This window comes from Amblyraja radiata, chromosome 9, assembly GCF_010909765.2.
Source record: "Amblyraja radiata isolate CabotCenter1 chromosome 9, sAmbRad1.1.pri, whole genome shotgun sequence".
NCBI classification, from domain to species: Eukaryota; Metazoa; Chordata; class Chondrichthyes; order Rajiformes; family Rajidae; genus Amblyraja; species Amblyraja radiata.
The window spans coordinates 12429716-12501804 of NC_045964.1; the positions used below are offsets into that span (position 1 = coordinate 12429716).

General features: G+C 41.6%; 1 long non-coding RNA gene across 1 annotated transcript; it reads left to right on the top strand.

The window, feature by feature from the left end:
- Positions 1-780: 780 nt before the first annotated feature.
- Positions 781-31738, top strand: LOC116976785. The gene is made up of 3 exons (XR_004413052.1): positions 781-1073; positions 29919-29984; positions 31216-31738. It is a non-coding gene; the product is annotated as an uncharacterized LOC116976785 (long non-coding RNA).
- Positions 31739-72089: the final 40351 nt, after the last annotated feature.

Genomic DNA, 72089 nt, shown 5'->3' on the forward strand with positions numbered 1-72089 from the left:
GAGGCAGAGGTTCACTTGCACCTCCTCCAACCTCATCTACTGTATCCGCTGTTCCAGGTGTCAACTTCTGTACATCAGTTCTCTGCTCAGTCCGCCTTAACCTACCTGATCCCCCAGTTGCTCAGCACTTTAACTCTCCCTCCCATTCCCAATCTGACCTTTCTGGCCCGGGCCTCTTCCATTGTCAGAGTGAGGCCCAGTGCAAATTAGATGAACAGTAACTCATATTTTGCTTGGGTAGATTACACCCCAGCAGTATGAACATTGACCTCTCTAACTTCAAGTAGCTCTTGCTTTCCTCTCTCTCCATCCCCTCCCCAGTTCTCCCACCAGTCTTACTGCCTCCAACTACATTCTATCTGTCCTGCCCACTCCCCTGACATCAGTCTGAAGAAGGCTCTCGACCCGAAACGTTACCCATTCCTTCTCTCCAGAGATGGAGCCTGTCCCGCTGACTCCAGCATTCTTTGTCTACCCCCAAATCATTCAACCGGTTTGGCTTTATGAAGTTACTTCCCACTTTTTAAAACTGTATTATACGATTGAGTAATTAAAGTACATGGGTTGAAACTTAATGTTTAAGAAGGAACTGCAGATTGCTGGAAAATCGAAGGTAGACAAAAATGCTGGAGAAACTCAGCGGGCGAGGCAGCATCTGTGGAGCGAAGGAAATAGGCAAGTTGTTATGTTTAATGAAGTGTCACCACAGCCATTATGTGTTCAGTCTGGAACTGTATAAAAGATATGGAATGCATTTTGAAATGAACTCTGGCAGTGATAGGCTGATTCTGGCATGTGGATAAATTCTGGCGTGGCTAAAATAACACACCCAATTTAACTTGATTGATCAAGAAAAGAATAAATTTCAACCGAAGGTAAGAGAAACTCAGCAGGTTTGGCAGCATCTATGGAGCGAAGGAAATAGGCAACGTTTCGGGTCGAGATCCTTCTTCAGACGTTCTCATTCTATGACATGTCAAAGTGCGTTAAGAATCATGCCACCTTTATTTCTACAAAAATCAGCTGAGATTAATGAACATGGAGATTTATTGACAAAGCACTGCTTCAAAATTGTAAGTTTTTTAATGACATTGATAATAATGTAAGAATTTTCCTTATGAAAAAGTACTGGATGTACTGTATGTTCAGACACAAGAGATTCAATGTTCTTATTATCTCTATATGCATTAAAGGCTATTATGTAAGAATTTCCTCAACCCATTTTATGTTTGGGCTATCAGGCTTTTCCAAGTGCCCAGCAGATTATGAAAAAGGGTCTCGACCCAAAACGTCACCCATTGCTTCTCTTCAGAGATGCTGCCTGTCCCACTCAGTTACTCCAGCTTTTTGTGCGTATCTGATATTTAAACCAGCATCTGCAGTTCCTTCCTTCCACTGACACTCTTTAAAAAATTCAATTGCTTGATTATTATTAATTTGTCTGATAGTGGCTTTTACTCATTTTTTTTGCATTTGCTAATAAATTTGCTTTCATGGTGACTGGAATTTTCCTGAAGTCCTCTCTCCCAATCCTAATTGACAACTATTTCTGGGATGTTATCTGTGTTCTCTATAGCGAAGACCGATGAAAAATAACCATTTAATACATCTACCAACTCGTCTTCCACTTTTAATTCCCCAAACTCACTTTCTGTGGGACGGGAGCTCAGTTAATTATTTTCCTTATTTAAATACTTATGGAAATTTTACTGTTTTTATCTTTCGGGCTAACTTTCCCTAATGCTCTAATTTTTCCTTTCTTGGTAGTTCTCAGTCATTTGTTGCTGTTTTATTTGCAGTACAGTCTTTTGAACTGTGCAATAATATGCATTTTCTTTAAGTCAGATAGTGTAACATTTTTAATTCACCATGGGTGGTCTGAGCACCACTTGGTGAGCGGGAGAGAGGAGGGGGAGTACAGAATTGTTTCCTTTGACCCTTTCCAACTAACAATGAAGCTTCACTTCCACACTAATATTACTCTAACCAATGTTATTCTCCCCACATTTCCATCAATTATCCCCATGTTCTACCACTCACCTACACATTAGGGGGAATATTTGAAGGCCAATTAACTTATTGACTTGACAAGGAAACCAGGCAACCTGGGCTCACAGCAAAAATGTGCAAATCCCACACAGATAGCAGCTATGACTAGGAATCGCTGGGTCACTGGAGCAATGACGGCTCTACCAGCAGTGTCACTGCGGTGTCCTCTTGAAATTAAAAGCACATCAATTAATTCTAGATCATTGCTCAATTCCAGATTTGTTTTTTAATTTGCCTCAGATTCTTGGATTCTTCAAAAATATTACATGAAATCCACATCCAGGATATCTTTGCTAACCTTATTTTTCTATGTAGATTAAAATGCTTCATGATTCTCACATGATTATTCCACTTAATTTTAATCTGCTGCCCCTGCCTTATTTCTCACTCCCTCCCCTAATCCCCTCCCACTTGCAATCACATTAGCCCCTTTCCACTCTCCCACCTCTCTTTCATAACTCCCTGACTCCATCTACTCACTCACCAGGCAAATTGCTCTTAGTGCAAGGCCTATTCCCAGCCACAGGTTGCCCTCCAAGTGCTGCAGGACAAATCTTTTTTTTAAATACATTTGATTGAGCCATCAAAAAATGAGCACAGATTATGTTGACATATCCAAGCTCATTTTTTTCCAAATGTACATATCAAAACAGAACATTTGAGTATTATACAATCAATATGGACGGGCATATTTATAAAAACAACATTTTAAAAATAAATAAATAAATAGAAATAAATAAATAGAAATAAATAAATAATGATGGGGGGGAGTAAATAATAAAAATAAAAATAAATAAATACATAAGTAAAGTGCAGAAGGTAACTACAGTACATACGGAGCAGTTCAGTGCAATAATTCTTTGTGAAGACTCTTGTTTCTAAAGCTAACTCTCTTGTCTTCTATCCCTTTCATAATTTCATTAAAATGGATGGTTTAGAGTATGGGTAGGTTTGTCTTATGTGTCAATATTCTTCTGTGCAAGAAATAACCTAAATGGTTGCCAGATGTTATTAAATTGGTTGACTCTATCCTAAGAACATATCTTATTATTTCTAAATGTAATGCACTGGTCAAGTCATGAAGCCACATTCTGGAATTGGGAACTGTTGTTTTTTTCCAGTTTCCAGAAAGTAGTAGTTTCTTTCCCGCAATGAGACAATTAGAGTGGAATTGTCGTTGAGCAGTTGTGAATTGTCTTGATGTTTCAGATACCCTAAAGATGATTAATAAGGGCTCTGGGTTTAATGGGATGTTAAGAATGTCTGAGATATTCTTAAATATATCAGACCAGAAAGAGGTGAGTTTAGGGCACAATACAAGTTATGAAAAAGAGTGGCATCTGAGGAGTGACATTTATCATAAGTAGGAGAAACATTTGGATATATACTGTGTATTTTTGCCTTGGAGGAGTGAAGTCTATGTATAATTTTGAACTGGATGAAGCGGTATCTAGCATTGTTTAAGCACCTATGTATAAGGGGAGGCTTTCCCATATTTCATCTGGTATTTGCACATTTATGTCTTTTTCCCAATTGATCTTATACTTATAGAGGATGGCGAGGTTATTAACAGGACATCATACATATAGGATATTAATTTGTCTTTATATGGTGATGTTTTAACGCAGTCATCTATTTGAGACTATTATGTGAGAGTCATTCTTTAGATGTGTTTCTTGCAAAAGCATCATATCTGAATTCAGTGATTTCAAACGAGCCAGTACTTTGCCTCTTTTGACTCGGTTGTTTACTCCTCTAGTATTCCAACTTGCGAAAGTCAAACCTTTTTTCGTGCCAGTCTCATTACTTGCGTTGCTTTGCATCCTAACTGTGTATCATATGAGGTGTCTTTATCTACAAAGTTCGGTCTTCCAGAATAGATCTGTCACTGTCAGATTTTCTCTGTGTTTTCTGCATTAGAACTAGTAACGTACATAACAGCAACAACAAAAATAAAATATCTCTAGCCATTACCAAAATAGTTATGCCGTGAGTTCACTATGGGAAAAAAGAAATAATGATTTAAAAAAAAACTAAATATCAAACTTAAGAAGCTTCTCTACTAAGTAACCTTGTTTACTTCTGTTACTTCTTCCCTTAAAAATAGCTTGACAACTTTCCAAAAATATAAGAAAAAAAAACAACTGGTTTTAACATAGTATCAATGAATTAGTTAACAACAGTTAGAGAACTTGTGAAACACAAACATATATAATAGAGAGAGGCTGGATCATCCAGTGTATTATATGTTTTTTGTTGTGTCTGACCGTGTTCTAAGGAGGTGTTCCACGTAGTCCTGGGCTTTTTGGGGATCGGTGAATGAAGTTTGTTTGCCGTTGTAGGCCACCAGGAGTCTCGCTGGGTAGAGCAGGCTGTATCTGATGCCGGGTTGGTCCCGTAGCATTTCTCTGGTTTAGTGAAGAGTGCTCTCCGTTTCTCGATGGTTGGCAGATAGTCGGGGAAGATCTGGATTGTGGCGGTCCCGGGGGGTTAGGCCACTCCTTGGGACATCCCCCTCGGCTCTAGAGGGACAGGGCCGATTGTCTGGCCACGGGGTTTCCTGAGGGCTGCTCGCGGGCGTTCTGTGTGTCTGCCATGATTGATTAAATGACTTCTGAACCTGCCTGGCATCTGGCATTTTCTTAACCTCATCCAGGCCACTACAGGATCTTTTCACCTTGGTATTGGATGTTTCTTGTCGATGATGCTTTGCGTTGGATATCTTCCAGGGTATGGTAGTAGTGTAGACGTATTACAAAGGGCCGGGGAGGTTCAGAGCGTGCGGGTCACTGCCGGAAGGTCCTGTGCGCTCTGTCGATAAGTGGTTTCTCCTCCAGCGAGAGTGTCTCCTGCAGGAGTTGGACAGTAACATTTCTCAGTTTGGGCCCTTCTTTCCCCTTTCCTGATGATTCTGACATTATATCTTCTCGATCTGCCTTCTAAGTCCTCACATTTTGGAGTAATCTTTTCCAGCTCCGAGTTTAGATGAGTCACTTGTTGTTGTAGCATCCTAACACTATCCGAGTGGAACGAGGCTGACTTTTCCATCTCCTTGGTAGTGTTGTTGTGTGAGGTCGATGTCGTCTCAAGCTTAGAGATGGAAGTTTGAAAATCTCTATTAGCCGTGGTTATTTCCTCTCTTAAGTCCGTGTAAAAATTCTTGATATGGCTATCGATGGTTGTGCATAGGTCGCTCTTAATTTGGGCTATCTCAGTCCCTAGCACAGCGATAACAGCTGGCACAGCCTTGTTGGATGGGTCTACCTCCTCCTCCTTCACCTCATCCGGCATCGGCGTGTCAGGCAAGGGTGGTGCTTGGTCCAGGCCTAGTTTGCTTGAATAGTTTTTCTTGGTTTTGGTCGTCCTCATGTCAACTTTGTCTGTCCTGTTTGTGTAAATTTTGTTCTCTTAATAACAACATTTCAATAAAAGTCTTAATGTGTATTATTGTGTATTTAAAAAGATTAAATTTTCGGAGCTATCAGGAAACGCTGTTACTTTTTCATCGCTCAACAGCGCCCTCCCCTTGCTGTCGGACAAATCTGCCAACAAATTCAAGCCTAATGGTTTAAGAAGCACCATTTTAATGGTCTGTGAAATACATTCAACCATTTTCAGATGGCACAGTGAAGCGACTGATAAAGGTTGTTGCCTAACAGTTCCAGCATCCCAGGTTCATCCTGACCTCTGGTGCTGGATGTTTGCACGTTCACCCTGTGACTGTTTCCTTCGGACGCTCTGGTTTCCTCCCACGAAACAATGACATGCAGAGCTAAATTGGCTGCTGCAAATGGCACTTCGTGTGCAAGTGAAGGATAGAATCTGGCGGGAAGAAAGTGAGAATGTGGGGATAATGAAGTGGGATTAGAGTAAAAGGATGCTTGATTGTCAGAGTGGATTTGGGTGTGAAAATTTTCTTTATTCATACTGTATGAATTTATAATGATGTGATTCAGAAATCAGAGCTGCAAAGGGACTTGGGAGTGCTGGTACAGGATTCCCTAAAAGTTACATTTCGAGTCAAATCAGTAGTAACAAAGGCAAATGCAATCATAAGCATTTATTTTGAGAGGGCTGGAATACAAAAACAGCAATTTAAAGCTGAGACAAAACAATGTAAACCTTTTGTTTGTGATGAACATAAAAAGGTAAAACAGTTCAGCACAAGAACAGACCCTCCAGCCCACAATGTCAATGAAAACATAATAGCAAGTTAAATTAAAGTTAAACTCCTTTGTTCCATGCAATCCGTATCCCTCCATTCCCTGTGAAGTGGCAGATTATTATATCGTTCAAAAGATTGCTCCCTCTAGCCACTTAGGAGGCAACATGGGGTTAGGAGAATGTCATATAACACAGAGCTTCTCGAAAGGTAAATCTTCATAACACAGTCTTTTGATTAATAGTTTCTTTATTGTTTAAGAAAAACAGTTAAATATTCATCCAACCTTCTTTTACTCGTACAATTTAATCCTCGTAAAACTTCAGCATGTCACTTAGAAACGTTAGAAAACTCCTCATGTCTCAGCAAAACTCCACATGGTCGAAGGATATCCCTCCAACCATTTTGAACTCCAAACTAAATCTAACTAGCTAACAGCTGCACAAGAGAACCCAACAGCAAACACGCCTCCGACTACATAATAAATCCCACCCACATTATTATGGGCAGACTAAATTTAAAGGCACATGCTATAATTAATGACACGCAAGATAAAGCCAAATGGCTGCTAATGCTTACAAAAGAACTATTGAAAGTGCAGGTTCAAACTTGCATTGATTTTGTATTCTTGAATCTTCTCCGGTAGTGCTGGTGAATCATTACTCTGTTGGTTGTTCCTCAATCCAATCGGATATATACTGCCAGATAGATTCCAGTATATTTCAACTGGGCAGCTGATGTTACACTTTCAAGTGGATATTCCTTCGCTCCATCATAGTGAACACAATTTGGAGAAAGATTCATTAAACCAGTGATGTGTCCTATGCCTTGAGGAGGGAGAACTCCTAAAGAAACAAACAGGAGCTGATACCTGTGACAAAAATACAAGAGGTATAAAGTTTAATTGAAAGTGATTGGATTATTGGAACACTTTTCACAGGATATGGCACTCAGAGTCATAGTCGTACAGCACAGGTACATTCCCCGCCACACAACATGTCCACGCCGACCATCGTAAACTCATCCCATTTTCTAGCACTTTGCCCATAAAGCATAAAGTATGTTCCAGATTCCAACCACACTCTGGGTGAAAAAGTTCATCTTCAGAACTCCTTTAAACTTCCTATACATAATCTTAAACCTATAACTTCTGATTTTAGACACCTCGGCTTTTACTATCTACCCTATTTATGTCTCTTATAATTTTGTATTCTACTATTAGGTCATTCATCGGCCTCCAAGAAAATTAAGCTCGGCATATCTAGTCAGTCCTTGAATAGACCACTGATGAACCTTACTCTTTCTCTCTTACCTTCGTGCCCGTTAATATACATAAAATGGTTTGTAATATTTTTTAATCTTCTCTGCCGTGATATTTAAAACAGTCTCTCAGCTTCCTATTTAATTTCTAAGTACTCTTATGCAATTTCTATATACAGGCCTCCCGCATTGTCAGTTCTCTACACCTGCCATAGTCCTTTGGGGAGGGGGGGAGGCTGCATACACGTTACGACCTATTCTGAGTTTTGCTGTCTGGGCCATGTGATGGGCGGAAATCGCTTTTGATACATGGGGAGGGGACACAATGAGACCGAGCATCTAGGACAGGGGTCGGCAACCTATGGCCCATGGGCCGGATCCGGCTCTTAACCCAAAATCATCCGGCCCGCAGGCGTATTTTAATCAATTCGTTTTCGCGACCTGGGAATGGCAGCCAGTCCCTGGGCATGCAGGCGACCTCGGCGCTACAGGCAGACCTGCCAGCTAACCTGGGCGCTACAGCCAGTCCCGGGGCAGGCGAGTTGACCTGGATGTTACAGCCAGTCCCGGGGTAGGCGAGCTGACCTGGGCGCTACAGCCATTCCTGTGCGGTTTTCCCTTTACAGTCATAGATGGATCATTCATCTGCATATCCATTGTGTCCTGTCTCTAGCTCCTGACCTTGGGTGCTGTCTATGTGGAGTTTGCATGTTCCTCCTTAGGAGACCTGTATGGGTTTCCTTAGGATGCTCTGAATTCTTCCCCCATCTTAATGACGTGCGAATTTGTAGTTTAATTGGCGTCTGCAAATTTTATTGTGTGTAAGGAATGGAACAAATGTGGGATTTCTTGGAACTAGTGTGAACGGGTAATCGATTGTTGACTTGGTCCCCAAAGGGCCTGTTTCCATGTTGTATCTCTAAACTAACTTAAACTAAACTAGGTAAACCTGCCATTCTTTGTTCTTCCTCTCATCACCGCAGCTTTTTTTCCCCTTCCCCCTACAATCAGTCTGAAGATGGGAACCGATCCAAAATGTTACCTGTCCATCTACCCCAATGACGACTCCTTGAGTTACTACAGTACTTTGTGTCCTTCCTTTTTTTTGTTTGGTCATAGAGACTTAGAGTGGTATCGCGCCGTCCGGTGGGCGGCGCGACTCACGTCGCAGCGGCCTCCGCAGTCCATCAGTCTTTTTGTTATTTTTTGTCCCGTTTTAATGTAGTTTTTATTATTTTTTGATGGGGTATGTGTGTAGGTGTGTGTGTGTGTGTGGGGGGGGCGGGGGGGGGGCAGGCGGTGGGGGGGAAACGTTTAAAATCTTTCCCCTGCACGGAGAACCCAACCTTTTCCCTGTCGGGTCTCCGTTGTCATTGGGGCTGCAACGTGGAGTGGCCTCCAACCGGAACGACCTGGGGCTCCAGTCGCGGAGCTGCGGACCTGCTCACCATCACGGAATAGGCCGAGTTCGGAGCGGGTGGAGCGGTGGTGGCGCACTGCTGCGACCCGACCCTCGGAGATTCGGAGCTCCAACCGCAGGTCCGGTGGACAGTCATATCGGGAGCCCGCGGGTCCCTGCTGAGAGACCGCTTTTCGGGGCTTCCGCTACGGCGACTTCTCCCGCCCGAGTCGCGGGGTCGAGGAGTACCTGGAGCGGGGCCTTACATTGCCCGGCGCGGCTTCAACGGCTGCGGGACTTTGCTAGCACCCGCCAGGGGATCCAACAACAAGACCCGGAGCGCGGCCTTGCATCACCCGGCGTGGCGTTAATGGCCGCGGGACAATTGCCATCGCCCGCCGGGGGCTTTGACTCTGACATCGGGAGGGGAATGGGGAGTGCAGGGGAGGGATAAGTTTTTTTGCCTTCCATCACAGCGGGGAGGAGATGCGCTGTGATGGATGTCTGTGTAAATTGTGTTGTGTCTTGGGTCTTTTTTTCTTGTGTGTATGACTGCAGAAACAACATTTCATTTGAGCCTCTATGAGGTTCAAGTGACAAATAAATTGTATTGTATTGTATTGATACAGTGTGGAAACTGACCCAACTTGCCCACACTGAACAACATATCCCAGCTACACTTGTCCCCTCTGCCTGGGTTTGGTCCATACCCCTCTAAACCTGCCCAAATCTAGTCTATTCTTATGGAACATCAAATATCCGGGAATATTGAGTTTCTGGTGCAAGTCACCATACAATGATGTATCTGTTACACATATTACATCAAACACATTTATTTCTATGTGTGCTAAAAACTTACTGCCAGGAGGACATAAATCAGTTCCTGATGAGGGCAGAGAAATGTCAGACTCAGTTCAATCCAGGCAAATGTGAAGAATTGCATTTTGGGAGATCAAATGCAAGGGGAAAGTAAAGAGTAAATGGCAAGACCAATAACAGCATTATTGTACAAAGTGATCTTGGGGTTGACGTTCATAGCTCCCTGAAAGTAGCAACATATGTAGATAGAGTAAAGAAGATGTATGCTTGCCTTCATCTGTTGGGGTATTGAGTATAAGAGTTAGAAAGTCATGTTGTGGCTTTGTAAAAGTCTGGTTAAGTCACATTTGTGGTATTATGTGAAGTAGTGGTTAACCCATTCCAGGAAGGGAATTCAGATGATACATTGATGCTATCTAGATTAGAATGTATTAACAATTATGAGAGGTCGGACAAGCTTGGACAGTTTTCTGTGGAGTGTTGGAAGCTGATACCTCTAGATTGTTATAAAAGTTTCAATTACATATTCTTGTGCTGTCCTGTTCTATATTCTAAATCCTAGCCCATTCCCATACTGGTCCTTTTGGCCTGAGTCTCCTCCATTGCCAGAGTGAGGCAACACTCAAAATGGAAGAACGCACCTCATATTTCGCTTACAACCCAACCGTATAAACATTGAATTCTCCAGTTTTTTACCCAGAGCCACCACCGGGTGGCGCTACACCCTCCCCCTTCAACCCTGCTCCTCCCTCTTGCCTATTTCTCAATTCGCACAACCTTTCCACTTACATTCCTTCCTCTAGCTTTACTATTTGCAACCCTTAAAATAATTTGACTCGTACCTTCTGTCCCTTTATTTCTGACCTTCATCCAACTATCTGCCTATCAAAAACCCTCCTCACCTGTATCCACCTATTAGCTCCCAGGTAAAGTTCCTAAAATGACACAAATGAGAGTTTCATTTTTAAAAGGTAGCAATAAGCAAGATAGTAGCAGATACAAGAAACTGGTAAACACACGGCAAATTGTAAAATAGCAAAATATGTTTTGGAGCAATATAACGTGTTCAGCAAGAACGCAGGAAATAAGAGGTTGACACAAAATGCTGGAGTTACTTAGCGGGACAGGCAGCAACTCTAGAGAGAATTCCTTCTTTTCAGAGATGCTGCCTGTCCCATTGATGTACACCAGCATTTTGCGTCTACCTTCGATTTAAACCAGCATCTGCAGTTCTTTCCAACAGAAAATAAGAGTATGGCTTATGTCTGCTCTGCATGGCTTCAGGATATGGAGTCGCTCATGTAGAATGGGATTAGGAGCCATTTTTTCCTCTGAATTGTTAAACTGTAATTCTCTGCCCCACCAAAGTAGAGAGGCTGAGGCAATGAATATCATCAAGACTGACATTGAGAGATTTTAATCTATTGGGCAATTGTGGATTTTGGAAGTCATGTTGAAGGCAAGATTAGATTTACCAAGAACTATCGGAATGCAGAGCAGCCACAAGGAATTGAGTAGCCTAATCTTACTCTTATGTCCTGTGTTCTTCTTGATTTTTATGTTCCTCCAAAATGCATATTTTTGATATATCACAATTTGCCGTGGTATTTCATGGATCACCTCTTTAACCTATTGCTTGTATCTGCTACTATCTTGCTCTCACTACCTTTTCAAAATGATACTTTCCTCACTGCCATTTTAGGATGGTGTCAAGAGTGAAATACTTTCTTACGTTTCTTTATGTTGCTTGTAATCTCTCCCCAACTCTTTGAGCTATGGATTCCAGACAATGCCTGCGAGGCCAACTAATTGCTTTGCATAACTTGGTGGTAGTGAGATCCCTTCTTATACTGCAACAGGAGTGTATTTCCAACAGGTTGGTGGATAGAGATGAGAGTGTGGCCCTATATCTGCTGCCCTTAGGGGCTGGCAGATGTGCTGTGGAACATCTTCTACAGTCTCCTTACCTGTGACCAAATGCAAAAAAGTCCCTACTGTCAAAGTACATTTGGGATGCAATCTCCTCAAACGAAATATATAAAACAAAAGGTGCTCCATTTGTTGAACAGCTTCCAGTCCTGTGGGTAAAATAACAGGTAATGAACCAGTAATGTAACAACAGCATAGGAAACAGAGTGGTGACTGAGTGTCTGATCTCATGGTTTTAGTCTCGGCTCCTGGCATGGATCCGGTTTGGGTAGAGTGAAAACCTTTGTTGGTTCAATCATTCGAATGCGAGATACCAGGAGATGTGCGTGTCCAGTGCCAATTAGTCAACATTGCCTCGGCCTAAATTAGTTATCTTCATCTAAATGAACAGCATTGGGCAACCTGATCATTGTAAACCATTTAAATTCTGTTACAAAACAGGACCCGGGTGAGTCTGTGCAAATGGCTGGTTGTGGGAAAGTGGCAATTGAAGGGGAACTATGAAAGAGATATAAATGATACGGCAGTCACTGCTTATGGTTCCATCCTGGTGCTTGAGAGGGTGAGAAAATCATTCTGATTACATGTTCACAAATGAGCATGTTGCTGGTAAGGTGAACATTTCAGGCCAGTTCCTAATTGCCATTGAACGGAGTTGCTTGCTAAGCAATGTTAGAGGAAGTCAAGATTCAATCATAGCCTCAGCTATACCACATACAAAGTACAAGAGAGTAATGAATCAGGTCATTGGGGCTGGGGAAAGGGGTTGGAAAAGAGTGACCAAGGAGAGAGGTAACCATGGTGCATCAGAAGTGGGAAAGGAACACAGGGGGAGTGGGCAACCTGATATTCATATCAGTAGGTTGTCCTAGTGGCTCTGTTCTAGTTTTCTTTGAGCTTTACCCTGGAAGTGCAGGAGGCTGAAGATAGACAATTGGAGCAGGAATGGGAAGATGAGTTGGAATGATGTGCGACCGGATACTCAATGTATCCTTTGTGCAATGTGAAAGGACAGTGTTTACTTGAATCCTGTAAACAATCTGTTCTTGCTAATTATGTTATAAATCACTTTTCTTGAACATATTAATTGGATCAGAAGCATACTGTAATAAATCAGCATTTTGTAACAATGATCTCCCCAAGTTCCAAGCTATTTGTTGAAGGAACTCTTTCAATGCTCAATGTCTCCCTCACTCCCATGGCTGTCAATGTGTCATGCTCGCTCCTGATTAATCCTCTCAGTGCTCTTCCCTATCCTCCCTCTCGTCTCTCTTCCTCCTCTCTCTCCCTTTTTCCTCCTCACCTCCCTCTCCACAGCCTCACCACCCACCCCCTCACTGCCACCCCGCTCCACCTTGAACCTCACCATCTTGTCTATTTATCCTCTTAGAGAAGGAGGTAGAGGTAAAACACATTCATGAAGCACTGATGTTAGTATAGCAGCATTGCCCGTATCCCTATCTTTGCTGGGTACTTCACCCTGCACCTGGCCTTTGGTACAAGTTAACAATCTTTGCAGTTGATGGTCAAGCTCTTTGTTTAATTGACCTTTCTTCTGGAATCAGCACAGTTGTGTTAGAAAATTTAGCAGATAAAGTGATTGTACCTTTTAGTGCTGGTCGATATGTGATTGTGAGTCTGGAAGTAAATGTTTATCACTGCTAGCATAGATTGGCCGTCTGCTCTTGGAAGCATACTTGGAAGAAAAACAATGCAAAAGATTTTATTTAGTTTTCTTCTTCTTCTTCTTCTTGGTATGGCGTGCACAGCCTAAAGTTGTCGGACAACTTGTTCTATTTGATCTTATTTGATTGTGCACGCCGGGTTGATTGCATTTGTCGAAACGGGGCGGACCACACGAAGGTTGCAATCTCCCACCCCTTTATTTAGTTTTGAGATACAGCATGGAAGCAGGCCACTTGGCCCAACTAGTCCATACCATGCAATGAGATAATAAACATCAGGTGCAGTAGATAAATGCAGATGTTGATAGAATGCAGATGTTGATATCATATGTTGATTGAATGGTGCGGCTGTGCTTGTATACTCGGGAATTTAGAAAGATGAGAGAGGATCTTATTGAAATACAAGATTATTAAGGGTTTGGACACGCTAGAGGCAGGAAACATGTTCCCGATGTTGGGGGAGACCAGAACCGGTACCCGGACGTGGCGCCGACAAACAAGAAGCCGAAGCAAAGAAATTGAAGCCAAAAAATGGAATGGAAACAAGGCCGAAACGCCAATAAACTGAAAGAGCCCGAAGATGAAATGTCTACTAACCGAAAGGATGTGACGCCTAAATGCAAACTAACCGAAAGGGCGGGAAGCATAAAACCCATGGAACCGAAAAGCTGCGTTGCCTAAAAGCAAACTTACCGAATGACCGCTCTGCCAAAATACCACCTACCCGAAAGGCGACGTCGCCTACAGCCAAAGGACCGATTGCCGCTCAACAGAAAAGTCCAATAACGGACTTGACGTTGCCGGGGGGCGGGACTTGTCAGCAATTGGTCCAGACCCGCGCGGCCATCTCATCACTGTGGAGGGATGAACATTGTCCCAAACCTCCGCTCCATCCGACCCACAGCCCGCGGAGGGTGGCCGTGGGAGAGTGGGGGATGTCCCGAGCCATGCACACTTTCGGCCGCTTTCAACTTGGTGCTTGGGTTCAGATTGCCCATTTACCTATGGCTTATGTGGGAAAATGAACCCCACGCTCCCGTCTCCCCCATCTCTCTCCGCTCTTCTCTCGCTCCCCCTCTCTCTCTCCCTTCTCTCTCTCCCTTCTCTCCCCTCTTCTCTCTCCCCCTCTCTCTCCCCCTCTCTCTCTCCCTTCTCTCTCTCCCTTCTCTCCCCTCCCCGTTCTCTCTCCTCCTCTCTCTTCACTTCGTTCTCTTCTCCTCTCTCTTCCCCTCCACTCTCCCCCCTCCCTCCCTTCTCTCTCCCTCCATTCTCTCTCTCCCCTTCTCTCTCTCTCCCTTCTCTCTCCCCATCTCCCCTCTTCTCTCTCCCCCTCTCTCTCCCTTCCCTCCCTCTCTCTCCCTTCCCTCCCTCTCTCTCCTTTCCCTCTCTCCCTTCTCTCCCCTCTTTTCTCTCCCCTCTTCTCTCTCTCCTCCTCTCCAATCTTCTCTCTCTTCTTTTCTTCTTCTCCTCTCTCCCCCTTCTCTCTCCCCACCCCCCTCGCTCCCTTCTCTCTCTCCCTTTCTCTCCCCCTTCTCTCTCTCCTCCGTCTCCACCCACAGCAGCTTCCCACAGTCAGAGGGAGGGGAAATCAACTTGGTGTGGAGGTTGGGGTCCGATGGCGGTGCATCATGGTCAGTGACTGTGGGACGCTCCCGCTGGTGGAGACGGAGGAGGGAGGGAAGGGGGAGAGAAGGGGTGAGAGAGAAGGGACAGAGAGGGGGGGGGGAAGAGTGAGAGAGAGAAGGGAGGGAGAGAGATGGAAGGGAGGGGGGGAGAGGAGATAGAGAAGAGTGGATAGAGAGGAGGAGAGAGGGAAGAGGCGAGAGAGAGGAGGAGAGAGGGGGGAGGGGGCTCCACTTATCCTCGCCTCAGGCAGATACCTTTCGAGAGAGAGAGAGATGGGGGAGAGAGCGAAGGGGGTGAGAGAAGGGTGAACAGGAGCTGGGTTAATTTTCCCACCAAGCCATAGTAAATTGGGCAATCTGACCCAAGCACCAAGTTGAAAGCCTGAAAGTGTGCTTGCTCAGGACAAAGCGCCCCACTCTCCCTTGGCCAACCTTTTCTTCGCTGGTGTTGAGGGGAGCGGCTAAGGATTTGGGACAATGTTCATGCCTTCACAGTGATGAGATGGATGCGCGGGTCTGGACCAATTGCTGACAAGTCCCGCCCCCCGGCAACGTCAAGTCCGTTATTGGACTTTTCTGTTGAGCGGCAGTCAGTCCTTTGGCTTGTAGGCGACGTCGCCTTTCGGGTAGGTGGTATTTTGGCAGAGCGGCCATTCGGTAAGTTTGCTTTTAGGCAACGCAGCTTTTCGGTTCCTTGGGTTTTAGGGGTCCTGCCCTTTCGGTTAGTTTGCATTTAGGCGTCACATCCTTTCGGTTAGTAGGCGTTTCGTCTTCGGGCTCTTTCGGTTTATTGGCGTTTCGGCCTTGTTTCCATTCCGTTCTTTGGCTTCGACTTCTTTGCTTCGGCCACTCGCCCATCGGCGCCACATCTGCACACTACCAGAACCAGGGGCCACAGTTTAAGATTAAGGAGTAAGCCATTTAGAACGGAGATGAGGAAAACCTTTTTCACACAGAGAGTTGTGAGTCTGTGGAATTCTCTCCCTCAGAGGACGGTGGAGGCTGGTTCTCTGGATGCTTTCAAGAGAGAGCTAGACAGAGCTTTTAAAGATAAGGGAGTCAAGGGATATGAGGAGAGGGCAAGAACGGGGTACTGATTGTGGATGATCAGCCATGATCATATTGAATGTAATAATCATTCAATGGCTTGAGGGGCTGAATGACCTACTCCTGCACCTATTGTATATTGTCTATGATCTAATGCATCCATCAGAAATTATGCTCATAGATTCATAGTATAAAGAGATAAAGCAGGGAAGCAGGTGCCTAATGCTGCATGAACTATCGAGTTACTGTTGTCCTACATTAATTCCATTTTTTATTCTTCCAATATTCTTCTCAACTCTTCCCCGTCAGGGAGAAGCTCAGGGAGAGCTGTTCTTTGTAGGGTTGCATTTAACTTGTCTATGGTTGAAGGTAAAGCAAACACAATCTCTGATGTGAGGCCTTTAGCTAATTTTGTTCAAAGATAATTTGTTTTGGTAACTACTTACTTTGACTCCAGTTTGATGAAAGGTGAGTAATCACACAATGTAGAAACATCATTACGGTGCTTGTTTCTTGCTGACTCTAGAAGTCCTGCAGTCCGCTCCCAATTATTTCCGACAAGGTCCACTGTGGCTGCCAGGTTACTCAGGAAACTGTTGTTGGTGATCAGCAGCCATTCAAATCTTGCTCTTCTAAATTCTTGACATTTAATAGCTTCAAATACTTTCCCTAGATGCAACCCACAGGTATATGCTACCTCAGCAATGAATGTAATAATCATGTTACGGTGAGAAAGGCTCATATATAGGCAAGCTAGGAATGTATCCATATGGCAGGTGTTAATCAACTCAGTCGTTTGATAAGGATTTATTCTGGTTAGACTTTGATCTATATAAGATGTCATTTTTTCACCTCCACATATGTATTTGAGAAAAAATCTGTGCCTGAAGGGTAATAAAAGCAAGAATAAGATGTATAACATTGTATGCAGATGCCGAGAAGTGCGTTCAGCTCTAACTGAACTCCTTCTAATCTTGTGTGTGGAATTGAAAAGAAGACCTCTTGAGTAAAACTTTTAAAACAATCCCAGCAAGTGTAGTGTATATTTTGAACTGTGAACACAAAATAGAAATGTTTCAATTAATTAATTCATTATCTAAGTACAAACTGTATTTATGCATATGCTCATTGTTGACCCTCTGAGATTTATCATCACTTCTGTTCCCAACAATAACCATCTCCTCTGAGAAAGTTCTGAGCCTTATCTCCTTGTTATAATTGTTACTGAGACCTCACTTCACCCAAACACCTGAACTGGTAATGCAAAGTTTGAAGATTGAATCCAACCATTGTAGGGATCACCACTATGAAGAAAAACTCAATTGGGATTACAAAAACATGATAAGATGCCCCAAATCTGTTCCACCGTCTGTAAGATTGTAAGATAAACCAAAAATACTGGAGTGACTCAGCGGGACAGGCAGCGTCTCTGGATAGAAGGAATGGCTGACATTTTGGGCCGAGACCTTTCTTCAGACTTTATTGAGATGGAAATCTCCATTTGACTGGATAAGTGCAGTGTCAATAATCCTCAAGGAACTCAACAAAACAAAATGGCACACTTAATTCACACTCTACTGATGAACATGATAAAAATTGGTACAAATTTGTAGTGAGCTAGTGCAGATTAGCATAATTTGGTGAGACTGTAAAAGAAAAGATGCAATAATAGTGGAGATTGAGGAAATGCTACTATTTAAGGGTATTCTATTGCTTGAGTATATTTCAATATTTTTAAAGTGCAAAAAGAAAATTCATCCTTTTCTAAACACTTGATAGATTTATTAGACAATAGACAATAGGTGCAGGAGTAGGCCATTCAGCCCTAGCCAGCACCGCCATTCAATGTGATCATGACTGATCATCCCCAATCAGTACCCCGTTCCTGCCTTCTCCCCATGTCCCCCGACGCCACTATTTTTAAGAGCCCTATCTAGCTCTCTCTGGAAAATATCCAGAGAACCTGCCTCCACCGCCCTCTGAGGTGAATTCCACAGACTCACAACTCTCTGTGAGAAAAAGTGTTTCTTCGTCTCTGTTCCAAATGGCTTACTCCTTATTCTTAAACTGTGGCCCTTGGTTCTGGACTCTCTCAACATCGGGAACATGTTTCCTGTCTCTAGCGTGTCCAAACCCTTAATAATCTTATATGTTTCAATGAGATTTCCTCTCATCCGTCTAAACTCCAGAGTGTACAAGCTCAGCTGCTCCATCCTCTCAGCATATGACAGTCCTGCAAAGGACCTCTTTGCTCCTATATTCGATTCCTCTTGTTATAAAAGCCAACATGCCATTCGCTTTCTTCACTGCCTGCTGTACCTGCATGCCCACTTTCATAGACTGATGAACATGGACCCCTCGATAGTTCATGCAGCATGCGTTGTACTTCCCTTTTTCCCCAACTTGATTTAGATAGTAATCTGCCTTCCTGTTTTTGCTACAAAAGTGGATAACCTCACATTTAACCGCATTAAACTTCATCTGCCATGCATCTGCCCACTTCCCCAATCTGTCCAAGTCACCCTGCATTCTCATAGCATCCTCCTCACAGTTCACACTGACCCGCAGCTTTGTGCCACCTGCAAATTTGCGAATGTTACTTTGAATCCCTTCATCCAAAGCATTGATGTATATTGTAAATAGCTGCAGTCCCACGACCAAGCCTTGCGTTACCCCACTAGTCACTGCCTGCCATTCTGAAAGGGACTCGTTAATCCCTACTCTTTGTTTCCTGTCTGCCAACCACTTCTCTATCCATGTCAGCACTCTACCCACAAAACCATGTGCCTTAATTTTGCCCACTAATCTTCTATGAGGGACCTTATCAAATGCTTTCTGAAAGTCCAGGTACACTACATCCACTGGCTCTCCCTTGTCCATTTTCCTAGTTACATCTTCAAAAAATTTCAGAAGATTAGTCGAGCATGATTTCTCCTTCGTAATCCATGCTGACTCGGACCGATCGTGTTACTGTTATCCAAATGTTCGGCTATCTCATCTTTTATAATTGACTCCAGCATCTTCCCCACCACCGATGTCAGGCTAACTGGTCTATAATTCCCTGTTTTCTCTCTCCTGCATTTCTTAAAAAGTGAGATAACATTAGCTACCCTCCAATCTACAGGAACTGATCCTGAGTCTATAGAATATTGGAAAATTATCACCAATGCATCCACGATTTCTAGAGCCACTTCATTAAGTACCCTGGGATGCAGACCATCAGGCCCATGGAATTTATCAGCCTTCAGTCCCATCAGTCTATCCAACACCATTTCCTGCCTAATGTGGATTTCCTTCAGTTCCTCCATCACCCCAGATCCTCTGGCCACTACTATATCAGGAAGATTGTTTGTGTCCTCCTTAGTGAAGACGGATCCAAAGTACCTGTTCAACTTATCTGCCATTTCCTTGTTCCCCATAATAAATTCACCTTTTTCGACCTTCAAGGGTCCAACTTTGGTCTTAACTAATTTTTTCATCTTCACATAGCTAAAGAAGCTTTTACTATCCTGCTTTATATTCTTGGGTAGCTTACCTTCGTACCTCATCTTTTCCTCCACATATTGTCTTTTTGGTTACCTTCTGTTGTTCTTTAAACATTACCCAATCCTCTTGCTTCCCACTCATCTTTGCAACGTTGTACTTCTTCGCTTTAATTTTTAAACTGTCCCTGACGTCCCTTGTCAGCCATGGTCGCCCCTTTCTCGCCTTGGAATCTTTCTTCCTCCTAGGAATGAATAGATCCTGCGCCTTCTGTATTATTCCTAGAAATACCTGCCATTTTTATTTCACTGTCATCCATGCTAGTGTATCCCTCCAGTCAACTTTGGCCAGCTCCTCCCTCATGGCCCCATAGTCCCCTTTATTCAACTGTAACACTGACTCCTCTGATCTACCCTTCTCGCTCTCCAATTGTAGATTAAACCTGACCATATTATGATCACTACCTCCTAATGGCTCATTAACCTCGAGGTCCTTTATTAAATCCGGTTCATTACATAACACTAAATCCAGAATTGTATTCTCCCTGGTAAGCTCCAATACAAGTTGTTCTAAGAATCCATCACAAAGGCACTCTACAAAGTCCCTTTCTTGGGGTCCAGTACCAACCTGATTTTCCCAGTCTACCTGCATGTTGAAATCTCCCATAACAACCACAGCATTACTTTTTCTACATGCCAATTTTAACTCCTGATTTAACTTGCACCCTATATCCAGGCTACTGTTTGGGGGCCTGTAAATTAGTCCCATTGGGGCATTTTTACCCTTATAATTCCTTATGTCTATCCATACTGACCACATCTCCTGTTTCAATATCACCCCTTGCAAGGGATTGAATTTTATTCCTCACCAACAGAGCTACCCCACCCCCTCTGCCCACCACCTGTCTGTCTTTTCGATAGGAGGTATACCCTTGAATATTCAGTTCCCAGCCCTGGCTCTCTTGCAACCATGTCTCAGTAATTCCCACAACATCATACTTGCCAGTTCCTAACTGAGCCTCAAGCTCATCCACTTTATTCCTTATACTTCGTGCATTCATATACAGCACTTTGACCTCCGTATTCACTTTTTCCCTCGCACAGCTCGCAATTGGCCCTGACCTTACTCTGTTATCCATTCTCGAGCTTTCCTTCCCATTAATTCGAGAATCTTTTGTAATTTTTCCTGTAGTCACTTCCCCTCAACTCCATCTTTATACTCCCAATTTGTCAATCTCTCCCCCCCACTAGTTAGTTTAAACCCACACGTTAACTTTTTATATTTTTGGAATGTTTAATTTTTTAGAATACCTGCAATAAAAAACATTCAGCAACATTTACAAACACTTAAACAATGTATCAAGCTATCAAAGCTTTTCGCTGTTTTATAGCGGGGACTCGCTGGAGTCCAGTCTAGAATCTGGCGGTACATTTGTTCGTTTGTCACTTCACCGTATTCTATTTGAAAGTTCCCAATATATTGGAAGGTGCCCAAAGTCAGTTTTTTAATTGTTATTTGGGTGGACAGCATACAGCATATTACACTTTATACCATAAATGCAAATAATTAATCCTAATTAATGGGATCTCTCTGATAAGAGGTTTTCGCTTTGGACGGTAATTACCGAAGTCATCGGAAATCGAGCCGATGTAATAGCGAATTGTCTCAATATTTCAATGACTCATATCCATAACAGTGGAAATTCAAGATGTGTCAATCATTGCAGATCAACAACCATAGTATGACTTATAGTAAAAGAATTAAGACTCGTACCTTGTATCGCTGTGAAAACGATCCGCCATTTTGTGGATTACCATGCACTGTCCAATGTAGGCTCCGGCACGAGCCGCATTATTCCAGTCCCACCTACTTTTTTTAGTTCCACACTTTACCTGCAAATTTGCTGAATATTTTTTCAACTGAAATATATTTTTTATTTAAAAAAAATATTTTTATTAGAAGCAAGCACATATAATAAAAACATTTTATGTATATCAGTTGTGTGTTGATTCTGGTTCTAGTTTTTTTTATATAGATAGAGAATAAGAATGAAAAAATAACCATGATAAAGAAGAATGGAATAATTTACTAATAATACAACATTGGAGATAGGTTCGTAAATTATAAAGTATAACTTTTCATCTAATCCTGAGTTCAAGCTTCAGTTAGGTTCCCGTGCTGAACCAATCTATCCCTTCAAATAGTCAATAAATGGAGACCATATTCTAACAAAAAGTCCTTGTTTGTCCATTAAGACAAGTCTGGTTCTTTCCAAATGTAGGGTCTCTGACATTTCCATAATTCACATTTTAATTTAGGGGATTATAGGACCTTTCCAAAATTTTAATATTATTTTTTTCCCAGTTATTATACTATAGTCGAGAAAGTTTATTTGACTTGTTGTAAGTGTTAGGCTTTGTTCTGATATTCCTAGTATTATTAGTTTTGAGTCGGGATCCAATTGGGTGTTGACAACTTCAGAAATTATTCTAAAAATATCTGTCCAGAAATTTTTGATTTTTATACAATTTACAAAAGTATGTGTTAAGTTAGCCTCACAAATAGGAGAGATATGTGGGAAGATTCTATTTAATTTTGTTTTAGAGTAATGTAATCTATATAATATTAGATTAGATTAGATTAGATTATTTAATGACCACACAGTCAAGATGGTGGAATTCAGGTTCAGTACAGGATGTTACAAGGTAGGCTGATTCCCGTCAAACATAACATAAAACACAACATCATACAATATACAGTACATGCATGGGGAGGATATGTGCTGTTATCATAGTGTGTTCAGAATTCGGATTGCGTGTGGGTAAAAACTGTTTTTAAATCGAGATGTCTTGGCGGACAGTGAGCTGTAGCGCTTTCCTGATGGCAGCAGGTGGAAGATGTGGTGAGCTGGGTGGGAGGGATCAGAGATGATTTTCTTCACCCTTGACACAGACCGTTTGTGATGGAGTGATTCTATTGATGGAAGGGGAGTGCTGATGATTTTGGATGCTTTGTTAACTATGCGTTGTAATTTATTACGGGAGTGAGTGTCTAAACTGCTGAACCAGACTGTAATTGATGAAGTGAGCATGCTTTGGATGATGGCTGTGTAGAATTTGATTAGGAGGTATTTCCTTACTCTAAACTTCTTGAGCTGGCGGAGGAAGAAGAGTCTTTGGTTGGCTTTTTTGTAGATGTGATTTGAATTGGTTTTCCATTTGAGGTTATTGCTTATGTGAGTGCCAAGAAATTTGAATGAGTCAGTGGTGGATATGGGTTCGCCTGAGATGAGTAGGGGGGTCTTGGGTTGTGCCTTACGTCTGAAATCAATGATGAGTTCGTGTGTTTTTTATGTGTTGAGTAAGAGGTTATTATCTGTGCACCAAGTGACTGCTTTGTGTGTTTGAGTGCGGTATTCTGTTTCATTATTGTTCGAGATGAGACCTATGATGGTTGTGTCATCTGCGTATTTATAAATTTTAACTGAACTATGCTGGGATGTGAATTGGTTTGTGTAGAGTGAGAATAACCATGGAGACAAGACGCAGCCCTGAGGGGCTCCTGTGCTGAGGTGCAGGGGGTGAGATATTGTGTTATGTAACTTCACCCTCTGTTGTCTGTTGCAAAGGAAGCTGTAGATCCAGTGACAGATGCAGGGGTCGATGTTCATGTCCGTTAATATATTTAAAAATGTATTAAGGCATGTCTGGTATTTAACGTGCATTGATGTATGCATTGTAGACTTTCGTCCCAAAACATCTTTCGTTATAGGTTGGCTTAATTCATTTTCCCATGTTTGTCTATAATTCCGTTGATGGGGCCTCACTATCTAAGAGGGTATTATAAATATGTTATTAATTTTTCTGTATTAGGATGTTTATTCAAACATTCATCAAGGATTTCTGGTTCCCTAGTTCTGTAATCTTGTGTATTAGATTTAACGTAATCTCTAAGTTGTAAATATCTGAAAAAGTTATTTGAGTGTAGTCCGTAAATCTGTTGTAACTCCTGAAATGAAAGAAAAGTGCGTTTCCTATATAGATGTCCCAACTTTTTAATTCCATAATTTTTCCATTGTGTAAAACCTTTATCCAATATAGAGGGTTTAAATAAAGGGTTGTTTACAATGGGGAGACAGAGTGATAAATCATCCAATTTTAAAGTCTTTTTTAATTGTTTCCAAATTCGTATACCACTATATATTATAGGGTTTTCACTATAGTTTTTTTTGTGCAATTTTGTGGGAGCAAACATAATCGAACCAATTTCAAAAGGCAAGCAGTCTTCCTTTTCCATCTTTAACCAGTCTGGTTGCTGATCCATTTCTTCCAACCAGAAATTCATATTTTTAATATGGACTGCCCAAAAGTAAAACAAAAAAATTGGTAAAGCTAAACCTCCTTTTGTCTTTGATTTACATAGATGTTTTTTGCTTATTCTATGATTCTTATAATCCCAAATAAAGCTTGTAATAATGGTATCGACTTTTTTGAAAAAAAAAATTGGGATATATATATCGGGATTAATTGAAATAGGTACGGTAAGAAGATCATTTTTATAGCATTAATTCTACCAAACATTGAAATAGGGTTTTCCAATACTGAATATTCTTATGTAGTTTATTCAGTAAAGATGGGAAGTTTAATTTAAATAAAGAAGTATATGTCTTAGTTACATAAATTCCTAAATATTTAAGATTTTCCTTGACTATTTTAAAGGGGGATTGTTGCAGTGTGTGAAAATTGAGTTCCGTTATTGGCATGATATCGCTTTTATTCCAATTAATTCTATATCCCGAAAACAAACCAAATTGAGTTATTAGATTTAATAGGTTTGGAATACTAGTTTCTGGGTTTGTAATATATATCTGACTGAACTATTAATCCTGCTTCACTCTCCATAGATACGACCCAGCCTGCTGAATGTTTCTTTATTATTTAATTATTTTTATTGGAGGAAAAAAAGATCACAGTACATCTGATGTATGGCATTACATTTCCCTCCATTTTGTTTTTTATAAATAATAATTAAAAAAATAACCCTAACCCACCCTCCCTAAACACCCCTTGGCAGCTAATGTTTTCACAATACAAGTATATCACAAAATCAAATGCACATTTTAACAATAATAAAGTAACAAAATAGAATAAAGGCGGCTCCCCATTTACTGTCACGTGCCCTCAGTCAATAGGTAGTTCTTTTAGACCTTAAAAGTATGATAAAAAGGGTTCCCTTTTCAAATAAAACTTTTTCACAGAATTTTTTTCATGGCTAAGTGACGGACCTGAAGATATTTAAAGAAATTATTATGTGGGAGGCCATGTTTTTGGTGTAGGTTATCAAAACTATCAATGTGAATTTAATCTTTTGTAGCCTTAAAAAAAAAAATCACGTCTTCCAGCCAAGCAGCAGCAGATGGAGGAGTGGTAGATTTCCGGACCAGCAAGATTCTCCCACGGGCCAAAAGTGATGTAAATGTAATGATATCAGACTGGGTTGTGTTTAAACCCAAGGTTTTATCTGCTACACGAAATACAGTTACAAGCGGGCAAGGTCTCACTGTCATCCCAAGGACTTCACTGATGGTTTTAAAAACCACTGCCCAGTAGTTACCAAGTTTGGGGCAAGACCAGAATGCATGAGCTAGATTGGCTGGAGAGAAGGAGCACCTGTCACAGCCAGCGTCTGTCCCCGGATACATGTCAGCAAGACTGGCTTTGCTTAAATGAACCCTGTGTAAAACTTTAAATTGTATGAGCCCCAATCTAGCACATGATGATGAGGAATAGACTCTTTTCAGTGCTTCTGTCCAGCATTTCTCAGACAGATCTATACCAAGGTCGTTCTCCCACCTAGCTTTAACTTTGTTCAGGTTTTGATCTCCGAAAGACATCAGTTGAGAACATACTACAGAGATCAGTCCTTCATTTGCAAAAATAAGAGTGAGTTTATCGAACACTGTGACAGGAGGGAGATCAGGAAAAGAAGGATTTTTTTTCATGGCTAAGTGACGGACCTGAAGATATTTAAAGAAATTATTATGTGGGAGGCCATGTTTTTGGTGTAGGTTATCAAAACTATCAAATATGTTGTTTCTAATATTTTCCGCTTTTAATAACATTGAATAATATTGTCACTAATTTTCTAATTATTAAAATCACAATGCTCAAAAGCATACAAGCTAATGATCAGCAGCATGTCACCATGCTCAACAAGATGCCTCCTCGTATTTATGTTCTTGACTGTAGAGGTTCCTGCTCTCCATTCTACAAATCTCTCCTACGTTACCCCGCTCCATTGTGTCTGTTCACCCATCGCACATCCACCAATAGCTCACCCCCTGCCACTGCCCCACCCAAACAATGAATCTTTCCAAATAATTTTACAAACTTGTTTGCCACTGGTGTTTTGCAGAGTCTTTGTAGTTACAGGACCTGCCCAAGGTTCATGGTGTATCACCATTCCCAACTTTCTCACAGATCATCATATTTTGGGGATAGTCTTCTTTTCCAGCTGGGAGCCACTTCTCTGCTCCTCATCAAATTCTCATTGAAGGCATGGCAGCATGGGTAGAGCTGGATGATGTCCAGATGCCTGGACCAGTGATCTGACGACAAGACCTAGAAACTAATAAATTGCTAAATAAAAATGATTTAAATTAAAATGGAATGAGAAGTTAACATCAATAATGCTCATTATTAAAGTATTAGATTATCATAAAATCTGTTCAGTTCATTCATGTAATTCAAGGCATGGACATGTGCAAACATCAATTGTTTGCCCAGCAGGTAACACCAGACCCAACACTGCGCCGACTGTTAACAAGGCTCAGAAATGACTCAAGAAGCATAGCAATTGAAAAAGACATGTACAAAAGCTGGCCTTTTCAGAGACGTTCATCTCCTGAAAATGAATAGAAAAGCACCTTTCATGACAAACCGGTCTTTTGATTCCAGCCAAAACAAGTGTCCTAGAATGTTTATTTCATTTAACAAGTGAAGACTTCCAGGTCTGAAAACACTGGATATAGCTAACGGCCCAGGCAGATTTAATGGTGCGAGGAAAAGAGCTAATGTTTGAGATTGATGACCTGTCATCAGAACTGGAAAAGGTTTGAGATACAAGAAGTTTTAAGCAGAACAAAAGAACGGATGATAGGAGAAATTAAATGGCAAAAGCAAACCCAATGCAAGAGAAAGAGAGTTGATACATAATTGACTTTAAGTGGAGTGGGATTCATTTCTACGTGTGTTCCCTATCATTTTAACTCTGTTAAGTGTTATATTTTACAACTTTCATTTTACCACATTTCAATAAATATTATTGAATCTTTATATTCTTGAGCAAACACCTGTGGTAACAATATTTAAGATGTTAAAATATTTACATTTATTCATTATTCATAAATTAATTTCAGTTATTAGTTTTGTCCCTGACCCCGTCTTTTATAAAATATAGAAATACTGGGGAATTCATAGATTATGTCTACAACAAGCTTTAGCTATTGAGGTACAACATGAGTTATTTGGCCTTCCTCTCCTCAAATTCTTGCATGGTATGACAGTACAAAATTCAGAAAAATAATACCTCTGCATTATCACTCCAGACTCAGTGATATGTCTGCATGAAGTCAAAGTATTGTTTCCTTGTTCTCTAAAAGCCATAATCCCTGGGTGATTCCAATGTAAGGGTCAGACATCTATGTGTAATAGTCACCTCACAGGACCCAGTGTTAGTGGGTCTAATTTGTGTCGGGCCAGTGTTTTCCAATGAGAATACTTTGGGAATGCAACAGATATCCATTTCACTCATAGAAAATTCTCCCTTAAGCATCAAAGTGGGCTGTTTGGTGGCTTGGGTTAGAATTGCAATCAATGTCTTCCTGTGAGGCTGGCCAGCTTGTAGCTCCTTATCAGTTGGCGGTAGGCCCACTTCTAACTGCATCTTTGAACTAAAGTTCTCATATGATGTCCGAAGAAGGGTCGCGACCCGAACTGTCGCCCATTCCTTCTCTCCAGAGATGCTGCCTCACCCGCTGAATTACTCCAACCTTTTGTGTCTTCCTTTGATAACCTGATGTATATAATCACTGCCCCACAATCACACTGACCACAAGGTGCTAGTTACTCACCTTTTCCTTTTGATTGCCACTGTGGCATCAATCCACTTTCAATCTCTCCTAGTTGAGAAAATGGAATAACTTTCTGATTTTTCTCTGCTCGACATGATAGGAAGGATAATAATTCACAAAATCGGGTACAGAGTGGATATATGAGGATGTTACCAGGACTGGAAAATAGTGGCTATGAGAAAAGATTGGATAAACTATTGTTTTTACCCCCTATGCAGCAGAGGAGGCTGGACGTGAGACTTAATTGAAGTTTATATCATCAGGAGGGGCCTGGACAGAATAAACAGGAATAACCTATTTCACCAAGAAAAGACTCAAAACCCAGGAAGTATAGATTTAAATACAGGCAATCCCCAGGTTGCGCACATGTTCTGTTCTTGAGAACTATCTGTAAGCCGAAGTACAAACAATGTTTTCTAGAATATCGTAACCCGTGTCGAATTGGCCTGCACACACACACACTTTCATTCATTAATTGCATTGAATCATCACCCTCATATTACGCATAAATAAACCAATGGAATATACAATGTACTCAGTCATTAACAAATAACTTGGAACATGCTTTTATTATTATTATTATTACCAACATGAAAAATGCATTGAAAGTATACAGGAGAGTTTGAGAAAAGTCATAATTCCGTAAGCAAAATTATTCATAACTCATGGAGCCTCTGTAATTGTCAAGAGTCAAGAAAGTCAAGAGTGTTTAATTGTCATATGTATCAACAATAGAACAATGAATTTTTTCTTATAATAGTTTCACAGGCCCATAACTAAATACACACAGATAATATATAATAATCAAGAAATTCAATAAATTAATAACCATAATACTAATGCAAAAAACAGATCAATTTCAGATCAATTTCCCTCCTGGGGTAAATAAAACTCTATCTTATCGTATCGTAACGTTCGTAGTGTAAACAAGGACACAATCCATAGAAGCTCAAAGAAGCTGAGAAGGGTGATGTTAAGGTAAAGAGCCAGATGTTTGCTGGGAAGAAGCAGATCTTGAACTTGGTCATGACGGTTTTCATGCCTGTATCTCTTCCCGATGGTAGGAATGAAATGAGAGCATGGCCAGGGTGATGTGGGTCGTTGATGATCTTGGCTGCCTTTCTGAGGCAGCGCCTCCTATAGATCCCTTTGATGGTGGGGTAGTCAGTACTTGTGGTGGAGTAGGCAGTGTCTACCACGCTAGCTGAAGGATTGAAGATTGGTGAGGGAAATAAATCTCACAGTAAGTGGCAGAAGTCTAGATCTTCCTGTCTGAAAGAATAGTAGAGACAGAAACACCAATTATATTTAAAAGAACAGTGACCTGCAGTCCTACACATCAAATGGTGGAAGGTGGGATTAGGCTGGGTGGCTCTTTGTTGACCAGCACAATCTTGCATTAGAAATGTTTCTCTTATCAACCATCACAAAGTTTTCCTGCAAAGTGCACCACATATTAAGAAGTTTTGCTTCAGTATATTTTGATCGACTTCAAATTAAGTGACACATTCAGGCATGTGAAAAATATGGCAGGTAAATTGTTTCAGTATTGCTAAGGAGTGAATTGTGTCAGAAGTTGTTGCAAGGGAACAGGTTCAGGGATCCGACTGATAGAACAAAAAAAGGCTCACACCATTTACAGTATAAATTAAGTTTAGAACCCCAAACATATCTGTATTATCAGAACACCCTCTAGAAGACATTCTTCTGACCACTGATTTCATTTTACTAAACATTTTCCTATATATTTGTCAGATCCGACAAATAGAATTAAAAATGTTTAGTTTCCGTACTGTAGTGGTTATCACATTCGCCTGACAAGCGAAAGGTCACGTTCAATCAGGCCGTGCCACACTGTCTGATGTGCACGCTGTTTCTGCACTGCTTGTGGTAGGGGACATGGGTGGTTCACCCAGCTTTTGCAGTGTTTTGCTCAGGATGTCCAGACATTCCCGGACATTCTTCGAAAGCATCTACTTGTTTTCGTAAGTGTTCGGAATGCTGTGTTGCTAATTTAGCTGACAACTCCATTTTAGCTGCAAATGGGAGGGGGTGTGATGCGGACTGATTGGACGGGAAAGGCCATAAAGGACTGTAATTGGCACCCTTCCAGAGCAGGAGAGAGCCCCAGCCTCGGACCGTGTCATAAACGGTGCCAGGAGATCAACAACAGGTCACTAACCCACGGCGCGCTTTGCGGTGCACTCTGAGTTTTGCAAACTCCCGTACACACATACATGAATCTAGTGTGCCTTATTTTGTAGTGTAATAAAATAACTTGTTATACAAACTATGATGCCTGAATCCGGTGATTTATCTAACACAACAGGAGTGAATATCGGCCTGTAATGGTCCCACAACTTGAGACAATAGATGGCTGGAAACACTCAGCTGTGTGAGTAGAAACTGGTTAAATCAGATTGGTTTGGTTTTATTTCAAGCCCTACTCTGAAAATGCATTACTTTAAAGTTATGAGCTATCAGAGTTCTTGAGGTGTGGTTTTCAGATTCAAATGTTCCACAATATTGTCGTTTGTGAGACCCTATGTGGAAAATCTCTCTGTAGACAGTCGGGACTACTGAAATACCTTGACCAATTTAAATTTCAATGTGATAATGCTTCAAAATGGAAACAGTTTAAATATGACATGGAGGAGACATTCATGATGCATTGTAGTAGCCAGTTATATGTGTTTGGCAACGTGCAATTTATGCTTCAACTCATCTCATGACATGGTCTGCTGTTGCCTAAGTTACCCCAAACTCCACCATGGCCGCGACAATATTTCCCATCCAGACGGCAAACTTTGGTGACATGATCCAAGTCCCTGAGATGAGGTTCTACAGGTACACTGATGATTTTGATCAGCACAGCTGTACCCCTCCTACTGTCTCCAAATTGTCAATGGTTCAATTTGAAGTCTGAAGAAGGGTCTAGTCACTGCCCCTCCAATCACACTGACCACAAGGTGCTAGTTACTCACCTTTTCCTGTTGAAAAGGTTTGAGATATACAAAGTTTTAAGCAGAACAAAAGAACGGATGATAGGAGAAATTAAATGGGAAAAGTAAACCTAGTGCAAGCGAAAGAGAGTTGATACATAATGGACTTTAAGTGTAGTGGGATTCATTTCTACGCAAGTTCCCTAGTATTTTTATTCTATTCAATTATATATTTTACAACTCTCACGTTACCGCATATCATAAAGGTTATTGAAACTTTATATTCTTGACCAAACACCTATGGTAACAATATTTGAGGTGTTGATTCATAAATTAATTTCAGTCATTAGTTTTGTCTCTGACCCCGTCTTTTATAAAATATAGAAACGCTAGGGAATTCATAGATTATGTCTACAACTAGCTTTTGCTGTTGAGGTACAACGTGAGTTATTTAGCCTTCCTCTCCTCAAATTCTTGCATGGTATGACAGTACAAAATTCAGAAAAATAATACCTCTGCATACCTGATGTATGCATACGTAATGTAGTCACTGCCCTTCAATCACACAGACCACAAGGTGCTAGTTACTCTTGCTGATTGCCAATGTGGCATCAATCCACTTTTAATCTCTCCTGAGAGAGAAAATTGAATAACTTTCTGATTTTTTTCTGCTCCCCATTATAGGAAGGACAAGAATGCACATAATCGAGTGCAGAGGAGACATGTGCGGATGTTACCAGAACTGGAAAATAGAGGCTATGAGAGAAGATTGGATAAACTATTGTTTTTCTTCCCCCTATGCAACCGAGGAGGCTGGATGTGAGACTTAATTGAAGTTTATGTCATCAGGATTGGGCCTGGATGGAATAAATATGAATAAGCTATTTCACCCAGAAAAGACTCAAAACCAGGAAGTATAAATTTAAATACGGTTTGAGAAAAGCCATAATTCCGTAAGCAAAATCAAGCAAAACCTCGTGGAGCCTCTGTAATTGTCAAGTCAAGAAAGTCAAGTGTGTTTAATTGTCATAAGTATCGACAATGGAACAATTACATTTTTCCTTATTATAGCTTAACAAGCCCATAACTCAATACACACAGATAATATGTAACAATCGAGAAATTCGATAAATTAATAACCATAATACTAAATCAAAAACACAGATCAATTTCAGATCACTTCAGTATCGTAAAGTTCGTAGTGTAACCAAAGACACAGTCCACAGATGTTCAAAGATGCTGAAAATGGTGTTGTACAGTTAAAGACCCTGATGTTTGCTGGGAAGAAGCTGTTCTTGAACCGGGTGGTCACGGTTTTCATGCCTGTATCTTCTGTACCTAGGAATACCATGAGACCATGGCCAGGGTGATGAGGGTCGGTGATGATGTTGGCTGCCTTTATGAGGCAGCGTTTCCTTTAGATCACTTTGATGATGGGGAGGTCAGTACCCATGGTGGAGCAGGCAGTGTCTGCCACGCTAGCTGAAGGATTAAAGATTGGTGCGGAAAATACATTTTGCAGTAAGTGGTCTCCTAATTTGAGGAAGGACATTCTTGCTATTGAGGGAGTGCAGTGTAGGTTCACCAGGTTAATTCCCAGGATGGCGGGACTGACATATGATGAAAGAATGGATCAACTGCACTTATATTCATTGGAATTTAAAGGGTAAGAGGGGTTCTTATAGAACATGTAAAATTCATAAGGGATTGGACAGGCTAGATGCCGGAAAAAGGTTCACGATGTTGGGGGAGTCCAGAACCAAGGGTCACAGTTTGAGAATAAGGGGTCAGCCATTTAGGACTGAGATGAGGAAAAACATTTTCACCCTAATATTAGTGAATCTGTGGAATTCTCTGCCACAGAAGACCGTGGAGGATAATTCACTGGATGTTTTCAAGAGAGAGTTAGATATGGCTCTCAGGGCTAACGGAATCAACAGGTCACTACTTGGCGGCACGCTATGCTGTGCAATCTGGGTTTTGCGAGTGCATACGCGGCTACGTGAGTCTATTGTGCCTTATTTTGTAGTGTAATAAAATACCCTGTTATACAAACTGTGTTGCCTGAATCCGGTGATTTATCGAACACAACAGGAGTGAATATTGGATTGTAATGGTCCAACACCTTAAGGCAATCGATGGCTGGAAACAGTCTCAGCTGTGTGAGTAGAAACTGGTTAAATCAGATTGGTTTGGTTCTATTTCTATGCCTTACACTGAAACTTCATTATTTTAATGTTATGAGCTATCAGAGTTCTTGAGCTGTGATTTTCAGATTCAAAGTTTCCACACTATTGTAGTTTGTGAGACCCAATGTGGAAAATCTCTCTGTAGTCAGGACTACTGAAATACCTTGACCAATTTCAATTTCAATGTGATACAATGATGGAAACAGTTTAAATATGACATGGAGGAGACATTCATGATGCATTGTTGCCAGTTATTGGGGTCTGACAACGTGCAATTTATGCTTCAAGGCATCTCATGACATGGTCTGCTGTTGCATGAGTTACCCCAAATTTTACCATGGCCGCGCCAATATTTCTCATCCAGACGGCAAACTTTGGTGACATGATCCAAATGCCTGAGATGAGGTTCTGCAGGTCCACTGATGATTCTGATCACCACAGCTGTACCCCTCCTACTGTCTCCAAATTGTCAATGTCTATGAAATGTGTTGCCTTGGACAACCAGAGCTAAATACAACTCTAGTGCCTCACTGGGCAAAATGAGTATATTCACCATGTAAATGAACCGCCTACTTTCACCCGAGTAATATTGTCCCCCCCAGAGGTGATTCCTGATGAAACCCTGATCCTTGCATTTGTTGCCGCCAGAACTGCCAATCCTCCCCCCTCCCTCTTTGCCTGGGTTTTATTGGGAGAAGGCTAACATGGTTTAGGTGGCCATAACCAATATCAGCTAATTGGACCCAGCTATTGCCAATGATACTGGGGATCTGCCTCTCCTGGTCAGTCAGCCAGTGATAGGTATCAGAGTGGCATCCAAGGGAGGGGGCGCTGTCACAATTCACACAGAGAAACAGTGGGAGAATAAATGAGACTGAACTGGAATGGTAGCTCTGACGTAGTCGGTGCTTCACCGAAACCATGCAACAACCGCAGTGAATGGATACATTAGGGCATCCCTCAGCTGCTCTCTGAACCTAGTCTGGGACACCACATAAATACAGGTGTTGCTGCAGGAGCTCAGAAGCTGCAACATGTAGCCAGTTTGTTCAGCGATGTAACTGGGGTCATGGACACTCGTGTAAACATAAACATTTGCAATCCTCCAGTAGATGAAATACAGAACATTCGTCATCCATAAAAGTATAAAACTGCTCGAAATGGTGAAGAGCAAAATGATGGATTTCCTTCTCTTCTCCATCTCTGGGTCACGGTGATCCTCATTATTGTTGCATTGCTGTAGCCTCCTGCGGATTCTGCCCGCCACCAGAATGTGTCTGACCATCAAGGCATTGAGCAGCAGAATCAGGAGGAATGGAAGGAAAGGGGTTAAAATAATAGACAGGCAGCCAAAAGCCACCCAGGCACTTTCCGTGGAAAAGTTCGATGAAATTTTCACACCCCAATGTACATTGTCAACAATATACTCAGGCTCATATATAAAGTACCAAGGGATGTTCTTCAGACTGAGCACCACGCTCACTGCTGTTAGAACCACTGTGGCAGTTTCCGTGGTGCAATATTTGGTTCTCAGCTTCTGACAACATATGGCAACAAATCGATCAAAAGTGAAAGTGACGGTGAACCAGACGGAGAAATCGGTGGCTGCAGAGAGCAGGACAAGTATGAGGGAATTTGCAAAAGTGGTTTCCATGTATGTTCCCGGGAAATGTAAAGGAATGATCGTGTACAGTAGCACATCAGTAAAAATAACCATCGCATCCGCCGTTGCCATGGCCACCAGGTAGAGAGTGATACACCTGGAGAGTCCGCACTTTCCTCTCGACAGGATCACAATGGCCATCAAGTTGACTACAATAAATGCAAAACAGCAAGTAAGTCATTGATCAACATCCCAGACATGAAGGCAATTCCAGAGAGCAAGGGATTAAATGGGAATGTGAGCACCAACAGGTCATTCATCCCTTCACGGTTCATCAGCCATTCAATTAATAAATTCCCCGGGTTTGTCCCAAACACAAAATAAGAATTGATCCTAGTCACTAACATAACAATGCCGGGTATTATCAAGCAACCATTATTCACAAATAAAGTATTTTGTTTTAAATTCACTACGGTTACTCATTCCAGACCCCATTCCCATGTTGGTGCAAACATGAAGCAATGTTCTATATTCTAAACTGAGGTTTCGATGTTATTTGACATTTTTGACAGTGTGATATTAAGGTTCTGTGGTAAACCGGAGGTCAATGGGCTTCATGGGGAAAGACTCCTCTGTGTGGAATTGCCCCACCTCACCCATCGGATGGTTCGGGTGGGATGTTTCAATACATTTTCTGCCAATTTCCAGCACTCCCTCACTTTCATCTTGTCCATCCCTGATTCTTCCCTTCAGTTACAGCTTCCCAGCTCCATCTCAGGGGTTATGTTAATGGCGAATATCCATTAAATATCCCAAAGCTACTTAATTACAGTCCTAACCCTGCTTCCATTCCCCTAGCTTAGTTTAGTTTAGTTTAAAGATACAGCATGGAAACAGGCCCTTCAGCCCACCAAGACCGTGCCAACCAGTAATTCCCGCACACTAACACTATCCTACACACACTCGGGACAATTTTACATTTACACCAAGCCAATTAACCTACAAACCTGTACGTCTTTGGAGTGTGGGAGGAAACCGAAGATCTCGAAGTAAACCCCCGCAGGTCACAGGTAGAACATACAAACTGCGTACAGAGAAGCACCCATAGTGAGGTTCGAACCCGGGTCTGTGGCGCTGTAAGGCAATAGCTCTAATGCGGATAGTTTCTGGCTATGGCTCGAAGGGCCGAATGGTCTCCTCCTGCACCTATTTTCTATGTTTCTCCACTGTCTCCTTTGCATCTGTTCTAGTCTTGACATCTCACGTAACAGAGCTTTCAATTATGTTCCCATATCCCCAATTATGTTTTTCCCTCTGTCAGAGTCAACAGGGCTCTCACTACATCTGGTACATACTGTGCATTGCTACCCACACTCCCTCCCCTGCCACTGAGGCCAAGTATAGGGGACTTCTTGCCTTCACTCTCCTCACTAGCTTCCACTTTCAATGATCATTGTCCGCAAATTCCACCTGTTTAAAGTGATGTCTCCACCAACCTATCTTCATTCCTCTTCCCTTTTCTTTTTATTTATTTATTTATTTATTAGAAGTAGACATATTATAAAATGTAGTTACATATTATAGTAAAAAAAAAAAACTTTTCATATACATCAGTCATACATTATTAAAATTTTCCATTATCAATTACTTCTGCTTCTAGTATTTTTATTTTTTATAGAAAGCGAGAAAAAGAGAGGGTAGAAAGTTACAAATAAAAAAGAAAGCAAAAAAAAAACAAAAAACAACACAACAGAAAAACAAGGGAGGTGGAATGGGTTACCTGTAATACATCAATGGAGATAGGTTCGTAGGTTATAAAGTATAGAGTATAGTTTTTCATCTGTTCCTGAGTTCAAGTTTCAGCTGGGTCCTCGTGCTGTGCCAATCTATCCCTTCAGATAGTTAATGAATGGAGCCCAAATTTTATGGAAAAGATCTTGTTTGTCCATTAAGACAAGTCTAATTCTTTCTAAGTATAGGGTCTCCGACATTTCCGTAATCCACATTTTGATTGTGGGGGTTGTAGGGCCTTTCCAAAATTTTAATATTAATTTTTTTCCAGTTATTATACTGTAATTGAGGAAGTTTCTTTGGTTTGTTGTGAGTGTTAAGCTTTGTTCTGATATTCCAAGTATTATTAATTTTGTGTCTGGGTCCAGTTTTGTATTAATAACTTCTGAAGTTATTTCAAAAATATCTGTCCAGAAATGTTTAAGTTTTATACAGTTTGCAAACGTATGTGTTAAATTAGCCTCTAAATGTAGACATTTATCACAAATAGGAGAGATTTGTGGGAAGATTCTATTTAGTTTTATTTTAGAGAAGTGTAGTCTATGTAAGACCTTGAATTGTATTAAAGTATGTCTGGCATTTAATGAACATTGATGTATTTGTTGTAAACTTTCGTCCCACATATCTTTCGTGATAGGATGACCTATTTCATTTTCCCATTTGTATCTATATGGTTCGGTCGGTGGTACCTCGTTATTTAGTAGGGTGTTATAAATATAAGCTATTAGTTTTTCAGTATTAGGATGCTTGTTCAGACATTCATCAAGAATTTCTGATTCCCTATTCCTGTAAACTTGTGTATTAGATTTAACATAATCTCTAATTTGTAGATATCTGAAGAAATTATTTGAGTGCAGTCCATAATTCAGTTGTAACTCTTGAAATGAAAGAAAAGTACCTTTCCCATAAAGATGTCCTATATTTTTGATTCCATGATTTTTCCATTGTGTGAAACCTTTGTCCATAAAGGATGATTTGAACAAAGGATTATTTACAATGGGAAGGCAGAGTGGTATATTATTCAATTTTAAATCTTTTTTTATTTGTTTCCAAATTCGTATTCCACTATGTATTATGGGGTTTTCTTTATAGGTTTTTTTGTGCAGTTTTGTGGGGGCAAATATGATCGGTCCAATTTCAAAAGGTAGACAGTCTTCCTTTTCCATCATTAGCCAATCTGGTTGTTGGTCCATTTCTTCCAGCCAAAAATTCATGTTTTTAATATGGACTGCCCAAAAATAAAATAAGAAATTTGGCAAAGCCAGACCTCCATTTATCTTTGATTTACATAAATGTTTTTTACTTATTCTATGATTCTTATAATCCCAGACAAAACTTGTAACAATGGAGTCGACTTTTTTGAAAAAGGTTTTTGGGATATATATCGGAATTAATTGAAGTAGGTACAGCAGTTGCGGTAAAAAAAATCATTTTTATAGCATTAATTCTCCCAAGCATTGAAATGGGGAGTGTTTTCCAGTATTGAATATTCTTATGTAGTTTATTCAGTAAGGGTGGGAAATTTAGTTTAAATAAAGAGGTATATGTCTTAGTTACATAGATTCCTAAGTATTTAAATTTATCTTTAACTATTTTAAAAGGGGATTGTTGTATTGTATGTAAATTGAATTTTGTTATTGGCATGATTTCGCTTTTATTCCAATTGATTCTATATCCCGAAAACTGACCAAATTGAGTTATTAGATTTAATAGGTTTGGAATACTAGTTTCTAATTTTGTAATATATATTAGTATATCATCTGCATATAAGGAGATTTTATTCCTTGTGTCTCTAGTATTGTATCCAAATATTCCTGGATGGTTTCTAACGCTTTCTGCTAGGGGTTCGATTGCAAGAGCAAATAATAGTGGGGATAGTGAGCATCCTTGTCTACAGCCTCTAGAGAGATTAAATTTAGTTGATAACATTTTGTTTGTTAATATTCTAGCTGTTGGGTTAGAATATAACAATTTAACCCATGTACAGTACTTCTCTCCTAGTTGAAATTTTTCCATCACCGAAAAACACTCCCTCCCCTGCCACTGAGGCCAAGTATAGGGCACTGCTTGCCTTCACTCTCCTCACTAGCTTCCACTTTCAATGATCATTGTCCGCAAATTCCACCTGTTTAAAGTGATGTCTCCACCAACCTATCTTCATTCCTCTTCCCTTTTCAACATTGCGAAAGCAAACTCTGAACTCGCAGTCATTGATTCCTTGCACTGCTTTAATAAAGTTAGACATAGGATTAGAATCTCATCTTCTGACTGGGAATGTAACAGGTTTCAAAAGCCAAACTCAAATTCAACCATTTCAGATAATCAGTCCTTTTGTATTTCCTACTTCAATCAGTTTCCTTCTCTGCTCTAATGGTCAACTCAGACCTAATTCATCTCCTTCCATTGACAACTCCCTCACACACATGTATTATTTTCCAGGCTTTCACCATTAGATTCAACGTTTCTGTGTCCACTCAAGCAATCCTGGTCTCCAGTCTAATACACACCTCTCATGAAGCAAAAGCAGAGTGGTGGAACCATTCAGTTGGTCAGGCAGCATCAGTGGAAAGAAAAGCAGAGTTCATGTTTCATGTCCACTCCAGTTTAATTATCCATCCCACTCTGACCTCTCTGCTCTAATTCCTTGCCCTGTCCCAAACTAAGCTCAGGGAACCTTAACTCTTTTCCTCTGCCCTTTTCACCTTCATCTAAAATTAAACGTTCTCCATTTGTCGATTTCTTGGAAGCATATGTTGCAATACAAACGTAGAAACGATCCGTTTCAGGACTGGGTGAATGGTGGTCAAGAATAACAAATTGCTATCTCTCCTTTATTCTTCTGCTTTCTACCTCTGCTTCTTTTCTCTACATTTTCTTTCTTTTCCCATTTTCCTTTTCTCACTTTCTGATATCACACACGTTTCTATCTCTTTTCTATTCTTTCTCTGTCTCCTTTTTATTGTATTAAAAATGTATTAATTAAATAAATAAATAAATAGAGAAATAGATAGATAGATAGATAGATAGATAGATAGATAGATAGACAGATAGATAGTTAGATAGATAGATAGATAGATAGATAGATAGATAGATAGATAGATAGATAGATAGATAGATAGATAGATAGATAGATAGATAGATAGATAGATAAATAAATAAAATTAAAAACATGATTATTTCAAATTTCCCTCCAATCTGATGGCAGGTCACTGACGTGTATCAACGCCTCTTTCTCTCCAGATGCTGCCTGAGTATTACCAGCACTTTCTGGTCTTGTTTCATATGGATGCCTGGATGGGCTGTGGGGCTGGAACGGGGGAGGTCATGGAGGGAGTACTCATCAGGGGTGAGAATTTAGGATGTAGGTGAGAGCCACTGAGTTAGAAACATAGAAACATAGAAATTAGGTGCAGGAGTAGGCCATTCGGCCCTTCGAGCCTGCACCACCATTCAATATGATCATGGCTGATCATCCAACTCAGTATCCCGTACCTGCCTTCTCTCCATACCCTCTGATCCCCTTAGCCACAAGGGCCACATCTAACTCCCTCTTAAATATAGCCAATGAACTGGCCTCGACTACCCTCTGTGGCAGAGAGTTCCAGAGATTCACCATTCTCTGTGTGAAAAAAGTTCTTCTACCCTCGGTTTTAAAGGATTTCCCCCTTATCCTTAAGCTGTGACCCCTTGTCCTGGACTTCCCCAACATCGGGAGCAATCTTCCTGCATCTAGCCTGTCCAACCCCTTAAGAATTTTATAAGTTTCTATAAGATCCCCTCTCAATCTGCTAAATTCTAGAGAGTATAAACCAAGTCTATCCAGTCTTTCTTCATAAGACAGTCCTGACATCCCAGGAATCAGTCTGGTGAACCTTCTCTGCACTCCCTCTATGGCAATAATGTCCTTCCTCAGATTTGGAGACCAAAACTGTACGCAATGCTCCAGGTGTGGTCTCACCAAGATCCTGTACAACTGCAGTAGAACCTCCCTGCTCCTATACTCAAATCCTTTTGCTATGAAAGCTAACATACCATTCGCTTTCTTCACTGCCTGCTGCACCTGCATGCCTACTATCAATGACTGGTGTACCATGACACCCAGGTCTCGCTGCATCTCCCCTTTTCCTAGTCGGCCACCATTTAGATAATAGTCTGCTTTCCTGTTTTTGCCACCAAAATGGATAACCTCACATTTATCCACATTATACTGCATCTGCCAAACATTTGCCCACTCACCCAGCCTATCCAAGTCACCTTGCAGTCTCCTAGCATCCTCCTCACAGCTAACACTGCCCCCCAGCTTAGTGTCATCCGCAAACTTGGAGATATTGCCTTCAATTCCCTCATCCAGATCATTAATATATATTATAAATAGCTGGGGTCCCAGCACTGAGCCTTGCGGTACCCCACTAGTCACTGCCTGCCATTGTGAAAAGGACCCGTTTACTCCTACTCTTTGCTTCCTGTTTGTCAGCCAGTTCTCTATCCACATCAATACTGAACCCCCAATGCCGTGTGCTTTAAGTTTGTATTCCAGTCTTTAAATGTCTTCCATTGCATATCCACCGTCAACCCTTTTAGAATTAATTGCCAGTCAATCTTGGCCAATTCACGTCTCATACCCTCAAAGTTACCTTTCTGACCATTGTTTCTGAATTAACAATGTCACTCTCCATGTGCACGTTGGCACGTGTAGGATTGGTGAGTGGAATGCAGGAAGCAGAATTTTTGGTGGCCTTACTTATGAAAGGTAGGAGAAGGAATGCATTAGGACAGGCAAGTCTATAGGGAACAAACAGGAGGAAGAAGGAGATTCAACGCATCTGCAGATCCAGGCTCATCAGAACAAGTATTTGGACAAATCCAAGCACACTTTTCACTGTACCTCGTTACTCGAGACAATAAACTAAACTAACTAACTAAACTAAACTAAGGAAGCACAAGACCAGAGAGGCCATAGAACGCAGCGACAGGTGTGTCGATCAGTTACAAGATGTTTGTTCAATATTTTAAGATGCATTTACCAAACGTACATCAAGAGATATTGGCTTACCTGGAATTCCCACAGCTGCAAGAACAGGGTAGTAAATGTCTTCCATCTGATGCAGTATTGTTGCCTCCCGCATTTTTGGTGGGAGCTGATGTCTTCTACTGGTGATGGAGGGAAGTGCTCTACCTGATTACAAGATGCATAGAGAGGAGCAGTGCATTTATTCAGGAGTGAAACTTCCCTGGAGATCACACAGTTGCATCATTATTAATATGAAAAGGTTTGTTGACTAATGCAGTAGACCATTAATAATACAACTTGCCTTGGAATGAGCTACAATTGGCTGGAGTCTCCACGCAAGATTTTCCATGGAAAGTGTGAGAGGAATATCAATGATATTTCAAATAAAGGCAATTTCATGCATATCTTGATTTTATTTTGTCTTACAAGCTCTTTAAAATAATTATTCAATGCCAACAATATTAAAATCATTTTTGGACAAAGCTGCCCAATATACTCAATATAACATTAATTATTTTCTCAAATATAAATGGGGAAGTCTGGATGTATTCAAGGGGGGAGATCATTCTGTGGAGAGATAAATAAAATTAATGCTTCAACTCTGTTGCTCTTCAGCTGAACTGAGAACAGTTTAGATCTGTCTGCAGAACCAATCTTTCCATGGCCAACGAGCAGCCATTTTGAGGTGATGTTAATTGTGAAAAAAAAGCAGAAAGCAGAGATTTATTGTAAAGTCAGCTTTTTTTAAGTGTAGTGTAGTGCCTGCCTCTTTGGGAGATTTGTTTTGCGAGGATTGTGACTATTTTTCACAAGGGATTGAAGGTTTGACTGAGGTGGAGACAGCTGCAAGATCGTGGGGGAAACTGTGAGTCAGGAGCTGATGAAATTGACATTTTGGCGTTACCTTCGGTGAAGTCCCACCCCAACTCGTTTTGCTTTGCCATGGTCAGTCAGGTGCTGTAAGGTTTAGCGGCATCTCCGACTTTCATGGGTCTCAGGCTCGGCTTACAGCATCTCCTGAGCTGTGGTATCGTCATAGAGACACCATCAACGAGGCACGTTCCTTGCATTCCTGCACTACACGCACTGATCTCAATCTCTTCTGTTTAAGAAGGAACTGCAGATGCTCTGCAGATCCACCTCTTCCTTTCTTCTTCCCGCCCCCCCACATCAATCTGAAGAAGGGCTCGATAAGAAACTTCGCCTATTCTTTCGCTACGTAGATGCTGCCTCTCCCGCTGAGTTTCTCCAGCACTTTTGTTTATCTTCAATCTCTCCTGTGCTCTGATCTGCGGAAAAGTGTTTGGTACTGTTTTGAGACAATTAAATGGCGAAATAATCTTATGGGGGGGGGTGGGGGTTCAGTTGAGCTCTGCAGTGTAGCTGCTTCATCACCCACTCCTGTTCCCCAGTCACTGTGTAGAATGTTAACCTTTAGGAGTGGTGTGAAAAGCTGTGCGCACCCTGACATGAGTATTGATGCTGTGTAAAGGCAATGGCTGGAGTTGTTGGCCCTTCAGCCGTTGTCGCAGCCCCAAAGATGTCAGGAAAGGCAGTTTTGTCCTGAAGACTGAGCAGGGGATGCCACTGGCCCAGATTAAGTGGTCACTGTAGGTGGGATTTTCCTGCCAGTGGACCCACTGGGGGCATTTGTAGGAATATTAGTCTCCAACATCCCACCCTTCAGATCCAATGAGCTCCTTCTCCCTCATCTCTGCCACTGGGGGTGTGCAGTCAGATATTACCCCTATCTCACCCAGTCTTCAAGAGAACAGCCTCCATCTTGTCCATTCATTTTGTACATCAGCTGTTCATGCTGCTAGTGTGCGAGATGGTCACTGAGGGCCATTTTGTTGTCCAATTTGAAGGGGCTGTTTATTCAGATCTTGGACCATGCACTGTGTCATGCCTGTACAGAAGTGGGGCACCTTTGATAAAACTGCCCTAGCCTCTGGGCCACAACTTCCACCCCAATAGCCCAGGATGGTACCTCTAACCCTCCTCTCCTCCCATTGTAGTGGACACTGGGGTAGAGCATGTCGCAAGCCAGTGGGAGGGGGGAGTATTCTGGGGTAAAGAAGAGAACAAAATATCAAAGGGTACCTACCATTACCAGCTGAGGATTGACCAGCTGTTACAGTCGGCATCCCGAGTGATAAGTCTTCTAGGTTGATGGGTGGCCCTGCAGCCTTGAACCCAGTGCCGGGTTTCCAGTCGTCCCTCTGAAATCCGGGGGAGACTTCAATTGTAGCCTTGCAGAGGGAGACCACTCCAGTCAGCGTCCTCTCCAGTATCATTTACAGCCTCCCCACTCTGAGCTGGCAGTTCAAAACCTGACTGCTTCTGGAATGGGGGCATTTGTCATGTGAGAACAGATTATGATAAAGACTAGACCTGTAGTCTCCGGAATTAAAGGGGATTTTGTTGAAATGTAAAAAATGAGAGGTAAACTCGTGTCATCTTGTGACTGACATTTAGTTTAGTTTAGTTTAGTTTAGTTTAGTTTAGTTTAGTTTGGAGATACAGTGCGGAAACAGGCCTTTCAGCCCAGCAAGTCCATGCCGGCCAGCAATCCTAACACACTAACACTATCCTGCACACGAAGGACAATTTACAGTTTTTAACAGAGCCAATTAACCTACAAACCTGTACGTCTTTGGACTGTGGGAAGAAACGGAGCACCCGGAGAAAACTTACGCGGTCACGGGGAGAACGTATAAACTCTATACAGACAGCACCCATGGTCAGGATTGAACCCGGTTCTCTGGTGCTTTAAGGTAGCAACTCTACCGCTGCTCCACCGTGCCGCCCCAACGTGTCTGGAACCAGGGGTCACAGAGTCATTAGAAGGGGTTGGCCAGTCAGGACAGAGTTGAGAAAACATTATTGACCTGAGCTTGGAATGTTTGGCATTGTCTACCCAAGAGGTTGGTGACTCTGAGTACACTTGATACCATTTTTGGAAATTAAATAAATTGAGTGCTTACGTTATTAGTGCATGAGAGAGAAAGTAGCATTGCAGTAACTAAGTGGCCATGATCCTTTTGAATGGTGGAGTAGGCTCGACAGGCCGAATGGCCCTCCTGCTTGCACCTGCTTTTGTCCGTGCTGCTTGATAGCCTTTGGGACCCCAGAGACCCAGGTTCGATTCTGACTGCAGGTGCTGACTGTATGAAGTTTTGTACATCCTCCTCGTGACCACGTGGGTTTTCTCCGGGTACTCCAGCTTCCTCCCACTTTTCAAAGATTTGTAGGTTATTTGGCTTTTGTAAGTTGTCCCCAGTGTGTAGGATGGAACTAGTGTACAGGTGATCGTTGATTGGTGCGGACTTGGTGCACCCAGTTCTGACGGTGACACCATCCTGAGGTCATGCTGCTGACGGCAGCCCATCAGGTCTCTGTTGAGTTCTGGAGAGCACTGCACAACAATACCTGGGCTGAGGAAGTGTTGTTGCAGCTCACTATCGACAGCCCCAGCAGCCTCATGCTGGAAATCGCGGTTGTCCTATTTCTGGTGCCTTTGGATCCCTCATTAACAAATTGTGAAAATGGCCAAAGGAGCGCAGTTGTCATGGGTTACAGGCCGAAACGGGTAGTAAATGGAGAACTGCATTGTTCCTAAGAGGATCCTGCTCCCTCAAGGCAGCTTCTGAGGTTTTCCACTGACCAAAAGCCCTTTGAGACACACTGCTCATGGCAGTTTATGCACAGCAGCACACTCCGTGGGGCCACGGATCAGAGGAATATTAGGTTTGGTGACGGAAGCCTGGACGTGCTAGAGGCAGGTCTGTGTGCTGAGGCAGGGAAGTGGTGGATGCAGGGGATTCAGCCGGACATGAGAGGTCTTTCTAATTTCAGAACTTTCATGAGGTGTAATTACTACAAAAAACCTGAGATTGCCATTCCTCCTCCTTCGAGACCAAGACTGAGCTGCTGAGACAAGTCAGAGATTGCCAGCTCCACTGCACATGTCCCTGCTAGTGAAGAACAGCGCCCTCATGCGGTCCCGGACTTTCTTCCCAATGTAAATAAAATATATAATGTGAGTACTGCCAGTGTCGGTATGGTCACTGCTGAACCTGGCATCATCCCTGATATGTTATATATTTCTATCAGATCTCTCCTCAACCTCAAACGGCAGTGAAAATAATCCAAGTTAGTCCAATTTTGCTTTTAATCCAATTTGATTACCTTCTAATCAAGGCAGCATCCAGTTAAACCTCGTCTACACTTTCCTCAGACTTTTGATTTAAGAGACCGTGTGGAAACAGTCCCTTCTGCCAGGGTCTGTTTCCACACTGTTTCCAAAGGACAGATAGCCAGTCTATTGTAATGTGAGGGGGTGGGGTGGGTGGGTAAATGATGGGCTCCATCTATCACCTTCCACCCTCTGTCCCACCCTGTCTTATACTGCTAAATACTGGCAACCTTTCCTCTGCTAAGGCTCAACCCAAAGCATCAACTTTAAAGCATTAACCTCCACATGTGCCGCTTGACCTGCTGAGTTCTTCAAGCCTTTTTTTAAATTTTAGATTCCAGCATCTGCAGTGCTGTTTGTCTTGGGTATGAAGGAACTGCAGATACTGATTTAAACCAAAGGTAGAAACAAAAAGCTGGAGTAACTCAGCGGGACAGGCAGCTTCTCACATTCATTCTCTCCGGAGATGCTGCCTGTCCCACTGAGTTTCTCCGGCTTTTTGTGTTGTTTGGCTTCATGTTTTGGTGCAGCTGATGCTGCTCCTGGCACTGCTCCTGTAGGTGACCCATTTACACGGCTGAAACTGAAGGTGATGTTGGGGGAGGTATTGTGCTACAACTGCTGGAGGCCCACAGTTTCCCAACAATGGTTGTTGGGCCTGCTCTGAACCTACTCCATTCAACACACTGGTGGTGCCACTCAATACAACAGAACGCTTTCTTTGAACAGGGAGTTGTAGTGAGAATGCCTGGCGTGCGATTAGTCTGTAGATAACAAATAGTTAATAGGGCTTTGCTTGGTAATAAGAGAGGGTGCGAAATGCTGTGGGCCCCTGCTATCGATAGATAATACATCGGGTAGATGCACAGAGTCTCTTGCCCAGAGTAGGTGAATCGAGAACCAGATGACATAGGTTAAAGGTGAAGGGGAAAAGATTTAATAGGAATCTGGGGGTAGCTTTTTCACACAAAGGGTGGTGGGTGTATGGAACAAGCTGCCAGAGGAGGTAGTTGAGGCTGGGACTATCCCAACGTTTAAGAAACAGTTTGACCAGGTACATGGATAGGACAGGTTCGGAGGGATATGGACCAAATTATGGACCAGGCAGGTGGGACATGTTTGCCTGCGAAGGGAAGTTGGATCAAAGGCCCTGTTTCCACAGTGTATCACTCTATGACTCTATTGGGGGATTAATGGCGTATTTCGGAATCCTATTGGCTTGAAGTAGTGCTCTGACGGCCTCTTGCTCCACTTGGTATAAAGCAGGCGTCTGCAGCGTGCTCCTTTGTTCTTCAAAAGGTCATCAAAGGGCTGGGATCGTGACCGGTGCCTCGGACAGGGCATAGGGAGAGAGACTTATGCTGCTGTAGACAGGGTCCTGCACATACCTAGATAAGTAGATGTTCACCCCCTATTGCCAATAAACGATGTATACTGGAAGGCCTCACCGACGGACTGGGTTGCGACCAGCTCCTCATAAGGGGGCATAGAGAGGGAGTTGTGCTGCTGTAGAGGGGGACTTGTGCAAACCTAGATAAGTAGATGTTTACTCTCTGTTGCCAATAAACGATTTATACTGTAATTGGAGTGTGAGCCTTTTTCTGTTCTATCAGTCGGATCCATGAACCTGTTCCCTTGCAACAGGAGCCAGTGACTCTAGCAATATCACAGTCAAGTCATGTTGAGTTGAGTTTATTTTATTTTGCACAGTATAGTAAGGTACAGATGCATTGAAGATCTTGCTTGCAGCAACATCACAGGCACATGGACTCAAATAACACACAAAATCATACCACTAAATAAATTCTACAAAGCTGTGGAAAGAAAAAGACTGCGCATGAAACAAGACATTGGTACAAAACCACTTAGAGATCAATTCCATGGTCATCTGGGAGATGGTCCTTATTGTTCCATTGTTGAAGTAGAATTAGAGTTGGTATTGGTTTATTATTGCCACCTGTATTGAGATACAGTGTAAAGCTTTTGTTTGTTTGCTATCCAGTCAAATCAAATCATACTGTACATGAGTACAATCAAGCCATGCAGAAGTGCAGCAGGTAGAACAAAGAGAAACATCCCAGAGTGCAGAATATAGTGTTATCAGGAGGTGCAACTCCAGAGCCAATAAGATCATGGGAGACCCCTTCCACCCCTGCAACGGACTGTTCCAGCTGCTACGTTCAGGCAAACGCCTCCGTTGCCATGCTGTGAGAATGGAGAGGTTGAGAAGGAGTTTCTTCCCAGAGGCCATTAGGACTGTAAACTCCTATCTCACCAGGGACTAACTTTACTGTACCACTCGACTGCTTTTTTAAAAATTGCTGTTTTTTTACCCTTTTTCCTTCCGCCCACAATATTTAATATGTAAAATAATATGTGATTCTGTTCCATTCTGTTGTAGTTTCTTTGGTTGTTTGTTTGTTTGTCTTTTTGCACAATGTCCGGGAGCATTGCCACTTTTCATTTCACTGCACATCTCGTATGTGTATGTGACGAATAAACTTGACTTGACTTGACTTGACTGGGCTTGCTGTATTGGAGCATTAGAGTTACCGAGAAAAGGTCCAACATCCTAATGAGGTAAATTGGAAGATCAGTTCAGTCAGTTCAGTTTTATTTGTCATATGTAGGTTAACACATGGTCAACGGTACAATGAAACGTGTTTGAAAAGACAACGGGTCACCTCAGATTAGGACCAAGCCCTAGCTTATTGGACTGTTTGGCTGTTTGATAACAGTGGTGAAGAATCTGGTGGCATGTTCTTTCAAGCATTTGTACCTTCTTCCTGATGGGAGAGGTGAGAAGAGGGAATGACCAGGGTGATAAAGGATCTTGTTTATGTTGACTGCTTTAATAAGGCAGAGTAAAGTTTAGATGGAGTCAATGGTGGGGAAGCTCGTCCATGTGATGGACCACATTACATCTACAATTTTTTTGTGGTCTTATGACGAGCTGTTTCCAACCAAGCTGTGATGCAACGAGATAGTATGTTTTCAATGGTGCATCTGTATAAGTTGGTGAGAATTGTTGGAGAGATGTCGAACTTCCACAGTCTCTCAAAGAAGTGGAGGACTAGCTTCAATGTGGTTGGTGCAAGACAGATTGTTGGTGATATATACGCCAAGGAACTTGATGATCTTGACCATTTCCAATTTGGAAATTTTGATGCTGACTGGGGTGTATACACCTTGCATCCTAAAGACAATAACTAGCTCCTTCATCTTGCTGATATTGAAGGAGAGGTTGTTGACTTGTCTGGAAGTAACTAAGTTCTCTTTCACCTTCCTGCCCCTCTCATCATTGTCCGAGATTTGGCACAACACAGTGCTGTCATTTGCAGAAATTGGACCCACACTCATGAGTATATAGGAAGTATAGAACACATCCTTCTGGAGTACCAGTGTTGAAATTTATTGTGAGGATATTTGGTCCGCTGTTCTCACAGTGCAGCTTGGTTCAAGAACTTGATGGCTGTAGGAAAGTAGCAGTTCCTGAACATGGTGGTGAGGGATTCTGTACCTTTTGCCCGATGGAGGCATGAAGGAGAGGGCATGGCCGGGAAGGTGGGGATCTTTGATGGTAGGCGCCGCCATCTTGTAGAGACGTAGATCACGTAGATGCTTAGGATGGTGGGGACGGCTGTACCCGTGATGGACCAGGCTAAGTCCACACTCTCTGCAGCTTCAGGTAACCCTGTGCATTGGAATTACCATACCAGGCCATGATGCACCCAGTCAGGTTACACATGGGGCACTACTTGCAGACCCAATCTACTCACAGAGTTAGAGAAAGAGGGAATAGAATGGCTAAGAAGACGGCACTGGGAAGGTGGTTATGAAGGTGGCTTAACTAAAACCATGCAACAACCGCAGTGAATGGGTACAACAGGGCATCCCTCAGCTGCTCTCTGAACCTAGTCTGGGTCACCACATAAATACAGATGTTGGTGCAGGAGCTCAGAAGCTGCAGCATGTAGCCAGTTTGTTCAGCGATGTGGCCCGGAGCCGTGAGATCGTGTTTGTTGGTGATTCGGTAATAAAGGAAATGCAGCACTCTTGTCATCCACAAAACTACAAAACTGCCTGATATGGTGAAGAGCAAGATGATGGATTTCCTTCTCTTCTCCATCTCTGGGTCATTGCGATCCTCACAATTACTGCTTTTCTGGAGCCTCCTGCGGATTTTACCCGTCACCAGAATGGATCTGACAGTCAGAGCGTTGAGCAGCAGAATCAGAAGGAATGGGAAGCAAGGAGTTAAAGTCATGCAGAACAAGTCAAAAGCTACCCATGCAGTTTCTGTGTAAAAACTCAGTGATATGGTGTTCCCCCAGGGTACATCATCAACAATATATTCAGGCTCATATATAAAGTACAGAGGGATGTTCTTCAGACTAAGCATCACACTCACTACTGTTAGAACTACTGTGGCAGTTTCCGTGGTGCAATATTTGCTTCTCAGCTTCTGACAACAGATGGTAACAAATCGATCAAAGGTGAAAGTGATGGTGAACCAGACAGAGACATCGGTGGCTGCAGAGAGCAGGACAAGTATGAGGGATCTTGCAGGAGTGGTGTCCATATAAGTTCCCGGGAAATGAAAAGGAATGATCGTGTACAGTAGCACATCAGTGAAAATTACCATCGTATCCGCCATTGCCATGGCCACCAGGTAGAGAGTGATGCACCTGGAGAGTCTGCACTTTCCTCTCGACAGGATCACAATGGCCATCAAGTTGACTACAATAAATGCAAAACAGCAAGTAAGTCATTGATCGACATCCCAGACATGAAGGCAATTCCAGAGAGCAAGGGATTACATGGGAATGTGAGCACCAACAGGTCATTCATCCTTTCAAGGTTCATCAACCATTCAATAAATAAATTCCCCTTGTATGTCCCAAACACAAAATAAAGATTGATCTAATCTGGCTCAATCTTGGTCCAATCCTAGTGACTAACAAAACAATGCCGGGTATTATCAAGCAACCATTATTCACAAATAAAGTAATTTGTTTTAATTTCACTACGGTTACTCATTCCAGACCCCATTCCCACCTTGGTGCAAACATGAAGCAATGTTCTATATTCTAAACTGAGGTTTGGACGTTATTTGACATTTTGGACCGTGTGATATCAAGGTTCTGTGGTAAACATGGGGTCAATGGGCTTCATGGGGAAATACTCCTCTGTGTGGTATTGCCCCACCTCACCCATCGGATGGTTCGGGTGGCATGTTTCAACACATTTTCTGCCCATTTCTTGCACTCCCTTGCTTCCATCTTTTCCATCCCTGATTCTTCCCTTCAATTACTTGGCTTCTCAGCTCCAACTCAGGGGTTATGTTAATGGCCAATATCCATTGTATCCCAAAGATACCTAACTACAGTTCCAACCCTGCTTCCAATTCTCCTAGCTTAGTTTAGTTTAGTTTAAAGATACAGCACGGAAACAGGCCCTTCAGCCCACCAAGACGGCGCAAACCTGTGATCCCCGCACACTAAAGGGGCTGCCCCTCTTTGGCGACCTAATCCGTGAGTTAAGAAGGGTGTCTTTGACCTTCAAGCTCGAGGGCACTCGCCTGAAAAACCTCGAGCTGGATCGACCGTCCGCATTGAAACCGCGAGCTGGATCGACCGACCGCGCGCACACACACACACACACACACACACACACACACACACACACACACACACACACACACACACACACACACACACACACACACACACACACACACACACACACACACACACACATCACAAAGGCTGGGGGAACGCGCGTGTGCTGAAAGTTCACACCCCCAGGAAAGAGGAAGGGAAAACGGCGGCCACAGTGTACGGTAAGGTCCTTTAGAGAGCACGGTGGGGGGGGGGGGAGGACGGAGGTAGAAGAGACTGGGGGAGAAGAGAAGTGGGGAGAAGAGAAAGGGGGGAGAAGAGAAGGGGGGAGAAGAGAAGGGGGATAAGAGAAGGGGGGAGAAGAGAAGAGAAGGGGTGAGAAGCGAAGGGGGGAAAGAAGGTGTAATCCATTGGTTCCGCTCCTTTTCTCCTTTGTTTTCCCTCTTTTTCCCTCCTTTTTTCTCCTCTCCTTTTTTCCCCATCCTGTCTCCTCTCCTTTTTCCTCGCCTTTTTTTCCTCTCCGTTTTCTCCTCCCTTTTTTCTCCTCCTTCTCCTTTGTCTCCCTCCTTTTTTCTCGGGGGTTCCCTCTCTCTTTTTTCCCCTCCTTTTTCGCCTTCCGGTTTTCCCCCCCTTTTTTCTCCGTTTTTCCACTTTTTTCCCTTTTTCTCCTTTTTTCTCCGGTTTCCCTTTGGCTCCCTTCTGCCCCCACATTTAAGAGTATAATAAGTTTAGCAGTCATTTTCCCTCCTGTCGGTTGTTCCTTGCTCATGAAAACTCCAATGAGCCAATCAAATGCCCGGTCACGAAGGGGGACCCCACTCACTTCCACTTACGAGTTAAAAAGAACCAGCGACAAATTTTACTTGTGGAAAATTTTTCATTAATCGCTGAAAATTTGTCCGCGACCTAGCTGAGGCCGCGAGTATTCAGGAACTTCCCTCGAGCATGAAGGAGAGTTCCAGTGACCTCATAGGACCTCCGAGGACCACGTGTCGACCATGCTGCGAGTTTGAGTCAAGGGGAAACTCTTCTAAACTCGCTGATTGGGTCGCAGCAGTGGGACAGCTCCTTAACACTATCCTAGACACACTAGGGACAATTTTACATTTACAACATGCCAATTAACCTACAAACCTGTACGTCTTTGGAATGTGGGAGGAGACGAAAGATCTCGGAGTAAACCCCTCCAGGTCACAGGTAGAACATACAGAGTCCGTACAGACAAGCACCCATAGTAATGATCATACCCGGGTCTCTGTAAGGCCGTAGCTCCATAATTTCTCCACTCTCCTTTGCATCTGTTCTAGTCTTGACTTCTCACGTAACAGAGTTTTCAATTATGTTCCCATATCCACAATTATGGTTTTTCCTCTGTCAGAGTCAACAGGGCTCTCACTACATCTGGTACATACTTTCCATTGCTACCCTCACTCCCTCCCCTGCCACTGAGACCAAGTATAGGGGACTTCTTGCCTTCACTCTCCTCACTAGCTTCCTCTTTCAATGATCATTGTTCGCAAATTCCACTCATTTAAACTGATGTCTCCACCAACCTATCTTCACTCCTCTTCCCTTTTCAACATTGGGAAAGCAAACTCTGAACACTGTCATTGATTCCTTACACTGCTTTAATAAAGTTAGACATAGGATTAGAATCTCATCTTCTGACTGTAAAGGAATGTAACAGGTTTCAAGAGCCAAACTCAAATTCAAAAGTTTCAGACAATCAGTCCTTCTGTATTTCCTATTTCAAACTTTCCCTCCCTCTAATGGTCATCTCAGACCTAATTCATCTCCTTCCATTGACAACTCATTCACACACATGTATTATTTTTCCTGGCTGTAACCATTAGATTCAACCATTCTGTTGCCCACACATGCACTCCTGGTCTCCAGTCTAATACACACCTCTCATGAAGCAAAAGCACAGAGTGCTTGTTGTCTGTACTCTGTAGTCTGTATTCTACATACTATGAGAGTTGATCCCACACCCACCTGGCGAAATAAAGACGATACTGTATTACTAACTTTTGTATTGTTATCAGTTTGAAGTAAAAACGAACCTTAACATTGGCGTAGTTGGCAGGATCTTGCTGGAAACTATCTCTGAAGACTGAGTAAGAGGCTACAGTTTGGCCAGGATCTCAAAGTGAGTAGAAAGTGCACTATCGGACCCCTTGAGTCTGAATTCATGAGAGTGCCCGGGATCACTGTGACCCTTCGTCCAAAGTTCATCTGGTTCCCTGCCAAGATCCTTGACAGATAACGTAAGGTAAGCCATTTTTGTTGATTGAGCAGCTCAGACTTGGGAACTAATGCTCAAGTACCTATATCGGAGATGCCCCATGTGGGTCGAGATTACAGATAAAATATTAGAGGGTCCGGGACCCGTATTTTCGATTGATCAGGTCATGTGTTCTGTAGAAATTAATGTGTGAGATAATCATCATTTATAGATTCGAATGATGGGACATTCTCTGGATAAGAGTGATGTGGGAGCTTCAGTACAGCATATTATTTTGATCCAGGAAAACGTAAAGATTACATAATGAATAGATTTTAAAAAGAGAATATGAATTGAATTGAATCCTTTATTTGTCATTCGGTCTGAACGAAATGTTGTATTATGGTTGGCCAACATAATATTTAACAATTGGTATGCAAAAATGGAAATCTAAGCAAATTATCCCCAGGGACCCCTTGTCTGGCATGGCGACCCTGTTTACAGAGAGAGGGGGGATGAGGAACAAATTCGGGGAGAGAAACAAAATTGGAAATAGTGTAGACCACCTCCTCCATGCCATGGCCACCAGACACTAACAGCAGGAGCTACCCCACTAAGATCACGTGAAGAGGAAGGGGCTCCGGTACTTCTACAGGGAAGGGCAACCCCAGAAGAAGGAAAAACTGATAAGGAAGATGAGAAAGAAGAAGGGAGAGGGCTTAAGGCAGAAGAGGAAGAGCCGTAATGAATCCAGCAGTGAGAGAGTTAAACAACAGAGCACCAGAGAAAGAGCAACAGCAGATAAATCAAAGAAGACTGAAAAGGGAAAAAGCAGGATGTTGAGCTGGTGGCTTTCAAGGCACTGTACCTTAACTGCCCCGCAAGAATCGAGGCTGCTCACTGCCCAAAGAACATTTTGCAGCCAGCAGTCGGTACAGTTTAAAACAAACTTGAAACAAAAGACTCTGACCTGTTTGCAAATACAGAGCTCGTCCCCCTGATGGAGAGAGAGGGGAAAGTTTGTGAGTAACCCGGGCAAGCATGAGGTGTGGCAAGACCCTGAATGACAGGAAATCTGACCAATCCCATTGAGAACTATACCAGCCCGACCAACCCTAAACAGATGAGGGCTTTTCTGGGTTTAGTTAATTTCTACCGGCAGTGGATACATTACTGTTACTCGTGCCTCTGCCATGGCACCGCAGCAATTCTCTCTCACTCCAACAAGAAGAAGACTTTCGCAACATAAAATCAGCGCTGGCTACTACACCAGCAACTGCACACCTTAGCCCTCCCAATCCAACTGGCAATTATTAAGTGCAATGCCCATACAAGTGGCCACAATGAAGTCTCCCGGGGGAATGCCATAGCTGACATTACTGCCCGCACAGCAGATTACGAATTCTGCACATTGGTCCCCACAGAACCAAAGATCCTAGTAGACAGAACGGCTCTGTCAGACAAGGGAAAGTAAAGTTAATTAATGTAAAGTTCTGCCACGTAAAAAGATCTGTGGAAACGAGGGGGCTGCGCCGTTGACCCTTTGAGGGGCCTCTGGCTCACCCCTCTCGGTCAAATTTGTGTACCTGATGTTTTTCTGTCGGTTCTTTTACACTATATACACTTCCTTATGCATGTTGATAAGGATGGAAGGGAATGTGGAATGTAGCTTGAAGCTTTAATGAAATTACCCGTGTCTAAGAGGGGGGAGCAGTAGCAGCAGCAACAGAGAGAGAGAGATTCGAGTGGGATATAAGGGATATGTAAATGTATGTTTTGGGTTAAGACCGTTCTTCAGTATATGTTGTATTTATGAACAAAGTATGAACATTTTTGGGTGTATCAAAGTTTTAAGTGTTTTGCATGATTTCCTTGAGGAGTGTATAACTGTGTTTTACTCTTGAGTGAGAATTTCATTGCTTCTAAGTGTGTGAATATCTGAGATTCAGCATATTGCATGAGGTGTGGAAAATTGTGAGTGAATGTCACAGAAAAGAGGGTGTAGAGTGAGTGAGTTTAAAGACTGTTACTTGTTTGTGGAGCCAGTTCAGGGTGAATGTTGAATTAATCCTATAATTCAGATGAAATAGGATGTCATTGAATGAGCTTGCTCATTTACGTGATAAATCTTTGTAGAGTCTCCTGTGTTTTAAAAGGTGGTGTCTTTTTAAGAAGTTGTGTGGGGGTGGAGCCGCTCACAGTTATTTTCTTTTCCTTTGCTCTTTGGAAATGCATTGGCTATCATGTGGAAATTATTCTCTGTCTTCTCAACTTTTAATAAACAGCGGATGTGGCTCAGCAAAGAGACTGCTCATTTTCTGAGCGGCATAACCTGGCAACCTGGATTGGTGAACTTGTCGGCATTTTAAGTTTGATTTCTTCCTATTTCTTTCCTTTTGAATTGAATTCAAGAGAGATCTGAATTGCACACTGGCCATGTGGGATTCAGATTGAGGTGTTGGATGAGAATTGGAAATGCCTTTATCTCAGAAAAAAATATGTTAATTTGAAATTGTGAATTTAGGGAGTTAGCTTGAAAGAATTGGGAATATTTCTTTTATTTTTTTTTAATAATTACCTATTTTTAAAGGGTCTGCCGTAAGTAGTTAAAGAGTTTAAGTAAGGCCTTGGCTGAGCTGGACAGGACCTTAGTGATGAATTAATTATATATGTACAGCAATTGACCCGAACCTTGTCAGTCTTACAGAAACCACTGAACCACAGAAAAGCAGAAACCACTATCAGCTGATCATAACGGCGAATCCTTACAACCAGGAGTTCACGAACTGATAAGAAATTGGGATAGGAAGAAGTTGGGAGAATGGTGGAAAGAGCCCTTCCAAGTACTACTGACTACACCTCCAGCAGAGAAGGTCGAAAATAATCCTTGTTGGATACACCTAACCAATTGCAAAAGAATTGGAAACTAGATAAAGGAAATATGAACTTGGACGTCATCCTGCAAGACTGGAGGTAAAAGGAAGCTGTACAAATTTTTTTTTAAAAGGCCAGTATCTTATTGAAACCAGCCATGAACATAAGCAAACGCATTGCACCTAATCCCGGATACCAGGAACGAGTCTCCACCTGGTTGAATAAACTTGAACAATTAACAGTGACTCCTTATTTGTTCTTTGGGGTCCCATGATTGGGAATAATGGTCCACCTCTCTTAAAACCAAAGGGATCGATTTGAGATGGGAGACACCTCCAAGTCACACTTAACCGTAGCTACTAGACCTCCAGCAACAGCAATAGAAATAGTAAAAATGATAAAATGGCTGAAAGACTAACAGACAATTCATGTTTTAAAATTGCCAATGACACAGAAGGAAAGATCACATAGGTCAGAAAGGAATGGGACACTATGAAAAGCAACATTGAGGATACGCCCAGGTTACCAATGGCTCTGGTCCAAGTACCCTTTTAACTATGGGCAAAGCATAAGAATCATGTGGGATGAGTGCATTCAGCCCCTGAACATAAAGTGACTTTAAAAAAGGGTGATGCCTTGCCAAGTTTAAAACAATATTGACTGGCCCCAGAGGCTGAAGAAGGGATAGCTATGGTCATCATGTATTTATTGCAACAAGCACTATTAGTGAAAATGCAAAGTCTGTGTGATACTCCTATTCTGCCAACTCTGAAAGTGGGAAGACGTAATGAATGGTGTTTTGTCTAAATCCTGAGAGCTATTAAAAATAGTGATCCCTATTGCTCCTTTAGTACCTGACACCAATATTATTCTGTCATCTATACCGGCAGAAGCCGACACCTTTACAGTAATTGACCTATGTTCAGCCTTTTTCTCCATACCCCTGCATTAAGAATAGTAGTATATTATTCCATGGCTGTATCAGCAGTAGAAATGGCATGCCACCCTGCTTACAAGCTATAACGGCGAGGGTTACAATGATAGAAGTGTTAGCAGTGAACTCGCTGCTGTAAGGTAAACAAGCTTCCTTATCTGATTAGAATGTTGGGTTTATGCCATATCCCTTTATGAGCTCAAGGACAGGTTCAAAACAAATTACAATCAGACACACGTATGCCTCCATTTCTGTAACTGATTAATGAGAGAAAATTAAAAACTTTCTTACGATAATATAAGTATTGATCATAAAGATCAACAAGGAGCCACCTGTGCTATAATAAGATGAGTGTTGTGCCTATATCTCTGATGAATCCTCTAATATCAATGACTTTGCCACCAATATTGAAAAGATCTGTAAGGTTGGCAGTGACATGCATGGGTACAATGAAGGAGATGGGAGCTGCTGGCCACTCAGTTGGATTGGTGGACTCTGGGGTACTGTGTTACATTATGGCTCAATCTTTTTATTCATCAGCACTCTGATTTTATTGTTCAATGCTTGTGACCATTGTGTACCTACCAAGGACTGTGAATGTTATCATATTATGATAAAGAGGAAGGAATGAGAGAGTTTAAAGATTTAGAAGTTACAAAATGGGTTCTGCTGTAGATTTAGAAGCAATAAAATGAATGCCTAACCTTTCTCCTACTACACCAGTGAGAGTTCAGCACAATAACATGAATGTTTTTGCTTTTCTTCTATAACACTGCTGAGATTACAGCACAATAACATGAATGTTTTTGCTCTATGATATAAACAATCAGAAAGATGTTCAGACAACTCGGTTCCTGCCCTTTAATCCACAGATTATAATGTACAAAAAAGAAATCAACAAGGTCAAAATACAAGAGTGCTTGAATCTGCAAAAAATTACTCCTTCAGCATAACCATATATGGGCTTACCTTTCCTCTATCGGAAGAACCTGTCAATCCTCTGATTTTAACAGGCAAGATGCTGTACAATGCTCTGTAAGATAAAGAATTGCTGAATTGCTGATTATTAGGGTATAAATATATCTGATTGAACATTACCTCTGTGTGTGGAGAAAGAGAGACTCTCTAGTCTACATTTTACATACTGTGAGAGTTGATCCCACTCCCGCCTGGTGAAATAAAGACGTTACTGTATTACTAACTTTTGTGCAGTTATCTGTTTGAAGTAAAAATGAACCTTAACAGAAACATTCAGTTGGTCAGGCAGCATCAGTGGAAAGAAAAGCAGATTTAATTTAATTTAAATCTCCATCCCAGTGGTGGGAACATTCGGCTGACAGGCAGCACCAGTGGAAAGAAAAGCAGGGTTCATGTTTCATGTCCACTACAGTTTAATTCTCCATCCCACTCTGACCTCTCTGCTCTAATTCCTTGCCCTGTCCCAAACTAAGCTCAAGGAACCTTACCTCCTTTCCTCTGCCCTTTTCACCTTCATCATTATTTCAAATTTCCCTCCAATCTGATGGCAGATCACTGACGTGTATCACTGCCTCTTTCCCTGCAGATGCTGCCTGAGTATTACCAGCACTTTCAGGTCTTGTTTCATATGGACCCCTGGATGGGTTGTGGGGCTAGAACAGGGGAGGTCATGGAGGAATTATTCACCAGGGGTGAGAATTTAGGATGTAGGAGATTCAACAGCAAATTGGGGTGGACGAGGAGTGAAATCCAGCAAGGTCAACCCCGATGGAAATCAAGAGTTGTGTAGGAATGTGTATTTTGTTATTAGTGTTGCTTGCGACAGCACGGTTGCTCGTGTCTTAGGCAGTTGTAGACCAGGGGAAAGATTCAGTGGCGGAGGAACCGCGTTTGTGGCAGAGATTGCCACGGTGTGATCTGTACACTGTACAACGCATCTGCAGCTCCGGGCTCATCAGAACAAGTATTTGGACAAACCTTAGCACGCAACAAAAAATTTTCACTGTACCTCAGTACACGTGACAATAAACTATACTAACTAACTAAACTATGGAAGAACAAGACCAGAGAGGCCACATAGCACAGTGACAGGTCATCAGTTCTAAGATGAGTGTCCAAGATTTTAAGATGCATTTACCAAACGTACATCAAGAAATATTGGCTTACCAGGAATTCCCACAGCTGCAAGAAAAGGGTAGTAAATGTCTTCTATCTGATGCAGTATTGTTGCCTCCTGCATTTTTGGTGGGAGGTGATGTCTTCTACTGGTGATGAGGGAAGTGCTCTACCTGATTACAAGATGCATGGAGAGGAGCAGTGCATTTATTCAGGAGTGAAACTTCCCTGGAGATCACAGTTGCATCATTATTAATATGAAAAGGTTTGTTGACTAAAATAGTGGACCAATCATAATACAACTTGCTTTGCAATGAGCTACAATCAGTTTACGCAGTCTCTAGGCAAGGTGTTCCATGGAAAGTGCAATGAACTGTGAGAGGAATATCAATAATATTTCAAATAAGGCAATTTCATTCCTATCTTGATTTTTTTTTGTCTGACAAGCTCTTTAAAATATAAGAATTATGCAATGCCAACACTACTTAGATCATTTTTGGACAAAGCTGTCCAATATACTCAATATAACAATAATTATTTTCTCAAATATAAATGGGGAAGTCTGGATGTATTCAAGGGAGGAGATCATTCTGTGGAGAGATAAATAAAATTAATGCTCCAACTCTGTTACTCTTCAGTGGAACTGAGAACAGTTTAGATCTGTCTGCAGAACCAATCTTTCTGTGGGAAATGAGCAGCCATTTTGAGGTGATGTTGATTGTGAAAAAAATGGGTACTTCACTCTGCACATGGCCTTTGGTACAAGGTAGTAATCCTTGCAGTTGATGGTCAAGCTCTTTGTTTACTTGACCCTTCTTTCGGAATCAGCATAGTTGTGTTCTTTAGAAAACTGCGCAGGTAAATTGATTGTACTTTTATTGCAGCTCGATTTGTGATTGCCATTCTGGCAGTAAATGTTTATCAATTCATGCAGTATAATAGGGTCGTTTGTTCTTGGAAGTATATACTGGTTGGAAAAAAATGTGCATAAAGTTTTTTTAGTTTTGAGCTACTGTATGGAAACAGGCCATTCGGCCCACCTAGTCCATACCAACCATTACTACTTCTATGTTATCCCCACTTTCCTATTCACTGCCGACACATTAAGGGCTATTTTACAGTGGCCAACTAAACTACAAATCCGTATGTCTTTGGTATATACGAGGAAACCAGAGCACCTGGAAAAAACATACACAGTCACAGAGAGAAGGTGCAAACTCCACACAGATAGCAATCAAGGTCAGAATCGAACCCGGGTCTCTGGCACGGTAAGGCAGCAGCTCCACCAGTTGCGCCACTGTGCTGCCTTAACTAGGAACTAAAACAGAACATACTGGAAGAAATCAGTCAGTCTTACAGCTTCAGTGGAAAGAGAAACCAGGGATTCTTGCTCAGAACTGGGAGAAGAGTAGAGTTTTCAAAATAGAGTTAGGCTTGGGGAGGGATGAGGTGCAAGACAAAAGATGTAGATAAGTTAAAGCAGATCCGGTGAGAAGGTGTACAAGTGCTCACTGTTAAGAGCAAAGATCTTATAGTGGAGCAAGATGGACCACTCCTGCGAAAAACATGTAGTGCAATCATGGGCAGATTCATGGGTAATTATAGGACCTATTTCCGTAACCAACTTCCGTCCATCTTGCTTCCGCCCAAAGATAGGACCTTTGCTTCCGCCTTCGCACTCGTATCTTCGCTTTAGCCCATGGCGTCCACGTCTACTAGTGTTGCATTCTGTAAATTGCTTCAATTGTCAATGTAGGCAACCCGACTTGTCTTTCTTCAGGTTCCTCATTAAGTAGGAAAGGTAAGAACACATTTATTATTTCTGTGGCATATTGAAAATTTTATTTAGCCTGTTCAATCTCTCAATGTAGTTAGATCATTGAGCTCAGATAGTTGAGTCCTCATGGCAACATCCTTGTAAAAATCTTCACCTCAAGAGCATTTTCTTTCTACCTCTGTTATTTAATGCAGAATAGAACATATTGACTGTTTTGTACTGAGAATTTTATTAAGTCTGCCCGAACTCTAACTATAGTTCAGATCTTACAGCTGGGGGCTCCCCTTTCTCAGATACAGTCGAGTCCTCATGGCAACATCCTTGTAAAAATCTCCTCAAGAGCATTTTCTTTCTACCACTCTGTTATTTAATGCAGAATAAGAATATATTGACTGCATGATATTTTCTGTAATTTCAGATGTCGACAGTGGGTCCAGAATACTCGCCAACATGATCTCCTACACCGAACTGCGGAGTATTTGTCGAATAACTGCCGTCTTATGTACATTGTGTGAAATTGTGATTTGTTAACGGCACAAAACAATGCAAATGGCGATTTATTTATTATTGTATCTACATTGGACGTTTTGCTCTGTGGTGTAAGCAGGGGTGGGGCTATCATTGTGTTACATACGTTGAATTGTACATCATTTTCACTGGTTAGCTGATATGCTGATCACTGCAACCTTGTATATCTCGCGCACAGACTAATATGAATTATGTAAATCTTACTGTACATGTCAGAAATAAAGTGTTAACCATGTTAATGGATTTCTATTATGAATTATTTAAAATTTAGTGGGTTGCTGCAATATTGGTGCCATATGCTGCTAATGTGTCATAATCAGATATTCAGTTAAAAAGAGAAATAAATCACAACAAAAGCTAAAAGATGCATATGTTCCTTCCGCAGCATGCGGGGAGTCTGGCCCGGATCAGCACGGCTGAGACACCAGAGTGAAGTTGCGGGGAGGTTCACAATGTTTTTTTATTTAATGTTGTCCCTTGTCTAGTCAGAAATAAAGTTCATCATTGGATATAAAAATCAGAAGAAATGTAAATGTGTGTGTTATATGATTATAAACATCTATATCACATTCATGTATGTGTGTTCTTTCCAGCACAATCTAATCAATTGTATGCTCACTGAACAATACCATCCTTAAGTTATACATCATTTGTAAATCTTGCTCAAAACAAATTTAATTTTGTAAATACTTAATTTAGATTACCCCACCATTACAGACAGATCTCATTCCACTCTCTGGCTATTGGGAAGACCAGACCTATTTTATTGTTGAGAAACAACTCCATAGCCACAAAAACATTAAGGACATTCCAGGGGTAGAGCAGCTGGAATCTTCATATTGCTATTATTTTCCCAAATACTGCAGTTGTGAACAGTGTGATTAGATGAATGAATTACAGAGTGCAAGTGTAATACAAAAGCAACTCAAACACAGCACATGAGCCATTAAAAAGAAAGGATTTAAAAAACATTAATAAAGAAAATTAGCAGTCAAAATGTATAAACATTTTATTCTTTAGCAAGAATTAACAGAATTATGAACTAACAGAATTATGAATCTAACCCTATATCACACACACAAACTGTTCCCCCACAACGCTGAATACACTTCGAGCCGGGTCGGGTCCGGTTACTGAAATGGGCGAAAAAAAGGCCTACGTTCCGCTCCGTTGCGTACTACACGTAAGCCCATTGCATTTCGCACGAGTGGCCTATCTTGCTCTGCTATAGGATCTTTGGTTAAGAGAGGCATCACAAAAACAGGATGAGAAAGGGACATAAGCATGATAATGGGAAACAATGAGAGAGCAGTTTACCTGAAGTAGGAAAATTCAAGATGCATAGAAAGTGCAGGAAAAGTCTGGACGAAAAAACAAACTGCTGGAGGATCTCAGTGAGTTGAGCAGAATCTGTGGAGCACCTGAGTAATGTTTTGGTTTAAGACCCAGCATCGGCAGAGTGTGCTGGGAAGAGGGAAACCCTACACTAATAATGTGGATGCAGGTAGCATTAGTTGGTTGAATTTCCACCAAATGTACATATGGGATGTAGCTATCTTCCCTCCATATGCTCAGTCCTGATGCAAGATCTCGGTCTGAAACTTCGACCATTGCTTAGCCTCCACGGATGCTGCTTGACACTCTGAGAACCTCCAACAGCATGTCTTTTGAAAAATTAAATTTTAATTCCAGAAGGTTGCAAAGTACCTGGATGTAAGATAAGATGTTATTCTATTTTAAGTTGGGCGTCAGTATGGCAATGTGGGTTCAGACACATACAAGTAGCTTCAAATAGGCCACATTTCATTCACAGTACCCAACAGGGATACAATGAGATAATAAACATCAGGTGCAGTATATAAACTCAGATGATCCGATGCCTCCATCAGAAATTATGTTAATTGTTTCATAGTATGAAGAGATAAAGCATGAAAGCAGGTGCCTACTGCTGCAGGAACTATCGAGTTACTCCTCTCCTACATTAGTTCAATTTTTTATTCTTCCAATATTCTTCTCAACTCTCCCCCATCCCACCCCCAAATCCCACCATTCACCTATAAATTGGGAACAAATTACACTGGCCATTTAACTTTTCAAAGTGGTTAGCCAAGCATTCAAAGAGATGTGAGCGAGACCTTTGTTCTGCAGTAAATTGTAGTTACAGAGATTATTGGAACAAGGCAAATGCGCTGCCTGAAATGGAGAAGCTCAGAGAGAGCTGTTCTTTGTAGGGTTGCATTTGACTTGCCTGTGGCTGAAAGTAAAGCAAAAACAACCTCTGATGGGTGGCCAAAGAGAATTTGTTTTGGTAAGTACTTATGTGACTCTAGTTTGATGAAAGGTGTAGAGTAATCACACAATGTAGCAACATCTTTATGGTGCAGGAATCTGGCCAACTTCAGAACTCCAGCAGTCCACTCCCAGTTATTTCCTGAAAGGTCCAATGTAGGTCCCTGGTTACTCAAGCAACTGTTGTTGGTGATGAGCAACCATTCAAATCTGGCTCTCTCAAATACTCCATATTCAATAGCTTCAAATATTTTCCCTCAATGCAACCCACATGTATATTCTGCCTCTGCAATAAGTTCAGTGATCATGTTATCGTGAGAAAGGCTTAAAAATGCGAATGATTAATCGTAAATAATGAGGATCTCTCTGCTGAGAGGTTTTCGCTTCGGACGGTAATCTCCAAAGTAATCGGAAATCGTACTGATGTAATAGTAAACCGTCTCCATGTTTCAAAGACTCAGATCCATAGAAGTAGAACTTCAAGATGTGTACAATCATTGCAGATCAACAATCACAGTATGACTTTTAGAAAAAAAATGAAGACTCACTCCTTGCATTCACGTTTATATGATCCGCCATCATATGAATCAGCGTGCACTGTGGTAATGGCGGATCCGGCAATGTGCTCTCTGACACATTCTGATTTAATTCAAAGCTCCACCCTTCACTTTTTTAGTGCCAAGCTTTATCTGCAAAATCTGGAGAATATTTTTTCAACTGAAATATTAACTCCATATATACGACCCAACCTGCTGAATGTTTCTAATATTTTCCGCTTTTAATAACATTGAATAATCTTGCCACTAATTTTCTAATCATTAAAATGACATTGCTCAAAAGCATACAAGCTAATGATCAGCAGCATGTCACCATGCTCACAAGATACCTCCTCATACTGGTGCACTTGTCTGTTGATGTTCCTGCTCTATATTCTACAAATCTCTCCCCAATTGGCCGTCCCACCCAAACTATGAACCTTTCCAATTATTTTTTCAAACTTGATTTGTTTGCAAGGTTAGAGAACAATGTTACTGCCACTGGTGTTTGCTTTTTACAGAGTCTTTGTACTTACCTGTCCAAGGTTCCCAGCTATCTCACAGACCACCATATTTTGGGGATAGTCTTTTCCAGCTGGGTTCCACTTCTCTGCTCCTCATCAAATCCTCATTGAAGACATGGCAGCATAGGTAGAGCTGCTGGATGATGTCCACATGCCTGGACTAATGATCTGATGATAAGACCAAGAATCTCACAGTGGAATCTGAGGGAGGTAAATTGGTGTATAAAAATGATTTAGAAAACAATGGAATGGAAAGTTAACATCAATAATGCTAATTATTAAAGTATTAGATTATCAGCAGTTCACACGCAATTCAAGGGTTGAACATGTGCAAACATCAATTGTTTGGCCTGCAGTTAACTCCAGACCCAACACTGAGCTGACTGATTTTTTAAAAATATTTTATTTTATTAGAAGTAAGTACAATCATATGGCACCAAAGTGCCTAATATATATTTTCATAATACATTTTATGTACAGCTTCTTATTTATTTTGTTATAATAAAGAAAGATAAGATAAGAAAAATATATTAGATAGTAAAGGATAGAAAGACGTGAGATATATAGTGTGTGAAGAAAAATAAAAAAGACGAATGAGTGAAGAAAGTTGAGGAAAAGAAAATAGGAAAAAGAGAATAAGACATAAAGAAAAGAAATAAGGAGATCATTGTTTATAATCTTTACCATCCCTCGTCCAGTCCTGAAACAGTTAGCTTTTACAATTGTGTTGCACCATATGATTCCAAAAAGACGACAAATGGAGACCAACTCGTTATGAATTGGTCTGATTTATCCATTAGGAGGAATCGCATTTCCTCTAGATGTGCGGTGTCCAACATGCTTGCAATCCACATTTTAAGCATTGGTATTGATGTATTTTTCCAAAATTTAAGTATTAATTTTTTTGCTATTATTAAACCATAATTATAAAATAAATGTTGAGATGTGTTCAATTTATTCCCATCTTCCATTACTCCAAATATAATCATTTCAGTATTAGGTTCCATTCTTATCTTGAATAATTCTGTAAATATTTCAAAAATATCACTCCAAAATCTATAAAGTTTTATGCAGGAAACAAAAGAGTGTGTTATAGTTGCATTTTGGGATAAACATTTATCACAAATGGGGGATATATTTGGATAAAATTAATCTTGTTCAATCTTGTTTTTGAATAATATAATCTATGCAAAATTTTAAATTGAATTAGATTATGTCTTACATTAATCGAACATTTGTGAATATATATCAAGTACTTTTCCCATGTAACCTTCGTAATTTTTATCATTAGTTCCCGTCCCCACTCTTCTCTAAGTACCTCTGTCGATGGTAGGTCTATATTTAAAATACTATTATATAAATATGATATTAATTTTTGTGAGTCAGCTTTAATATTCATTGCTTCTTCCAATAATTCAGGAGTTATTTCTTGATATCCTTGTATGTATTTTTTCATGAAATCGCAAATCTGAAGATATTTAAAATATTGGTTGTTTTTCCGTTTAAATGTGTGACTTCCGGTGGCTGCTATGAAGCAGTGAAGGCAGCTGCACTGAGCTCTCCTCCAACAAATCGTGTTTAAAGTCGACTCCCATGCCAGGATCGAGTTAAAAAATCTTATCAGGTTTGCTGAACGTCGAGGATACTGACTCCATCAAACGGTACCGGTGGATTTGGGATTTAAAACGATCTTATCGTAAAAACTGGATGAGAAAGAGAAGAGGTCAGAGAGGACCCAAGAAGACTACAATCAGTTTCCAGCTCCAAAAAGCTCTGGATGAGCTTGAAACCACTTTTGAAAGTTTGGAAGAGGAGCTGGAACCTCAACAACCTACAAGCGATATGGCTGCGAGAAGTGATACAAAGGAGAAAAGAAATGAAAAGCTGGGAAGAAACGGTAAGAGCTAATATTCTTAAAGATATTACTAAAGATCTTCAGAAGCAATTTGCCAAAATGAATTCTACAATTAAGAACAACTTCTCCACTATGGAGGGCAATCTTTCTAAGAAAATTGATAATAGCTGCGGCGAAGTAAAAGAGCTTTATGTAGCCCTGAACCAGCAGTTTAAAGATTTGGAGTCCAGGACGGCGAAGGAATTGGAAAGTATGCAGAAAGATTATAACAATAAACATGACACCCTGCTGAAGCAATTAACAGACTCGGAAAAATTGATGGAAGAGATGGATGGTGAAATGGAACAGATGAGCCAAGAAATACAAGGTCTGAAAAAACAACACGATACTAATTGGGAGCTAACGAATAAACTGAATGAGAAATGTCAAGATTTAGAGGCCAGGTCAAGGAGGCAAAATCTGAGAATAGTAGGAGTTAAAGAGGGTGCTGAACACGGCCTTCAAATGCGTGATTTTATTACTAATCTACTTAAAGATGTTTTCAAACTTCCTGAAAAACCAAAGATAGATCTGGCTCATCGAGTGGGTCGCTTCCAAAAACATGATAATGCTAAACCAAGGCAAATCATTGTAAAGTTCCTGGATATTTCAACTTTGGAAACTCTATTAAAGAAGATAACCTATGGAGAAAATCTTACATTTGCTGATAATATCGTAAGATTCTACAGGGATTATCCTCGGGAAATTTTGGCAAAAAGACGCGAGTTTAAAAGGGCAAGCAGTATTTTATATGGACATTCTGAAGTTTGTTATGGCGTGATCTATCCAGCGAAAATGCTAATTACATTTAAGTGCAAGCAACGCTCATTTACGGACCCGGACTCTGCTTGCAAATACGCCCAGGAGATTTTAAACAAAATTCAAGGAGGAACAGAATAATAGACATTTTATCTGTGGAACTAGAACACTTCAGACGGTTACCAGACAGGCTTATCTGGCAAGAATGTGTTGTTCAATAACAGAGGCCGAATTAAACTTCTGAACTGAAAGCACAGATGGAAGCTCAAGGTCGCAAGCTCATCAACAAACCCCTCAGCACGGAGAACTATGAGACCGTCTCCTTTTGAAATGGCCATTATGAGGCATCTGTTCCACACTATATGACCTATTATTTATATATATAATTAACTAACTAATTAACCACTTACGTGCAATAAACTCAACTAACGTTAAAGGCGTAATGTACTATACAGGTGCACAACCTTTTATCCGAAAGCCTTGGGACCAGACACTTGTCGGATTTCGGAATTTTTCGGATTTCCGAATGGAAGATTTTTAGCGTAGACTAGGTAGGTAGCGCGGGCGGCTTGAAAAGTCTGGAGCGGCTGCCTCCTCCCCGGAGACCGGGGAATCATTGCATAAATGTTAGTCAGTTAGTTTGGAGGGATTTTATGTGGTGGGGGGGGTGAAGGGGGAAACTTTAATTCTTAGTCCCCTACCTGGTCGGAGAGGCGGGGAGTGAGCAATGCCTTACCGGGTCGCCGTGCAGTAAGCTCCGGAGCGCTGTGGCCGCCGACACACAACACGTCGGCGGCCACAGCGGTGCTGGGGCTGCGGGCGTCCGGCCGCCGGCCGCGCTGGATTTGGAGCGCCGCGCAGCCAGGGGTAGAGTTGCCGGGGTCGGAGCTACAACCGGCGCCGCCCGCGGCCGGACGCCCGCAGCCCCAGCTGGGAGTCGGCGGCCATAGCGCTCCGGAGCTTACTGCATGGCGACCCGGTAAGGCATTGACCGCTCCCCGCCTCTCCGACCAGGTAGGGGACTAAGAATTAAAGTTTCCCCCCTCACATAAAAGCCCTCCAAACTTACTGACTAACATTTAAGCAATGATTTACAGATGTTTAAGTGTCTCTCCGGTCTCCGGGGAGGAGGCAGCCGCTACAGTAGTACAGACCTGGGTTGACCGTGGGTCGTTTCGGGTCAAGTTTGGTGCCAAACGCGAGTTGAGGTGTGCAGACGACATCCTGGAAAAAATGGCCGGTTTTCTGAGTTTTTCGGTTTCTGGAACTCCGGATAAAAGGTTGTGCACCTGTACTAACACGACTAACTATATAGCAGGAAGGATGGGGGAGGTTAGACATATATTTTAAATACTAAATACTAATTATGAATTAATTAACATACAGGTAAATGAAAAGTGTCATTATTGACGAGGTACTTTAACCCATAATTTCTTTAAATTTAATCCAAATCTTCTACCTTCCCTTTTATTTTATTCTATTTTAAACTGTTCAGCGATTAATTGACCTGATATGATAATTTTGGTAACAATTAGAGGGAACCGACTAACGTTGGGTCAAATTCTAATAGGGGGATAAGGCCCAGTGCATAATCTCATCGACGGAGGTCAATTTAAAAACAAATCTAACTACCTTAGGTGGCTTTTTTGTAATTTATCGCTTTTTTGATAAATTACATTCACTTTTTTTGTTTATTCACAATTATGTGTTGTATGACTTAACAAATTTTATGTACACTTTATTTTATGTTTTTCTCTTTCCCTTAATTATGTTTAATAGTGTCAGGAGATGTAGAACTACTGTAGAAATTATGAAGGGCAACTCTGGATTCGGGATTCCGAGGTACTTGGCTGCATCACATAAATCATACAGTCTGGTAATAATAGCCAATGCAAGATAATAGTCGAATAAATATCGGTCTCACCTTCTGTAGTTGGAACATCAGAGGTGCAAATGAGCCAATTAAGAGGGGTAAAATTATGGCACAATTAAAATCATTAAATATGGATATTGCTTTCCTACAAGAGACACATCTGAAACAACAAGCTCAGATCAGATTAAGGGCAAATTGGATAGGTCAAACCTATTACTCCTCATTCACCTCTAAAGCAAGAGGCACGGCTATTATAATTCGGAAGGGTATACCTTTTAAATTAAAGAAATCTATATCCGATAAAGAGGGAAGATATGTTATAGTCACAGGAGAAATTTACAATACACCATTAACTATGATAAATATTTACGCGCCTAATTTTGATGACCCACAATTGAAAGTATGTACCAGATGTAGTGAGAGCCCTGTTGACTCTGAGAGAAGAAAAACCATCATTGGGGATATGGGAACATAATTGAAAACTCTGTTACGTGAGATGTCAAGACTAGAACAGATGCAAAGGAGAGAGTGGAGAAATGATGGAGCTACGGCCTTACAGAGACCCGGGTATGATCATCACTATGGGTGCTTATCTGTACGGACTTTGTATGTTCTACCTGTGACCTGGAGGGGTTTACTCCGAGATCTTTGGTCTGCTCCCACATTCCAAAGACGTACAGGTTTGTAGGTTAATTGGCATGTTGTAAATGTAAAATTGTCCCTAGTGTGTCTAGGATAGTGTTAAGGAGCTGTCCCACTGCTGCGACCTAATCAGCGAGTTTAGAAGAGTTTCCCCTTGACTCAAACTCGCAGCATGGTCGACACGTGGTCCTCGGAGGTCCTATTGATGAAGCTGAATTTTAGTTAAAATATAAGAAGATATTAAATTGGCTTCTGGGCTAGCTTGCAGCTTATATTTAGTCTCAAATTAGGCTTGCCTCAGGTTGCTGTGTGTGAGATAATAAATCCTATAACATTGTCTCCCAAGTGACAAGCAGAGAGGAGAAGCTAGAGAGATCTCTTTGAAGTAAGATGCCATAAACCAAATGGCCAATGTTATGGGGGAGGAGGCGAGAAAGGAAGAGAGAAACAGCTAGTCACATCTTTGAAGTAAGATGCCATAAACCAAATGGCCTATGTTTATGAAGGACCAAATGACAGAGAGAAAGCAGCGAGAGCTAGGGTGATCTCTGTGAAGATAAAATGTTGTAAACCAAATGGCCAATGTTTTTAGTATATCATAACCTGTAAACAAAAGGCCTTTGATGTGATGCCTTTTCCTGTACCTCTGACCATGACTAATGTCTGTGGAATGTGCTAATGTGACAAAGAAACACTATATAATGCAATGTAATTCTGTTGTTCAGAGAAGGGAACCGAGGACAGTCGAGTGTCTATATCGGTCACTTAGCTGGAATTCTTGCTCCCTTCCATCGGCCGATGTTAAGTAAAGTTTTGATCTGGTCTACCAAACAGTTTGTGTGGTGTCTGTTTATTAAGAAGCGAACCTGGTTTAGTAGTTAAGTAAGTAGCTTTTTCATTGGCGTAGTTATGCAGGCCTCGCTGGGACCACATCAACAGCTGACTGTGCAAGAGGTTGCAGAGGTTGCCGGGATTGGAAGGGAGATAACTGAGCTCTATCGGCCCCCTTGTAAGACCGACTCCCTAGAAACTCCCGGGAACATCTGTGATCCTTCATCAGACATTGAATTGGTTCCCTGCCGAGGTTCTTAGCAACAGACAAAGGTAAGACCAGTTGGGCTTTATATGGGGTTTTTTTTAAGAAGGGATTGTGTATGTATTTTTAAGACAGAATTGTGTATGTATTTTTAAGAAGGAATTGTGTATATTTTTAAGAAGGACTTGAGCGGTTTCTCTTTTTCTCTCTCTCTGTCTATCTCTCTTTGTTTTGTTTTTTTCTCTCTCTCTACTAAGGGCTCATCAGCCTCATTAAGACATCCGTGATTTGTCGGGTTGAGATACGGTGGGTGAGGTGTGCGTCTGGCTTATTGAGACATCTGAAGAGTTGTCGGATTGAGAAATAAGTGGCGTTGTATATTAAAGAGTTAAGAAGTCTGCCAGGTTGAGAAACGGGGGTCTTGGATAGCGGGTCTGCTTCGTTGAGACACTTGGGGCTTATTTTAAGAGTTAAGGAGTCTGCCAGGTTGAGAAACGGGGGTCACGGATAGCGGGTCTGCTTCGTTGAGACACTTGGGGCTTATTTTAAGGGATAAAACGTCTGCCAGGTTGAGAAACGGGGGTCTTGGTTAGCGAGTCGGCTTCGTTGAGACACTTGGGTCGTATATTAAAGGGTTAAAAAAGTCAGCCAAATTGAGAAACTGGGGTCTCGAGTAGCGAGTCGGCCTGGTTGATATATTTGGAACGATTCGGAATTAAGAAGTCTGTTTTCTTTTTCTCTTTCTTTCTATCTATCTATGGGGAATGCTCTGGATAACAGTCCAACATATGTGTTATTTGAATCCTAGGTATAATAAGAAATTTAGAATGTTAAGTTACAAGTTGACCAAACGGTTAGGGGATGAAGCCTGGCCAGTAGGGGGAACATGGAATGTAGAGACATTTATATGGGAAAGGAAGACAGGAAAGAAATGGAAGAAAGGAATTAAAACATGGAAAGCAGGAACAGAGGAGAAGCATGAGGAAAGTAGAGTTCGAAGTTAGATGGATACTGTATGTAAGAAGGGGATAGAGTTAAGAAACAAGGATAGCACTCGGAAAGGATGGAACGTATTGCAACTAGAATGCGTAGTGACAGGCAGAGGAACAAGAGGAAATAATTAAAAGACAGACAGGAGGTGAGAAACAGGTGATGGTTAGT